The following is a 72,089-nucleotide window of genomic DNA, read 5'->3' on the forward strand; positions in this document are numbered from 1 at the left end:
TTACCTCCCAGTGTGTCTTTCTCCTAGGATTAATAAACATGACATTGAATCCAAAGGAAAAATTACTTTTTTTTTACACATTCATATGCAATGATTCCTTCCCTTGCTATTAATAAACTGAAAGACTCATCTAGAAGTACGTTCTCACTATGCATGTGTGTTTGCCTGGACTGGAGGAAAATCTCAGTCTCATTGTCATCTGACAAGCCTTCTGCTCTGTGCTAATGAGGCCTAACAGTTTTAACATACATCTTCCATGGCTGGCCTGCCTGAGTCATGTTCCATCATGGAAAAAAAAAAAATCAAGTTTATGGCAGAGCTGGATGCTCGAATTTCTTGAAGTGAAATAGAGTCTGTTGATCTGTTCAGTATCATAATCAGAACTCTGGAAATGTTTGGCCAAAGCCTTATGCTTTTTTTTTTTTACAAACTAGAAGCCTTTTCTTTCTTTAATAGAAATGAAACAGATCAGGCAGCATATTGAGTAGCAACAGTCTGGTGCCTAACAACAGAGACCAGTGGGAGTAGCCACACACGTATTCCCTTTACTTCTGGGTTGGCAGATATTGGAAGGTTTGGAACAAACACCAGAAAGAAATTCCACCCATCTCTTTCCATGGAGCTAGTTCACTGATGGTGAGGCGATGTTAAAAGTCTCAGAATGGTGGCCTTGGAAAATGCTGAAGGTATCAATAACATTCAGAGATTTCCTATCAAATCCAAGATAAGCTTTTATCCAAGGGCTCCCTGTGCCTCCATCTTAATGGATAATTAGGTAGTTGAAAGTGTTCACATCTCTAACGTGTTCATGCCATGGGTTATGGTAAAGCATTTGCACCCTCAGAACTATACCTTTGAAGCGTGTAAGACCCATAGTTGCTTTCAACTCTGGCTCTGTAACCCAGAGAGCTCTCACTAAATACCTACACCCAGGACTTCATCCCCAGAGAGTCTGATGTAGTTGGCATGGGGTGGAGCCAGGCTTTGGGTTTTTTATAGCTTTCCAGAAAGTTCTAATATGCAGCCAGGATTAAAATCTGATGAGCAAAAGCCTAAAATTAACAAGTTAAATCTGAAATAAGTTATAGGTAATTGGTATATGAAAATAGTTTGTAACTCCTTGTTAGAAGACCTTCAGAAACGTCTAGAAATAAATTCTTATGGCCTAGCAGGACTCCTGGTTCACTACTTACTGCCTCCTGTATATCTCAGGTCAAGGGCTCCTTAGCATGGTACACATGAGAGGCAGCCCAGTGTAGTGGCTAAAAGGATAGCTTTTATATTCTTGAGTTTGAATCCTTAGTCTTGTGTTATTTAGGGGTATGATCTTAGTCAAGCATCTTAGCCTCTCTTTCCCTCAACTTCTCCTCATGTAAAGTGGTAATAATAGTTCAAGTTGGAAGGATTAAATGCTTCATTGAAAATGAAACACATGCATTTGTGCCTGGTCCATGGGAAGCTATGTACTGGCTATTACTTTACCTAAGCTGTCATTATGCTTAATGGTAAAAAAATAATGATGCTCCGAAACTCAAATTCAAAGTCATGAACAGAGGTCTAAATGTAAAGAGCTGGCATTTCTTTTCTCTCTACCGTAGTCCTAAACATTCAATGTTCTTTACAAATATTGGAAAATCTACACAGAACTCAGCCACATGAATAATTTTCTTTCATCTAAAAGGCTGCATGTTTTTTTTGCCAGCATTTGAAAAGTTGGGGTCAGTTATAATTGCATGTTTACTGACAGCATTGTTGCAATACTATGAAAACTATAGTTTTCAAAACAGTGCTGTATTCCCAGATGTCCCATGTACTTCTATGGCAGTTATGGTGATATTTAGAGTGTAAACATTACGTAAACCTGAAATTTAAATTTCCATTTGTACAAAAACAGGACTGACATAATGTGGGTCCAAAATTCTAGTTTAACAATTTTTTTCAATTAAAAAGACTTTTGTGTAAGCATGAGCTTCACTTAGCTTTTTACTTCATCGCTTGACAAAAAAATATCATTGGGAAACTATGTTGGTGCATGCCATCAATTCAGTTTAGACATTTTTACTCCACAGACTCTAAATTAGTGTTTTGCTTTTAATCCAGAGGGCCATTTTCGCTCGTGGGTGAGAATAAAAATTTCAGTTACATGAGACAGCAGAAGAAAAATCTTCCTCTGCTTGAAGACTCTACCTTTGTATAATAGAAAGTAAAGAGAACTTTGATTTAACTTTGATGTGATTGAATTTTGACTTACCTCTTTTCGCTCCTAGAGATCAATGCTTCCTTATGTCAAAAATTCTTCCTCCCTCAAGGCATAGGCTTATTTTTAGAGCAAGAGACTGCAAACTTTTTTCTATAAAGTGCCATGTGTAAGTATTTTAAATCATATTTTCTCCACTGAAATCACTCAATTATGCTCTTGTAGGCAAGAAAGTGTCCATAGACAACACCATCAGATAACACCCAGCTTTGGTGCATCCCCAGAGATATCCAGGTCATAATCCTGGAACCTGTGAATGTTACCTTATGTGGCAAAAGGGACTTTTCAGAAAGAATTAAGTCAAGGATCTTGAAACATGGGGATGATCCTGTTTCATTTAGTTTGGCCCTAAATATAATCACAAATGTCCTTATTAAATATGGCACAAATGATCCTATCTGTTAAACAGAAACAGATCACAGACATGGAGAGCAGACTTGACTTTGCCAGGGGGGAATCGGAAGGGAGTGAGATGTATGGGGAGTCCGGGGATGGTAGATGCAAACTATTGCATCTGGAATGGATAAGTAGTGGGGTTCTACCGCACAGCACAGGGAACCATGTCAAATCTCTTGGGTTAAAACATGCTGGAAGATAGCCTAAAAAGAAAGAATGTATATATATATATATATATATATATATATGACTGGGTCATTTTGCTATATAGCAGAAATTGAAGGAACATGGCAAATCAACTATGCTTTAATTTTTAATAATTAAAAAAAATAAAGAGAGAAACAGAAGGATATTTAACAACAGTGAAGACAGAGGCAATGTGCCAACTGAAACAAGATGCTGCCATACTGACTTTGAACATGGACAAAGGGCCCACAAGCCAAGAAATCCAAGGAATGTGACTCAAGAAGGCAAAAAAAAAGGATTAGTCCCTAGAACCTCCAGAGGGAGCATGGCCCTGCCAACCCCTTAGTTTTGTCCCAGTGAAAACTGATTTCAGATCTCTGACCTCCAGTACAAGGGGATAAATGTGTGCTGTCCTAAGCCACTGCATTTGTGGCTTAAAAACTAATACAGCTGGGCTTAATAAAATATTAGTTACAGGGGTTCCCTTTGTGGCTCAGAGGTTAATGAACCCGACTAGACTCCCTGAGGATGCCGGTTGATCCCTGGCCTTGCTCATCAGGTTAAGGATCTGGGTGTTGCCATGAGCTGTGGTGTAGGTTACAGACATGGCTTGGATCCTACATTGCAGTGGCTGTGGCACAGGACATCAGCTGCAGCTCCAAATTAACCCCTAGCTTGGGAATTTCCATATGCTGTGGATGCAGCAGCCCTAAAAAGCAATTTACAAAAACAAGAGGCAGACCAGATTTGGCCAGTAGGCAGATGACCAACACCCACTCTTTGGATCTGCCCTACACCATTTATCCCACTTTCACCTGCAGGTTGCTATTTGTACCTGCTTTCCTCAAAGTGAATCTCTTCCACTGAGGCTATGGGTCTTGGAGTCAGTAGTACTAGATTTTAATCCTGGTTCTTTCTTTACTAGCTGTGTCACTTATCTCAATGTGCCTCTATTCCTGTGTTTGCAGTAATAGTCTGGAATAAATTAGTTAACGTATGCAAAACCTTTATACAGGAATGCTTGACACGATGGCCTGTAGAAGCCATTTTGCCCACATCTACACTCCAGAATTGTCTTACTCTTCTGTGTCTCATTCTTCCTTAGCAGTTACCTAGCGTGCTGTAAAATGTGCTTATTTACTATATTTAATGTGTGCTGTCTGAACCCCCACACTAAAATAAAAGTTCGTAGAAGGCCAGGCGTAATGAAGGTACTGAATATTTATTGAATGCATTAATGTGCACAGAATAAATAAATGTTTGAATAAATTACCTATCCATTCCATAGAAAGTACAAAATTTTTCTCAGCATCTAAAAGTAGTACCACTAGATAAGAGCAGAAGTCCCATTTAGTAAATGCATCTAGTGGTCTGATGTATCAAACATCAAAGTGGTCTGATAAATACATTCCAGATGAAGACAGAAAAATAAGACAACAGGGATGAAGAAAACAAATGGCTTCCAATTGCCTTTTGGGCAAGGCTCCCCCTACACCACCCCCCGGACATAGACTTTTCCTTCCTGCAAACCTAGCTTCTTTTACACTGTTTTCTTTCCTTCAGGCATTTTCGACTAGGAAGAACATGTAGGGCCCTGGGAGGGTGGGGTTTCCCACCTCTACAGCCCCATTTTCCTGGAAGCTAAGGGGAAAGTATATTGCCTTCTGGGGACAGTTATTAGAAACATAAATTTGATTTTTTTTTTTTGGAGGAGGGTCATTTTTGGCCGCCCCATAGCATATGGAGCTCCTGGGCCAGGGATTAGATTGGAGCCATAGTCACAACCTAAGTCGCAGTTGCAGCAGCACTGGATCCCTAACCCACTGTGCTGCACTGGGGATCCAACCAGCATCCCAGTGGCTCCCACTGGGAGTGCTGATCCCATTGCACCATGGCAGAATCCCCCTAAATTAGAATTTTGATAAGATTCTGAGCATTAGTGCAATTGGTTTCTTTTACTGAAGAGAATGTTACTAGAATGTATTTCTTTTTTTATGATTTTTATTTTTTTCCATTATAGCTGGTTTACAGTGTTCTGTCAATTTTTTACTGTACAGCATGGTGACCCAGTTACACATACATGTATACATTCTTTTTTCTCACATTATCATGCTCCATCATAAGTGACCAGACATAGTTTCCTGTGCTACACAGCAGGATCTCATTGCTAATCCATTCCAAAGGCAATAGTGTGCATCTCTTAACCCTAAGCACCCCATCCATCCCACTCCCTCCCCCTCCCCCTTGGCAACCAAGTCCATGATTTTCTTTTCTGTGGAAAGGTTCATTTGTGCCATATATTAGATTCCAGATATGTGATATCATATGGTATTTGCCTTTTTCTTTCTGACTTACTTCATTCAGTATGAGAGTCTCTAGTTCCATCCATGTTGCTGCAAATGGCATTACTTCATTCTTTTTTGTGGCTTAATTGATAAATGAGCAAAAGATCTGAATAGCCATTTCTCCAAGGGAGATATAGAGATGGCCAACAAGCACACGAAAAATTGTTCAACATCCCTGATTATTAGAGAAATGCAAATCAAAACAACCATGAGATACCACCTCACACCAGTCAGAATGGCCATCATTAAGAAAGTCCACAAATAACACATGCTGGAGGGGGTATGGAGAAAAGGGAACCCTCCTGCATTGTTGGTGGGAACATAAACTGGTACAACCATGATGGAGAACAGTATGGAGGTACCTTAGAAAACTATACATAGAACTACCATATGACCCAGCAATCCCACTTTAGGGCATATATCCATACAAAACTTTCCTTGAAAAATGCACGTGCACCCACATGTTCATTACAGCACTATTCACAATAGCCAAGACATGGAAACAACCCAAATGTCCATTGAGAGATGATTGGATTAGGAAGATGTGGTACATACACACATGGAATACTATTCAGCCATAAAAATAGAATGTTATTTCAGTGTTGCTTTTATCTTGGTTGAATAACACTGAATGATGGCAATAAATTAGAAACTTGATGAAACATTGTGAAGGGCATCAAAAATAAAAACGTGGCCTAGTTTTTTGTTTCCCACCAATCAGCCTTTGGTCAGACATGTGTCTTCTCTGAACTTTCATCTCTACATCTCTTAAAAGGAGTGGCTGACATTCCTGCCCTGGTGTATGGGTTAAGAATCTGACTGCAGCAGCTCTGCTCACTGTGGAGGCATGGGTTGGATATTTGGCCCCATACAGTGGATTAAAGGATCCAGTGTTACCACAGCTACAGTGTAGGTTACAGCTGAGGCTTGGATTCAATCCTCAGCTGCAACTTCAACCTACATCCCTGGCCCAGGAACTTCCATATGCTGTGGGTCCAGTCATAAAAAAAAAGATAGTAAAATAAATAAAAGTGGTAGCTGCCCTATTACATACAGTTTTAAAGCCCTTTCCAACACAATCTTTTTTTTTTTTTTTTCTTTTTTAGGGCCACACCAGAAGCATATGGAATTTCCCAGGCTACAGGTCAAATCAGAGCTGAAGCTGAGCCTATGCCATAGCCACAGCAATGCCGGATAGAAAACACATTTGCAACCTACACCAAAGCTTGTGGCAATGCCAGATCCTTAACCCACTGAATGAAGCCAGGGGTTGAACCCACACCCTCGTGGATACTAGTCAGGTTCTCGGGCTGCTGAACCACAAGGGGAACTCCTCCAATACAATAATTTTTGAATAGCACAATAAAATTAATGTGGTATTCCTTATACTGCCTGATTTACAAAAGCAATACACAAAGTAAACATAATAGTATCCCTGTCTTCATACGGATTTTTAAGATAGTATTAACAGCTAATATATCAATAGAGACTTTAAAATTTCAAAGTGTTATCATTCTCTCTCATGTTATCCTAAGTTCATATGGTAACAAGGTGATATTTACCATAAATAGTAAGGACCATATATCTAGAAATAAGTAAATGAGACTACAAGATAAATATTGCTATTGAAAGCAGTTTGTTGAATGTGAAATATTTTAAAGCCACTTATTTTATTTATTAAAATGTCTAAAAGTGGGGAAAAGAATATGAAGATCTAAAAGGCAAGATCTAAAATCTGTTGAACATTATAGAAATATACACATGTGATTCCTAAATCACCGCTGCTTACACACACACACACACACACACACAAGCACACATTATCAAATGGCAAAGGAGTAGAGGAACGAGCTATTCTATAAAATGAGCTATGCTGTACATTTAAAATCTCTAGGAACTTCCTGCTTAAGGGCATAAAGTGTAGCTCATTTCACACTTAGCCCATGGAAGAAAATCATAACTGTCAACCAAGTTCAATTTTATACATATTTGACTCCTGTGCATCTTTTTAAGCTTAGACTAGATGACATTTCCACTGGGAAGATTTCCCTGAAGTCCCTATTGACTGAAAAAAATGCACAACCTAAAAGTTGAGAGTGTTTTATTTGGTGGATAACTGGGGAGACCTTAAGACCAGGACACAGCCTCTCAGATAGCTCTAAGGGATTGCTCCAAAAAGGTAAGAGAAGACCCAGGCTGTACTGGAATTTTTGCAACAAAAACCAGGTAGTCAGAACATCAAAAAACTACTGTTAATTAAAGAAAACTAGACATCCTGAGTTAAGAAATTTAGCACTTTTATATATATAAGAAGATGCAAGAGTTTGGGCTTACTGAAATCATTCCTTTGATACGCACCTCAGCTATCCGGGGCCAGTATCCTAAGCTTTCTCATCCTGAGTCTCCTCAGGGTGCACTGTCATGTGGCTGTAATTGATGGCTTGATGGCTGCACCATCCCTTGTTTATTGATATGTCAGGTAATACTTTTTTCATTGATATCCCTATTTACCACCAAGCTTGATACTGCTCTGCCTACATTCTCACCAACCATCCTCCATTATATATGTCCATGAATGGCACTCTGTGTCCATTTACACAGCTGTTTCCCCTTCTGAAACTTCACCAGAACAAGTCCAGCTCCTGTTTTATCCCCATCTTGTAGCATGGTGCTTGAATGTGTTAAGCACTTAGTGTATGTTCACAGAAAGTATAAAAATGACAAATCTCCATGAATTCAAACTCAGGGCAAAAGTGCTTTCTAGTTAATTATCTAAGACAGAATAGCTTGCAACTTAAAAACTAAAATAAAAACTTCTGGAGCTGACGATCATTCAAGCAGCAGCATTAATAGAGGGCTTCCAGAAATTTCAATAAAGTGCTCCCAGGACACCCAACATAACAAAAGGAAGAGAACATGAATTTTTCAGCTGCATTTAGAGGATAGGCTATAAAATAGAATTTAAGCACTATATTGAAAATCCCTTTCACAGACTAGAATAAAATTTCATCAAGAATTACTAATTCAGGAAGACCAAAGGCAAAAACAGGCAGAACAAATAGAAAGCTGATGAATAAAGCCTCAGTTATTTGGGACCTATCTGTAATATTTCATGGCTCCTCTGTGAAGTCACCACAAGAGGTTAGGAAGAATTCTGGACCTAACACTGCTCTAATAGTAGGTCAAAATGACCACACATAAACAACTCTGGATCAATCTAATACCAAACTGGACAGAGAACAACTTAGTCAATTCAACATGAAATGCCCTAGCCAAGAGTAGCATGGCCACAAAACAAACAAACAAACAAACAAAACCCCTCTGTACTAAATGAAAGCCCCCTGCTGGGATTTCTCAGGGCCCAATAATAGCCACTTGTCCTGAAGTTGCTGGAAATTAGAAATAGCTAATGAGATAAATTTTTTTTTGTCTTTTTTTGTCTCTTTAGGGCCACACCCATGGCATATGGAGTTCCCAGGCTAGGGGTCAAATCAGAGCTGTAGCCACCGGCCTACACCACAGCCACAGCAACACCAGATCCTTAACCCACTGAGCAAGGCCAGGGATAGAACACACAACTTCATGGTTCCTAGTCAGATTTGTTTCCACTGCACCATGACGGGAACTTGCTAATGAGATAATTATCTTGAAACAATTATAGTCTGTTAGAAACTATTAGAAATAATGGCAGAGTTTATTAAGATGGCTGGATCAAAAAATAAACATTTAAGAAATTAAATAGGAAAAACTTCTATTTACAATATCAACTGCTATTGTAAAATACCAAATAAATTTTACAAATGAGTACTATAAAAATGAAAATGTTAAACTTTTTTAAGGAGCTAATATTTTTAAATTGAGAAGATTCAGTATTGCAAGTTCCTCACAAAGTGATTGATATATAAATACAATCTCAAACAAAGTTCTAATGATGTTTTCTTTAACTTAATGTTGTTTCAAGTACTCAGAGAAGGGAGAAAAAATGGAATAAAGTACACAAAAGATTGATAAACATTCCTAATAAAAGAGACTATATATAAGCATATAATGTGTGTTTATAAATATGCATGTACATATATATGTATACACATATATTTTTGTACATATGCAGATGTATTTGTATGTGTTTTGCAATAAAAAATAAAACAATGGACAAAGTATGAAATTTCCCTGCCAAAAAAAAAAATTACGCACATTTTATTACATGTAAGAATTTAGTATATGATAAAAATGGTTTTCAAATCACTGGGAAGCATGAATTATCTGACAGCTGGTCTTGTAAAATTGAGTAATTATACTTAGAGAAAAATAATTGGATTCACATGTTATAGTTTATAACCAAACATATGTAAATAAATTTTTTTAAGCTTAGAAATTACATATTTGTGCAATATACCCATTCCAGAAAAATAAAAGAAATAAAGAAAGCTTAAAGGACCATCATTTCAAGGTCATTCCAGACTAGGTCATTCCAGAAAAATAAAAGAAATAAAGAAAGCTAAAAGACCATCTATTTTAAGTTTTTTTTAAACATTGTTTTGTTAAAAACATTACATTAGAATTAAAAGGCAATTTTAAAAAAATGCGAAGATTATTTTCACTACGAAGACAGTATGTTTTAATTTATAAAATATTTTACAAACCTATTTGAAAGGCAATTTAACAACCCCAGACTTAAATTGATAAAATATAATAGGTATACACTTCCTGGAAGTAAAAATATAAATGTTGGATCAATATATTCAAAACTTCCAATTTCAACTTTGATCAAAAATATGAGTTAAACTTTAGTTAAAAATGATTATATTCTATAATCAAAGCCATTTATGATAAACCCACAACAAATATAATACTCAATGGGGAAAAACTGAAAGCCTTCTCACTCAAATCTGGAACAAGACAGGGATGCCCACTCTCACCACTGCTCTTCAAAATCGTTTTGGAAGTCCTAGCCACAGCAATTAGACAAACAAAAGAAATACAAGGCATCCATATAGGAAGAGAAGAGATAAAACTGTCACTATATGCAGACGACATGATACTATACATAGAAAACCCTAAGGACTCAACCCCAAAACTACTTGAACTGATTCATAAATTCAGCAAAGTAGCAGGATATAAGATTAACATTCAGAAGTCAGTTGCATTTCTGTATACCAGCAATGAAATATTAGAAAAGGAATACAAAAATACGATACCTTTTAAAATCGCACATCACAAAATCATATACCTCGGAATACACCTGACCAAAGAGGTAAAGGACCTATATGCCGAGAACTATAAAACTTTCATCAAAGAAATCAAAGAAGATGTAAAGAAATGGAAAGATATTCCATGTTCCTGGATTGAGAAAATCAATATTGTAAAAATGGCCATACTACCCAAAGCAATCTACAGATTCAATGCAATCCCTATCAAATTACCCCTGACATTTTTCACAGAACTAGAACAAACAATCCAAACATTTATATGGAACCACAAAAGACCCAGAATCGCCAAAGCAATCCTGAGAAACAAAAACCAAGCAGGAGGCATAACTCTCCCAGACTTCAAGAAATACTACAAAGCCACAGTCATCAAAACAGTGTGGTACTGGTATCAAAACAGACAGACAGACCAATGGAACAGAATAGAGAACCCGGAAATCAACCCTGACACCTATGGTCAATTAATCTTTGACAAGGGAGGCAAGAACATCAAATGGGAAAAAGAAAGTCTATTCAGCAAGCATTGCTGGGAAACCTGGACAGCTGCATGCAAAGCAATGAAACTAGAACATACCCTCACACCATGCACCAAAATAAACTCCAAATGGCTGAAAGACTTAAATATATGACAGGACACCATCAAACTCCTAGAAGAAAACATAGGCAAAACACTCTCTGACATCAACATCATGAATGTTTTCTCAGGTCAGTCTCCCAAAGCAATAGAAATTAGAGCAAAAATAAACCCATGGGACCTCATCAAACTGACAAGCTTTTGCACAGCAAAGGAAACCCAAAAGAAAACAAAAAGACAACTTACAGAATGGGAGAAAATAGTTTCAAACGATGCAACCGACAAGGGCTTAATCTCTAGAATATATAAACAACTTATACAACCCAACTGCAAAAAAGCCAATCAATCAATGGAAAAATGGGCAAAAGACCTGAATGGACATTTCTCCAAAGAAGATATACAGATGGCCAACAAAGACATGAAAAAATGCTCAACATCGCTGATTATAAGCGAAATGCAGATCAAAACCACCATGAGATACCACCTCACACCAGTCAGAATGGCCATCATTAATAAGTCCACAAATAACAAGTGCTGGAGGGGGTGTGGAGAAAAGGGAACCCTCCTGCACTGCTGGCGGGACTGTAAGCTGGTACAGCCACTATGGAGAACAGTTTGGAGATAACTTAGAAATCTATACATAGAACTTCCATATGACCCCGCAATCCCACTCTTGGGCATCTATCCAGACAAAACTCTACTTAAAAGAGACACGTGCACCCGCATGTTCATTGCAGCACTATTCACAATAGCCAAGACATGGAAACAACCCAAATGTCCATCGACAGATGATTGGATTCGGAAGAGGTGGTGTATATACACAATGGAATACTACTCAGCCATAAAAAAGAATGACATAATGCCACTTGCAGCAACATGGATGGAACTAGAGAATCTCATACTGAGTGAAATGAGCCAGAAAGACAAAAACAAATACCATATGATATCACTTATAACTGGAATCTAATATCCAGCACAAATGAACATCTCCTCAGAAAAGAAAATCATGGACTTGGAGAAGAGACTTGTGGCTGCCTGATGGGAGGGGGAGGAAGTGGGAGGGATCGGGAGCTTGGGCTTATCAGACACAACTTAGAATAGATTTACAAGGAGATCCTACTGAATAGCATTGAGAACTTTGTCTAGATACTCATGTTGCAACAGAAGAAAGGCTGGGGGAAAAATGTAATTGTAATGTATGCATGTAAGGATAACCTGACCCCCTTGCTGTACAGTGGGATAATAAAAAAAAAAATGATTATATTCTTTTGAAAGTTCACTTATGGCACAGCAGGTTAAGGATCTGACATTGCCACAGCTGTGGCAGAGGACATAACTGCAGTGTGGGTTCAATCCCTGGCCCAGGAACTTCTGCATGCAGTGGGATTGGATAAAAAAAAAAAAAATTGAAAAAAAATGAATGTAACAACATAATAAAGGCTAAATACAACAAGTTCACAGTTCAAAACATATTCAATCATGAAAAATGACTATAGTTTTTCAAATATTAGAACATGTTAACTATACCATATTTGGAAGCAAATTGGAAAAAATATTATAATACACAATTTTTTTTCTTAACACTTCCACTTTTAGGAATTTACCCTAATTACAAATATTAACTAAGTTTTATCTAGAGTGTTTATCTATTTATTGCTTGTATGAGTGAAAAACCAGAAGCAATCTAGAGAGTTCACATCGTGGCTCAGTGGAAAAGCATCTGACCAGCATCCATGATGCAGGTTCAATGCTTGGCCTCACTCAGTGGGTTAAGGATCCGACATTGCTACGAGCTGTGGTGTAGGTTGCAGATGTGGCTTGGATCTGGCATTGCTGTGGCTGTGGCATAGGCGAGTGGCTACAGTTCCGATTTGACCCCTAGCCTGGGAACTTCCATATGCTGCAGTTGCGGCCCCCCAAAAGAAGCCAAAAAAACAGACGCAATCTAAAATTTCAAAGATAATGAAAGGATTTAAAATCACCTACAAAGTCATTACATGAGAGTAGACTATGTAGCCATTAAAACAGCATTACAGAAGAGTGCTTATGTACATGGGAAAATATTAACTTAAAACTTACCTACTCCAACAGCGTAGATAGAGTGTTCTTACTTAAATATATATACATGCATAAAATATATGTACATTTGCACAAATATCCATATATATTCTAGTGCAAGGCATAGTAATAGTGGGTTTTGTATTATAGAATTCAGGCTTCACCTTGTGCATGTGTGTGTGTGATTGTTCCACCATAACCACTTATTAATTTCGTCATCAGAAATAAATTCTTTCAGTGCAGTGTGAAAAGGTCTATGCTTTGAGGCATTTCCTTGGCCTCTGTCCTCAGGCTAAACTAAAAATGTGAAGGATGTTTGTATTGGCAGATTGAGGTCTGAATTGTGCACACAAAGGTAGGAAAAGGTGGAAATAATGTTGACCCAAATGCCTTTGTGGGAAGGGGATAAATTGTGGTGTGAAACATGCCTTCAAAGTTAATTAGGTAATTATGAGCCTACAGAAGCAAAAGGTCAAAGTTGCATAGTTTTAGAGATAAAGCTTGAAAGATCATTAAAAGGAAATGAACACAGGAAGCTCCAGAGCAAAAACATGAGCCCCTGGTTCTTATAATTGAAAAGGTCATCTTCTGATCACTTTTACTCATGTTTCTCCATCCAAGATGGTGAGGAAGAAAAGTCTGTTACTGTCTCCCAGAGAAAAGTAGGAAAGGCAATATTGGAGTAAAGAGTTTTAACACTGACTAATATTTCCTACACAAATTTAGTGAAAACATTCAGTTTTCAAAAACAAAGAATCAAAGATAGAATGCATATCTAAGAATTTGAGAGTACTTGAAAAGGAGAGTGCTGTCAAAACCACATCAGGTCCTCTGGCTGAGTGAAGAATGGTAGTGACAATAATGAAAATTAATAAAGATAATGTTGCTGAAACTTGGTCTGCCATTGCTGAATAGAAACTAGGAGACAGAGTTTTGGGTGAAGGAGAAAAAAAAAATAGCTTTGCTGCTTTGGCAGGCAAAGGAGGCTCGGGCTAATGCCCTAAAGACTGTTCCCCTCATTGGGAAGAATTACAGAGAGTTTTATAATAAAAAGGAGAAAAATAGGTGCTCAGTTAGGAATCAGAATTGGGGCAGACATGCAGTCCTTTTTCTGTGGGGGATCTTAGTCATCAAAGCTGACATCAGGAGACTTCAGCATGATTATGATGGTGGTCTTCTGGGTTATTGTCTAAAATAACAGTACTTGGGAAAAGAGCATATTGATCAGAGATTAGAACAAACTGGGAAAGTTCCTGAAAAACATCTTGTGCTAAAAATCTTTAACCCACTGGCAATTGTGCTCAAGATACCTAATCTTTAGTTTATGAGTGATTGTGTTTAGGGTGCAATTAAGACAGGAAGAAGGGCAAGGAAGCTGTACAATTTTAAAGTATTTATTTCTAAAAGAAGCACAGGCAGATACCGTTTAGGTGTATAAGGTGCCCATATTATTATATGTATCCCTTGAGAGGGAACCGGGATCCTGCCCCAAGGCTGTATTCTTATTTCTTGTCTTTGCATCCCCTTCTTTCCCTGATCAACACCTGCCTGAACCTTGTCCCTAGAAACTCAGGGAAAGTCATGGAAGCTGAATGAATCCCATTTCCTAAGAACAAGAAATGAGGGATACAGAAAGGCGTTTGTGCCCAGAAGCCCCACAGGGCCCTGTTCAGTTACAATAATACTTTTAAAATAGAGAAAGAGGTGTCCAAGTCAGAGGTCATTTTAAAAAAATGGGATGAAATAATGCATGTGGTTTGGTTTGTGTTGATTTAAGAATGTCCATACAGAAATATACAAAAGGCATTTTAGCGTTTAGAGAAAATGTTAGGGCAGGAAGCTAACCACACCACCTGAGCTCAGGCAATGGCGTAAATATAGAAAGAGTGTGGAAGAGAAGAGAAAAGGGTCAAGGACAGCCTGGCCTCTACTTCAACATACCCTTGAAAACTAATGGATCAAAGACTGGGGACGATTCACGAACTTCTAGGGGCAGAAATGAGGGAAAATAATTTCCAAGACTATAGCGCAGGTTTGGAAAGGAAGCTATTAAGGAAAAAGGTATACATAAAATGAAGAACACTATTTTGAAAAAAAAAAAAAAATGAGGGCCCACATAAGAGACAACAGCAGAAGTTTGTAGAGAGCAAGTCAAGATAGCTTTAAGAGCTCTCCTCTGCCATAAGGTAATTCATAATGCATTCCAATAGTTATCTTTCCACGTCTTTTCTGGGCTTGCATAATCCTATTTAAGCACGTGGATACAAACATGTATACAAAAATACACAAAACTCTTTTCTTTATCTGGAGTTGTTTTGCCTAGATAGAATCATATCATAAATATTTTCTGAATCTTGCTTTTTACCCAGCACCTCTTGGAAACTCTGAGTCAACTGGTGTAGCTTAAATATGTTATTTTTTAATGCATCCTATTCCAGAACGAGATTTTCCATAATTAATAATTAATTTGCCATTCCCTTACTGATGTATTTTAACTTTGTTTTCAAACACGTGATGATTAATAGCAGTAAGATGCTCCATGCCACATTATGGTAACTCCCATTATTTGAATTTTTAAGTCTTTTCCTCATTTTTATTTCTATAAAATGATTCCTCTGAACATTTACACATGATCACATAATTCAAATATCTCTAATTCTTTGATTGGTAAAGACTCTTAGATGTGGATTTACCTGGCTAGGAGATAGAAATTCTAAGAAATTTTGATAACTAGTGACAAATTTCTTTCTGGAAAAGTAGAAATTTTTATTCCCACAGAGTATATAAGAATGCCAAGGTCACTGGACCTTGGCACAAGTTCGAACACTACTTGAAGCAGTTATGCACCCAATAAGGGAAGACTTATAACATTAACAGAGCCCTGGCTGTGAAGTGCCAGAGCTTATTTGGACAAAGCCATCAGGAGCATACCGACTAAGATTCTTCTGACCTATTTTTGTGTTGACATGGTTACTTTTAATCAATAAATGTCAAGAAAAGTAAAAAAGGCACTGCACCACAGTTCATTGGATGGCAACAAATCCTTGTTGAATAAATTCTTTTTTGTCCCAATTAAAAGTCTTTGCCATTTTTCAACATCTTTCCAACCTGTAACAAGCATTTCCTTTCTAAACACTTATAGATTGAAATAATGTATATGAACCTCAGTTGAGAGTAAAATTTTCCAGTGTCAATTTATAACCTCTTGCATCCAGGAGAAAGACAATTTTGATTCTTCCTAATTGTTATTCTAAGGGATTTTTGCTAAAAAAGCATTTGTTTTGTTTTTTAGCCTTATACACTGTATTCTAACCAAAATGTAATTTTTCCTCCATGACTGTGAAAGTCTATAAAGAAAGCATAGTTACATGCCTTCTCTGGATGTTGGGCTCAGAATAAGGTTTCAGCTGCTAAATTTTCTTAAAAGACAGTACTCTAGATGAACTCAGCAGAAAAGTTATGTTTTAAAGAGTGTGGTGTGGCGTTAACAGGCAGTTATTCGGAAGGCAAGATAAACCCCACTGAATTAGTATTTTGAATTTTCTGATCATTTTTCAGCCCACCCTTTCAAAATTAAAGATCTGGAAGCTTTTGTTTCCTGTGGCAAATGCTATTATGCTTAAAGAAAACAGAGAACAAATTTGCATATGTAACATAATTCCTTAGTTGAAACAAGTTTTTTAATAATCACAATCTGGTTTTAGACAATTTCTGGTTTTGAGAAAAATGCAATTAGTGATTATCAGAGCCATTAGCTCAAGGGTAAACCTTAGAATATTGTGTTTAGGTAGACCAGTTGCAAAATCAATAGGGAATAAACATAATTATGCTCCAGACAAACCCACTACTCAGCCATGAGGTGATTTTTTACATCAATAGATGACATAATGATAGGCTTCATTTAAAAAGAGTAATAACTTAGTGAAAACCATGTGTATTCCTGCTGTACTACTTGCATTGTACTAATTGAATCTCATTCATTAATTGATGGCGCTGACATTTTGTCCAGTCTGAGCACAAGAAACAGATGACGTATGTATGATCTAAATGCTTCACATCAAAATGACTACGAGGGTTATATTCAAGGGAGTTGAAATAATTTAACATTATCCACCATTCCAGAATCATATTATAACAGGCAGCATTGTAGATACCTGAAAAATGTTTTTCGAGTGAATAACGGAAAATATTAATATACCTATAGTTGTTAAGTTGCTTTCATTTCCATTTCTCAAGTACCTATCATTGTCAGGTAATGAACTAGGTTTTAAGAATGCCAAAATGGATACAATTCAGTCCTTCTTTTCCAGAAACTATCCTAATTCTAAGCTCTGTGATGCAAGAATAGCGAGTATTATTAGGCTGTTTTCACAAGGGCTGAAAAGAGATTGACTGTGATTAAATGAATTATCCAAGTTACAGAATACTAAGTGGGGATCTTAGGTCCAACATCCAGGCACTGAAACTAGGTCTTATACATTTTGCACCATCACTTTCTCATGGTCTTTGAAATGATTGTCTTTTTTTCTAAGGCCAGCCCCATCTGACTTAATCACAAGCTTAAAAAAACAGCTTTTCCAAGGGTCCTTTCCAATTCATTGGCGATTTGTCCAATATCCATTCATATAAGGGTGCATATGTGTTTATGTGTGGGTACCATGTGTGTATACCTACCTGTGAGTCTAATTCTACCTGATAATAATACAATTGCTTAGAGAGTGAAATTTCTGCTTCCTGTATATTTGACCTCTTTGAAAACAAATCATCAGCTTGACCATATCTTGCATTGAATTTACAAGTTGTTTTGGAGAGCATATGTAACCTAGATGGTAGCTTTAGGCTACATTATAAGACTTACTTTTTTTGACAAGGATATCTATGTCCTAATGCAAGTTTCTTTCAAAGAAGGTGCCACCAAAGACTACATCATTGTGTGCTGTGAATAATGTCATTACTCAAAAAATCATTAATAAATGTTTTATTTCTAGTTTCCTCACATTATCTTACATTTTGTAAATTTCCTTGATGTTTCACAAAGTCATTTTTGGTAATTATTTATTCCTCACCATAATTTTTTCAAGTAACATAGGGTAGATATAATTTTCCTGTTTTGAAAAACTAAGAAATTAAGAATTAGAGAATTCAAGAGACTTGCTCAAGATCACAAAACTTATAAAAGTACACAAACAAAAATTTTCTTTTAGGTTTTTGAACAGCAATTTTAAGGTATCATATCATAAAAAGTAAAAGGATGGGCTTTAGGGAGTTCCTGTTGTGAATCAGTGGGTTAAGAATCTGACTAGTGTCTATGAGGACTCAGGTTCAATCCCTGGCCTTGCTCAATGGGTTTAAGTATCTGGCATTGCCATGAGCTGTGGTGTAGGTCACAGATGTGGCTCAGGCTGCAGCTGCAGCTCTGATTGGACCACTATATTGGGAACTTCCATATGCCTCAGGTGTGGCCATTAAAAAAAAAAATGATGGGCTTTCACTCTCTTACCAGCTATTTATGCTCTGTTACTTTTCACCTGTAAGATGAAGATAATGAGTAAAATTTCATATAATTATTGTAAGAATTAGATAAGATATAGATCCTGACTTATAACCAGCATTAAACAAACAGATTTCATAAATTATGAAAAGTGAGATGCTCTTTGCACTAAGCTACCCTAAAATCAGTCCCACTGCTTTATTTTCACACTACATTTTTGCTCCCAAAGTTACCTTATTCACTATTTGGAATAAAATATTTTTGGCTGTTTCAGAAATGAAATCCATTTTTTTTACATATAATAATAATAATATCATTGTTTAGAAGCAAGTCATTAAAATCCAAAGGACTTAAATGCATTGATTATTTATATTTCATGATAATGAAAGAATGTGAAGAATTATTTCTTAACACTTCTTAAATTTTCTGGGGTTTTTTATTGAATTTTTATCATTTTCACAATTTATATTCAAACAAAAATAAGCTCTTTCACAATCTTTAGAACTAGAGAAAGTGTTTGTGGTTCTAAGTAAAAGTATTTTGTGGCTATTATTTAAAAAGAGATAATCTTGTAATCATTGCACTGTACTTGTCATATCATGGGATTGCCTCTATTAGCTACACCACTTGATTCAAATGGTTAACCTCCTACAACTTGGTCTTGGTAACTCTCTGTGTTGTCTGTGTGCATTTTCTAATCTGCTAGACTCAAACACTCAAATACTAGCACCATAGATCACATTTCCTTTGCACCTCCTATTGTTCCTGGCACACACCATTAGTTGCTCAGTAAACACATGGCAAGTAAGATTATATAAGATAGTTAATTTTAAGTGTATTGGAAACATGCCAGATGACATATAAAGAGAAGTAAAAGATCCCTATCTTCCAATTAACACATGTGGCAAATACTGACTTCCACTATAAAACTCATGAGGTCAATGCAGATTTGTCTCTTTGTAGTGCAGAGTAGTATTTAAAATATATAGAGGAAGTTTGTAGCATGTCCAAAATATGTATAAAATCACTTTACATTGGCTGAGAGCTTAAATCATTCCAGATAATTTTAGATCATTCCAGATAAGTGTCATAGGTTTAAAAATCCAGAGCAGAAATTGTATAAGCAGAAATTTTTAGAAAGAAAATGTAAAGTACAACATGAAATTTCAGCCTACTTGTACTGAAGCTGTGATTCCATGCCACAGAAGAACACAAAGAAAGAATTATCAAAAACTATAAAAGACGAAAAATGGTTTTGGGTTGATTTTCTATTAAGTCACATTTTTTTTTTGTCTTTTTAGGGCTGCACCTGAGGCATATGGAAGTTCCCAGGCTAGGGATCTAATCTAAGCTGTAGCTGCTGGGCTACGCCACAGACACAGCAATGCCAGATCTAAGCCACATCTGCAACCTACACCATAGCTCACAGCAATGTTGGGTGCTTAAACCACTGAGTGAGGCCAGGAATCAAACCCGAGTCCTCATGGATACTAGTCGGGTTCATTACCACTAAGCAATAAAGGAACTCTGAAGCCACTTTCTTTTAAGACACATAACCACCTGCCTGTGTTGTAGACAGTCACAAATATTAAATGCAAAATGAAAAAAATATATTAATGTATTTTCTTTTGAGGGTATTGTCAAGGAATAAAATGCTGTTCATTGAAATTAAATGCTTTTCAAATCTGAAACATCATTCAAGTGCCTGATTTCTATTATCTCATAGCCATTTTGATGAAAACTTTACCAAACAAACTCAGCTGTTGCATAGACAGCATTTACCAAACATAAATTATCCTCTTATTGATGGCAACAACATAATAATAAGCATTAACGCTTATACTTTTTCTTTATTTTAAATCACCTCCTGCCCCTTTGCAATTCAGCTCTTTCTTCTTGCTTCCTTTATGAGCTTTCCTCTGGAAACCATTTTCTATTATTTTTATGTTTCTTCTCTGCTATTAATAAGGAAAATCATTGTAATTCTTTCAATTATCAGTTAGATAAAAGTAGATATACATTAAAGATTTCAATGAGCATCCCATGGAATAAAACAAGAGATTTAAACACATGAAAAAAAATTGTGCCGTTTATTGAGATGTGGAAACCTGAGTGGGAATACATTTAGAGAAGGTAGTTAATTGTTTAGTTTTGGGCACTTCCTTCATATCTAAGTGGAGATGCTGACTGGGCAATTTAGTAAATAAATCTTGGATTTTAGGAGTGGCGTCTAGGCTAGAGATACAATTGTGAGAGCCAATAGAGGTTACAAAGTTCTAGGACTAGGTGAGATTATCTGGCAGTGATGCTAGATGTATTTTTATTTATTTTCTTAAAAGAGTACTAAGGTTTGAGGCTTTCCACACTGAGCAAATAAGAATAGGAAAGGGATACAAAAATGAAACTGAAAGTTTCATGGAGGTTATCAGGGCCTTGATCAGAGCAGTTTGGGTGGAGGTTTGGGAGAAAAATCTGACTTAAGGTAATCCAAGAGAAACAGAGAAAAGTAGTCAATGAGTTTATATAACATCCATAAGGACTTTTGCTCTTCAAAAAATTTTGAGAAGTGGGTCAATGATTGGACAGAAAAATAGAAACAAGGGAGGATTTTTTTTTTTAAGATGAGAGCAATTCCAGGATGTCTGTATATTGTCAGAAATGACCCAGTAGAGAAGAAATATTGATGATACAGGAAAAAAATGGAAATTATTTTACCTGGGAAGTGAGGAAAGAAAGATGTCAAGAATGACTTTTAAGTTTCTGGCTAGTGTACCTTCATGGATAATGGAGATCTTTACCAAAACAGGAAACACCAGAAGACAACAGATTTGTAAGAAAGATCATGAGTTCATTTTGGAAAATATTAAGTTGGAGGGGCTTTTGAATCATCTAAAAGTACATAGTAGGCAGTATGACCCTTAGAAGAGATATAAGACTTAAAGAGATAAATGTTAAGTCATCTGAACAGAGTGATAATTTAAGCCAAGGGTAAAGGCAAAATACTCAAGGTCCTCAATTATTTGAGATTAGAAGATTTCTCACACCCATGTATTTATCATTCCAATTTGATGAATAAGGAACGGTATTTTCAGGTCCTGCTTTTTATGCTCGTTTCATGATATTCTCAAATATTTTGAATGTTTTCAAATTCTATGAATAGGCAAAGCTAACATTCCTTTTTAGATGAGGAAACTAAAACTCAGAGAAATTTGTCTCAGGCCATACCATACAAAGTCCACAGTGACAGACATGGTATTAACCTCTGTTGACCTGATGTCTATGCTTTCCTTCCACTACATTAGCTGTCAGTTTTTTGTTGCCCCTGAATATTTTAGTTACTTCCTAACTGGTCTCTCAACCTCCCAGCATTTTCTCCTCTATTCCTATAGTTCTTAAACTTCCTTGTGGCTAAGAATCACTTCCAGAGCATTGCACCTCCAAGATATAGCATATAATCTTCATGTTTAATAAGCATCCCCATGTGATCCCGATGCAGGTGGATCAAGATAATGCATCCCAGTCTTTGGGTGGCAGCCACATTAATCCTATTAAAGGAAAACTAACTCTGTCACTGTTAGATTAATTATTGGTAAGTACTCCAGGCCCTCTGTGACATGTTCTGGATTAACTTTTTCAAACCCAACTCTCTAAGCCAGGCACACCACTTTGTCTCTCTTCCTGGATCATATCTTCCCCACCACATACATTTGTAGCTGTCCTTCACTGCTCTTAGGCATCCTCTTTCTAGTCCCCTACTTCCATATTTACTGAAGGGAACACAAAGGTCATGGCTTAATTCAAGTTTACTTTGGTTAGAAATAAGACTTTCTCAGAGTTCCCATGGTGGCTCAGAGGAAATGAATCTGACTAGTATCCATGGGGATGCAGGTTTGATCCCTGTCCTCTCTCAGTGAGTTAAGGATCCAGTGTTGCCATGAGCTGTGGTGCAGGTCACAGATGTGGCTCAGATCTGGCATTGCTGTGGCTGTGGGGTAGGCCAGTGACTACAGCTCTTATTCAACCCCTACCCTGGGAAAATCCATATGCCATGGGTATAGCCCTAAAAAAAAAAAAAGAAAAGAAAAAAACAAAGAAAGAAAACTCTCTCTTCATTTCTCTAGCTATACCTACTACATAATCTGGCTATTATACCTTTAAACATCACTTGAGTTTACATAACTCTTTCACCCAACATGTTACTATCTCATGTTTCTTTGAATTTCCCACAGCAGAATTATGCACTAGGGATAAGCATTATATGTCTGATAAATTAATAAATAAGGTGGAGAGTAAGCTACATGAAGACGTTTCATCCACTAAGAGTTGGGGAGGCGAGTAGAATACTGAAAAGGAGCTAAAGAAAAAGTACATCTACTTCACAGTAGGGTTTCACACAGCATTCACCATATAGATACAGATATATTAGGAAAATATCTGTTTACTGTAAACTAATATTAAAATCGAAGTCATAACAAAAATTTTCCTACGCATTTTCTCTCAAGATTCATTGTTGCCAATAAGCAGTTAAGTCTGGTAAAACTACTGGAGATGGTACCTGCTGGATATCTCTTCATACAACCTCTCTGAAGACCAAGACATAAAAGCAGAATCAAAAAAAGACATAAGGTGGAGTCCCCTTTGTGACTCAGCAGGCTAAGGACCCAAGATAATGTTCTTGAGGACGTGGGTTCGATCCCTGGCCTTGCTCATACAGTTGAGGATCTGTAGTTGCTGCAAGCTGTTGAGTAGGTCACAGATCAGATCCCGTGTTGCTATGGCTGTGATGCAGCCCAAAGCTGAAGCCAATTTGACCCCTGGCCTGGGAAAAAAAAAAAAAGGAAAGAAAAAAAGAGAAGACAAAGAGAGATGTGAGGAGATGTGAAGATAAAACCAATAGCTGAAGGCAAATAGTTACAAACGCACAGCTTAGCAAATTGATTTTGCAGGAGAATTCCAGTTTTCCCATTGCCTTGGCAACTGAAGAAGGTTGTGATGTAAACTGTTTGGACACCTGCATTCTCAGGACAATCTCTTTCTTTAGAAATTAGAATAAACACTGCTATACTACCATGATTGGGCCAGAATATAGTATTCCCTAGCAAATCCAAGCGAAAGTATTGAAGTCAAGGTTTTAATATGTGAATTATCTAGTGTTTAATGGCTAGAAAAATTAATTCTTTTATTTTCATTTTTTTCTTTAGAAGAAAAGTGAAAAGACCATGTTAATGCTAGGAATTTCCTGAGGTTTCTACCACGCGGGTGGTTTGGGCCCCAGAACTAATCGTCACGCACTATCTCTATGCTCCTAGGACATCGTTATTATCGCTGTTCTTAGGTTAAACTTGGCACTTGATTAAGGACATATTTTGCTCATAGCCTGCAAAACATGAGCATGCCTACCAAGAAACGGCCAAAATTAAATTTCAAATGAAAAAACACGACTATTTCCCCACTGGAATGGGTTTTAAACTGACAGAAGACCAAAGTCAGCCATGTAAAATCAAAATGAGAAAAAAAAAACAAAGTATTTGGTATAATGTAATATTGAATGACTCTAGCCATGTCAATTCTTTCTTTTTTTTTCTGCTTTTTTTAATAAGCCTCCAGACTAGGGTATCTTACACTACCTAATAGTCACGATACTCAGCCTGCCACTTTCCCATATGTGCCAAATCTCATTTAAAAGTTTATTTTTTTTCAAATGCTAAATTTTATTATGACCAGGTAAAAATTACCTATACCTGATATATATAGGTCCAGGGAACTATATGTTAAGAACTGTCCAATTATTTAATGAATTTCAGTTTGGGTTATTATATGTCATACATGACAAAACTTAACTGAAAGTTAGAAAAGATAGGCAATAGCAGAAGAAAATGTCTTTAAACATAATGCTGTAGTTGTTTAGTTGTTTTTTTATGTGTGTGTGTGTGTGGGTTTTTTTGTTGTTGTTGTTTTGCTTTTTAGAACTGGCATATGGAAGTTCCCAAGCTAGGTAGGGGTCAAATTGGAGCTACAGCTGGTCTACACCACAGCCATGGCAATGCCAGGTCTGAGCCATGTGTCTGCAACCTACACCACAGTTCATAGCAGCATTGGATCCCCTACCCACTGAGCGAGACCAGGAATCAAACCCACAACTTCCTGGACACTAGTCTGATTCACTTCTACTGCACCACAAGGGGAACTTGTGCAGTTGTCTTTTAAAGTGCATCCCTCAATATTCATTCTCTCTCTCTCTCTTTCTCTCTCTCAAAGATAAAGGGTGGATGGGTAATTGCTAATAGCCCAATGGCCTATAGACTCTTGTAGCGGCTCAAATTTCGCAAATAAAAAAAAAAAAAAAAACTTTATTTTTATTTCTGTTTACAAAGTGCTTCCTCGGGGTGAAAATGTATTTTCCCCCCTCACAGACGATGAATGTGATATCTAAAAGAAAACCTCATCCTCTAAAAGGGGAGCCATGGAGAAGATGACAAATAGTGGCAAATTCAACACTCAGACTCACAATCTTACAATATCTCAACGTGATTTTGGCATCTTCTTTCTCCCAGATAAATTCCATGTAGAAAACTGTTTTTAAAAATCCATAATAGTTCAGGAATTGCACATGTCAAAATAACTAATGTCAACAGGCATGGCATGTGCATTAGTTTCCTGAGGCTACTGCAACAAAAGAAGGCAAACCTCGTGACTTAAAACAACATGTGGAAGTTCCCAGGCCAGGAGTCGATTTGGAGCTGCAGCTGCAGGCCTGTGCCACAGCCACAGCAACACCAATTCCTCTACTGAGTGAGGGCAGGGATCAAACCCTCATCCTCAGGTCCTTCACCCACTGAACCACAATGGGAAATCCTCATCACATCTATTTTTGATTCTTCTTACAGTCTTGGTCTTCAATGAGGTTGTATTGAAAGAGATCTGGCAGATACCACATTTGTACCAGACTCAATTGTTTATTTGCAACAATAAATCTTTAGAGAAAATGCATAGGAAAATTTTGTTATGACTTCCGAAGACGCTCTCCTTGACTTGTAGGTGGCTGTCTTCTCTCTATATCTTCATGTCCTCCTTCTTCTGTGTGTGTGCATCCTAAGCTCCTCTTGTTCTAAGCACACCAGCCGTATTGAGTTAGGTCTCACCCCAGTGGCTTCATTTGAACTTAATTACCTCTTTAAAGATCCTGTCTCCAAATAAACTGACATTCTGCGGTTCCACGAGTTGGTGATTCAGCATATGAATTTTAAGAAGACACAATTCAGCCCACAGCACACATAAAAGGAGAAACTCCAAAATGATCTTCTCCATTTAACTATTTAAACATTGTAATGTTTAAAGGGAGAAAACTTTACAGTCAGCAGAACAGTGGAGAGGACCTGGAATCCTCTGGAATCATTAAATCCGATATCTCTGACTGAAGACTTCTTATTCTAAAAGATAATTACTGTTCTAAGCCTTTGAGGTAGCTTCTTCTGCTACAGTCTCTACTTGACATAAATACTGTTATTTTCATTGCCATTTTATAAGTGGAGAAACCTAGGCTTAAGGAAACTTGTCTTTAGTCACCCAATTTGTAAGACAAAAGCTAGAATTTAGATCCAAGTATCTCTTGCATGACTGACCATAGAGAGTAAGCTTCTGGTGTAAAAACATTTTCTCTAATAATCTTTCATTTCCATTTTATAAAAGCCTCTTACTGAAATTTTAAAGAAGCAAACTTTAGAATGTTATTGACTGAGCAGCCTAGAGAACTGGAAGCAAGGAACTGTTGACCATGAGAATATCCGGGGAAAGAAAAACTTTCTCTACTAAGACACATCTAAAAGGTAAGAAAAATGCACTAAGTATAAATACAGAAAAGTCACCCAAGGGCCTAAGATAAGGTCATCCCATGAAGTGCCTGACGCACAAATTGTGCTCTCTCTGCACAATCTCTATAGACCACTTGAATCTAGTCTTTAATTTTCTAGTGACAAATTTATCAAATTTATCTTTACCTATATGTTCTATTGTTCAATTAGTTGTAATTATATTTCCCTGGCTCTATATTTTCCCTATTGCAGGTTAAGCCTCTCTTTCAATTCTTACCTAGTGAGGAAATGAGTGCTTGTCTTTTTTCAAAACTTCCTTTACATGTTTGTGTCACATGCCCTTTGTTTACTTTTTTGGAATAAACCCATTGACTCTTCACACACACAGATGCCTCCTTGTCCAATCATAATAGTTGTTCTTTTTAAATTTTTTGAAAGTCTACTATCTGGCTTCCTTTTTCTAAAGTGAAATAACAGAGTTAAACATGGAAAGCCTATTTCTCAGGATTTAAAGAGCACATTCTTAATAATTAGAATCACTGCTTTCTTCCTTTTTTCTTATATCTAAATCCTTCAGGTTAATATCTTGGTTTGACACAGATCAGGAATACCTAGCAGTGCTAAATCAGTGATTACACCAATTTGCAACTGGTACAGGGAAGGACAGCACCTAACCCCCCAGTCTAGCCATGTGTTAAAGGATCCTACTTTAGCAGAAAGACTTTAGACTCACTCCTCTCACAGCCTCTGCTCGACTTTCTAGAGATGCGTGCTTGGTTCTATTTTCTCATTTACTTCAGTCCAATTTTATTTGGGTGAATATCTTCCCCAGTGACTTTTTACTTTGCAATGGATTATGGTAGATTGTGTTGTTAACCCTGATTAATGGCCTCCCATTATCTGTACCCATTGCAATGTGACTTCTCAGCTCCTCCCAAATATCATGGTATCTAATCCCCTATTGCTTAAAACAAGACTGGCCTTGTAACTCATGTTGGCCCATAAATAGCATGTAGTAAATATAATGACAGCAGGATACTCCTGAGCCTCAAAAATTTTTATAGTGAGTTCCTATTGTGGCTCAGTGGTAACAAACCTGACTAGTATCCATGAAGACGAAGGTTTGATCCCTGGCCTTGCTCAGTGAGTTAAGGATATGGTATTGCTGTGAGCTGTGGTATAGCTTGCAGATGAAGCTCAGATTTGGCATTGCTATGGCGATGGCACAGGCTGGCAAATACATCTCCGATTCAACCCCTAGCCTGGTAACTTCCATATGCTGCAAATGCATCCCTAAAAAGCAAAAACAAACAGACAAAACTTTTATATACTGTTATTCTCTTGGAACACTGTCTTTGATAGGAGAACAAGCCCAGGCCTGCTAGAGGATAAGAGACCACAGGTAGCAGAGACCTACCATGTCAGCTTCAACCAAGCAACCCCAATCTGACCCACCAACTAACGCAGATGCATAAGTGAGCCCAGCCAAGATCAGCTGAGCTTGGCCTAATTCAGCAGAACCACTCAGCCAGTCCTAAAATTATCTACAAAAACAAGTGTTAATTGTTACACATCACTGCAGTCTTGTGGTTGTTGATTATACATATTGGTATGTCATAAATAACTGATGCAAACTTATCTCTAACTACTAATTCTGGACTTGCATATGAACATGCTCCAAAGCAGACAGCTAGGTTCAAGTGCATGTCTACATAAGACTATTCAATGGATAATTGTCAATTTTCACAGATTTATCTCACTTGCTGTATCTATTCTACTTCCTTGCCTGCTTTGTCAAGCTCCATTCAGTCACCAACTTGATCCATGAATCCACAACAGTTACTGTATACACTTTGACCTTAACTGATTAGCAGAAACATGTGCTGTCACCAAGCCAAGCCATCTCTCTTTGGTCTAGAGACATGTTCCTTATCAAGAGGAATGAAAACAATTGCTATTCCAGTAACAGCACAACAACTGGTTAACAAATTAGATTCATCTGCTGATTTGAAGTGAGGGCAGATTTTTCCTCCAGATTTTGTATCTCAAATAGATAAATAGGCAAAAGTAAAAGACACTAGAAATATAGACTCTTGGAACATCCAGTTTCCCCTGAATATGAAAGCTTTACTCACAAGTTAAAGTAAGTAGCTATGTCTAACCTCTGAAATTCTTCATGGAGAATAAAAGTCCAAGGTGATGAATTGCCCAGCTTTGAAAATTGCTCGTTAAAACTCAGTCTTGGAGTTCCCGTCGTGGCACAGTGGTTAACGAATCCAACTAAGAACCATGAGGTTGCGGGTTTGGTCCCTGGCCTTGCTCAGTGGGTTAAAGGATCTGGCGTTGCTGTGAGCTGTGGTGTAGGTTGCAGATGCGGCTCGGATCCCACATTGCTGTGGCTCTGGCGTAGGCTGTTGGCTACAGCTCCGATTGGACCCCTAGCCTGGGAACCTCCATATGACTCAGGAGCGGCCCAAGAAATGGCAAAAAGACAAACAAAACAAAACAAAAAAACAAACAAAACAAAAACAAACAAACAAACAAAAACCACAGGCTTCAGAGAGGAAGATTAAAAAAAAAAACACAAACAACCCCCAACCAAAAAAGAATCTCTTTCATTTAAGATGGATGAAAGTTAACTGCCTCTGAAACTTGCAAACAAAGGCCAGTCTATCAGACTTAGGTGTATAGGTCATTTGGATAAAAGCAAGACTAGCAAGGGTGAGCTGAAAGGAGTATGAAGGAAATTCAGGGAGTCTTCATTTCTTGCTGAAGGATTTCTGACATAACAACAGTGTGTCCTGGTAATGACTATCTGGGAGATTAGAGTCAATGGGGAAAAGAACAAAAGAAATATAGGCAGAAGACATGATCCAAAAAGAGAGAGGTTGTTGCAAGAAGGCTGTTGGGTTAAAATGGGAGAATAGGAATGAAATCAAAGAGGGGAATGTCAAGAGATTCAGGAGTGCAAGGACTTAACTGGGCTGAGGGAAGGAAAGGCAGGAGCATAGCCCACAGATATCAGGATATGAGAACTTCACAGCCTTGAAGGCTGGATAACGGTGTCTGAGTGTATGAACAGCCTGTGAGACCCAGGTGACTTCATGACATTACCTGAAAGTAGGGAACAAACTGAAATGAAGAAACCATTGACAATTAGATTTTTTTAGACAGTTGAGGGCAAATACTTCATAAATGTATCAGAGACACACTAAAATAAGAATGTAGGAAGTTCCCATCATGGCTCAACAGAAACGAATCTGATTAGTATCCGTGAGGATGCAAGTCAATCCCTGGCCTCACTCAGTAGGTTAAGGATCCGGTGTTGCCATGAGCTGTGGTGTAGATCTCAGACAGGGCTTGGATCTGGCACTGCTGTAGCTGTGGCATAGGTTGGGAGGCTACAGCTCCAATTAGACACCTAGCCTGGGAAACTCCATATGCTGCAGGTGAAGTCCTAAAAAGACCAAAAAAAAAAAAAAAACTGAATGTAAGTACAATGTTTAGCCATTTAGGGGAGAAGCCATCTCCTTTGAGGAGTAGATCAGTTTAGTTAACTATAAGCTCTTCTATTTATCAATTATCCTCTGGGCTATGGGAGAAATGCAGTCATAAGCCTATGACAGCCATGAGAATAGTGCAGCTTCCCATCAATATCAAAGTTCCAGGTAACTAGCACTCTGACTGGCTCATCACACAAGCCATCACTCATTACAAGTTGCATGCTACAGAAAGCAGGACTGAGTCCCATCACTGCAGGGGATAATTGATGCTATTTCAAAATCCTCTCTGCCATCTGCTAAAGATGAAACATAATCCACCTAGCTCACTCTCTGGTTTTCTGCCTTAGAAACTAGGCCATGAATTAGATGCATGAATAGAAACCATTTCTCAACCTTGGGAAGCCTTATGAATTACACATACAGTGAAATATTTGACCTATTATACCTAAATAGAGTCCATCAAAAATTATTATAAATTGAAGATCTGATATTTTACTTGAACGATATACAGCCATAGTCCTATACCATGATAGATTTCATTTATTTCGTCTTTTTCCTTTTTTGTGGTAAATAATATTTTAAATATTAAACACAAACTTTATCCAGTAAAAAAAGCATTTAATAAAAAACTGATTATAAAACTACAAAAAATATAGAGCATAATATTTCATGCATATAGGGGCATGTTTAGATCTACCACAAAGCTAAAACCAAAGTTTTTTGAGAAAATTCATAATTGGATCTTTTGAGAACCAATTTAAATATAGTTCTTTTCTTACTGATATTGTGCACAACTAATTCTGAGATCAGAATTTGTAATTTTATTAATTTTGTGAAAATTATCTGGTTGTTAGTAATTTTACTAAAAATCTTTTTATTCACTGAATTTCTGTATCCTCTTTAAGAATATATTATTGTTGGAGTTCACATTGTGGCTCAGCAGTAACGAACCCGACTGGTATCCATGAGGATGCAGGTTCAATCTCTGGCCCACTCAGTGGGTTAAGGTTCTGGCATTGCTGTGAGCTGTGGTGTAGGTCATAGTCACGGCTCGGATCTGGCATTGCTGTGGCTGTGGTGTAGACTGACAGCTGCAGCTTCGATTCAACCCCTAGCCTGGGAAATTCACATGCACAGGTGCAGCCTTAAAAAAAGGGGGGGATATATTATGTTTTCTTTTAATAAAAATATACCTATGACTATGGAAGTTAAAACAAAAACTAAGTTCTCTCCACTTGTTGAGCAAAAAAAAAAAATTTTAATTTTTATAGTGTTCTTGTCTGTAACGGAGACCTTCTGTTTCTTACTCAACAAGAGTTGTACTGTTAGATACTAAAGAGGAAACTAAAATTTTACTTCAGTGTTTTGTTCATGACTTGGTTCATTTAATTGACCACCAAATAAACACACATACTTCCTAAAGCAGGCATTAAGTCATCTCATATATAATAATGAGATGTTGTCATAGAAAGCTATTACATTTCAAAATGTGCCTCAGAATACTCTAAAGGGTATACATGAGATGGGCTACAAAACATTATCTGTATAATGCATTTTTTTTTCCTTTTGCAGTAAAAGTGTAAACACTCTGAAAATTAAAAACACTGACACATAACATCAAATAAAACCATCCCAGGCAATTCCAGTTTCTGTGGGGTCCTCACTTAAGCCAAAAAACTTTCATCAAGGCAGTGGTCTGAGCAGGATTATGTTTGGCTTAATACCTTTGTGGCTAATACTATGCCTTAATAAAATTTCCATTATTTCTCCAGAATTAAGTCATCTAAATAAGAGAGGCAAAAGCTGGGTTGCAATTTAACTACTACAAAATTCATTTCTCTATAGTTAGATAAATATTTCTTGACCTCATTTGTAGAATGACAGAATGTGCAAAAGATAGAGGATACAAATGTACAAAATTTTTTATAATGTACAAAGGAATTTTTGAAAAATATAAGTTCAATTCAATTGACGTGTTAAACGTGAATACTAACTTTTGAGTGTATAGTTGCATGCAAAATAAGAACACTCTGGATAATTCTTTTTAATTCAGGAAAAATTAATTCTTTAAATATTAACAATAAATGTCTTGGAGTTCCCATCGTAGCGCAGTGGAAACTAATCTGACTAGGAACCATGAGGCTGCAGGTTTGATCCCTGGCCTTGCTCAGTGGGTTAAGGATCTGGCATTGCCGTGAGCTGTGGTGTAGGTCACAAGACATGGCTCGGCTCTGGCATTGCTGTGGCTCTGGCATAGGCTGGAGGCTATAGCTCTGATTCAACCCCTAGCCTGGGATCCTCCATATGCCACGGGTGCAGCCCTAAAAAGACAAAAAGACAAAAAAATAAAAATAAATTAAAAAAATAAATATCTGAATTATTTCAAATGGATTAAAATTACATTATAGGTGCCACATTTTATATTTCAATTTGCCTGCATTAAAATAGGGAAAAAAGTCAAAAGCGACGTTCAAATTTTCAAATCACAAAACCATTTGGAATTTCCTAAGGAGCTATGTACTTTTCTAAGTGCCTTAACAGTTCTTGTTTGTGTAACAAAGTGATAAGAGAAAATCTTAGCTTTAGATTTAAGATTAAAAGATAACACTTATGTCTGGAATCTAATATACAGCATAAATGAAACTTTCCACAGAAAAGAAAAATCATGGACTTGGAGAATAGACTTGTGGTTGCCAAGGGGAAGGGGAAGGGAGTGGGATGGATTGAGAGTTTGGGGTTAATAGATGCAGACTATTGCCTTTGGAATGGATGAGTAATGAGATCCTGCTGTGTAACACAGGGAATTATGTCTAGTCACTTATGATGGAGCATGATAATGTGAGAAAAAAGAATGTATGCATGTATGTGTAACTGGGTCACCATGCTGTACAGTAGAAAAAAAAAATGTATTGGGGAAATTTTTTAAAAAACTCTATGTGCCTGTTTGGTTAGTGAGATAGGCATGTGATAGACAGATGAATATATAGATAGATATCAGGCCATATTAAAATAAAACTTGGCAAATAGCACACATTCAGTTTCTGCAAACCAATACATTAAGTAACAAATGCCTTCAAAATAGAACTTTGGGTTTATTTGACCCACTTAGGAGCTTTCTGGAGCCCTTGGTTTCATGGCTCAATTTCAATGTTTTTTATATTCTTGAGGCTACTCAACTGAAGTGTGAGTTTATTTCCATTGTTTAATCAAGAACAACTAATCTGAGACCCTTGAGGTCTTCCCTCTCAGCCCTCTAAACATACATAGCAAATGGTCACAAGTAAAGAACAAGACCCAGAGCCCCTTCCTCTTTCTTCTCGCTTAGCCTGGAGGGGCAAGGAAACTCCCACACACTCTAACTTTGAGCCTTTGCTTTCTCATTCCCATGGGCGGAGCAGTTGTTAATCAGATTACAGGAGACAAGACATTCACTGGACCCTGTCTCACTGAGAGGGAAGAGGTGTCAGGGATGGAGGTAGTTGTGCCTTAAAGGACGGAACCTCCTAGGCTTCACTTTCTGCCTGTTCAGTCTCTAAAAGGACCTTCAATTTTACTGCCAGTCCCAGTGGGAGGAGCTCAACTAGTCTCCTCCATCTTCTTATACAGTATCTTTCTTCCATATGGCGCCTAGAAAATAGTCCTTGCATTTCTGGGCTGGCTGAAACGTTCCTCCTGGGCCCCTAGTTATCCATGCAGTACGACACACTGGCAATATCCACTGCATGGTTTCTAACCTAGAAAAAGGCCACCATGTTATTTTTGCATAAAATCTCCAACAAATGCTAAACACTATCAGCTTCTAATTTGTTCAAGTGTTTCACCTGCATGTACACTGTGATATTATAGATTTCTCAAATTCCATTTGATTACTTTTCCTCATGGCATCTGCTATGTATCTTGGAATAGCTGTTGGGAATACGAGGGGGTGTTTGGTGCTAGGTCCCTAAAACCACCCTGCCCTGCCAATTCCCAATCAAATGTTGTAATCTGTACCATAGGCCTTATGATGGACTTTTTAATCCACTTATTCTCAAGCAGGAATAAACCAATTATAGGACAGACCAATCCTGGCATACCCACAGCCTCTGAGAAAAAGAGAATAGTACAGAGAGACGAGCAAGGGGACCAGACTGACTCTGAAAGAGCCCTTAACCACAACTGTCTTTTTTCACATGAAGATCATAACCATCATTTGCCAAATCAATATTCAAAAAATATTGTATGAACATTAAGTTGCCTATCAAAACAATCTATAACTGAGCCGGTTACTGAGACTATTTTGTCCTTTCATTGTTAGTTAAAGATGAAAAAAAGAGTTCTCATTTTTAGACAAAACTTCACTTTCAGAGTGAAAAATTTATATATGTATATATATATATATATATATGATTTGTGTGATATGAGTATGTGATATGAATATGAGTAATTCAACTTTTATGAAGGAAAATGGCAACTTATTTTCAATATCAGCCAATTTTTGTGCAGGTTGAAACTGTCTCTGAATAAATTATTTTAAAAAATAGCTAATTTTTCAGAGACACACATTTTTTTGGAATAACTATTTTGGAAGATCTGAATGCCATCTTTTAGAAGATGTTTAAATTTCAGTAGATCACTAAAGTTCTCACTTAAGACATATCCTTGTAGAAGACCGTGGTTCAGATATAACTTAGATAGCGCTGTTGTTGTTCGGGCTGTCTAAATAAACAAAAGGATGACGTTAGGGTACAGAAATATGCAGAAAAGCAAAAGCCAATGGGAAGGTGAAAACAGGCATTGAGGGCTTCAAGAATATTTTCTTATGAATACAAACATTTTGGACAGAAACAAATCCATTTTTCTTTCTTAAATATCAGCAGGGAAGGAGTATCTGTTTTATGTTATTTTTCTCTCAACACCTATTTCATACATTCTGTCATGGCTCTGGTATGAGAATCATCTGTACACAACTTAAAATAAATTTAAATGAAATGTTTCAAAACACAGGAATAGAGACAGAAAAACAGGGCAATCTTTTTTTTTTTTTTTGAACTGCATCTTGGTTATGATAGTTATTATTTCTTGAGGAAAATTACTAACAAGATCCTTAATTCAGAAAATAATGATAAGCAAATGAGATCAATAAATCAAGTATGCATCAAGATTCTGCTGTGTAGGAGATTCCATGGGCGTGGTACACTAAAGAGTTGGAGATAACAGAATACTTTAAAAGATGAACTGCCCACAAGTAATTGTCACAGTTTAATTCAGATAAAAAGAAATAAGCAGGAGAAAAGTGATGCCTAATTAAGGATAAAGGGGGTAAGGAACCCCAAGAATGCCACTCAAGACAGATTTGGGTTTCTTCATTTTTCAACATGGGAAAATGAACTCTAGCTTGTCCTATTTAGATGGCTGTATTAGATTCCAACTGCTGCTCTAACAAATCACCCCCAGTGGTTTATAGCAACAGAAATTTATTATCTTGTAGTTCTAGAGGTCAGAAATACAAAATGGGTTTCACTGGAATTAAAGCAAAATTTCTATAAGGCTGGTTTCTTCTAAAGGCTCTGCAGGAAAATCTTTTGCCTTTTTTTGTCCAGATTCTGAAAGTTACCTGCTTTCCTTGGATCTCGGTCCTTTCCTCTGTCTTTAAAACCAGCAGTGTGGAGTTCCCATCGTGGCTCAGTGGTTAACGAATCTGACTAGGAACCATGAGGTTGCGGGTTCGATCTCAGGCCTCGCTCAGTGGGTTAAGGATCTGGCGTTGCCATGAGCTGTGGTGTAGGTCTCAGACACAGCTCAGATCTGGCATTGCTGTGGCTGTGGCATGGGCCGGCGGCTGCAGCTCCGATTATACCCCTAGCCTGGGCACTTCCATGTGCCACGGGTGTGGCCCTAAAAAGAAAAAGAAAAAACAAGAACGAAAAAGGAAAAGAAATAAAACCAGCAGTGTAATATCTTCCAGTGTCGCTGACTCAGACCCTCCTACCTTCCCTCTTATGAGGGGCCTTGTAACTATAACTAGTCCAGCTGAATAAGACAAGATAATCTCCTCTTCCTGGGAGACTTAAGCTAATTACACTGCAAAGTCCCTTCGACCATGAAAAAGAACTTATATGTGTCAGGATTAGGATGTGGATGTCTTGCAGTGGGAGGGGGTGCAGGGATATTATTTTCCTACCAGAATTGTGTATGTGTATTAGCTTTTTGATTTGGTAAAGAAATTAAGACACTTTAAAAAATAAAAAAAAAGGAGACCAGAAAATTCAATTCTGTGCTATGATTTTATGTTTACACACAAGTATGTAGACATAAGTATGCATACATGTACTCAACTTAATCCACTCTTATACATATATATGTATATATACGGATACCTAAAATGTCTTTCAAGCTTCAATATAGGGTTTGACTTAACAGTAGAGACAACTCTGTTTTTCAAGGAGCAGAGCTGAGGGAACTAGTTATAAAATTATGGTTGAAGAATTTCCTTTGTGGCTCAACGGGTTAAGGACACAATGTTGACTCTGTGAGAATGCAGGTTCAATCCCTTGCCTTGCTCAGTGGGTTAAGAATCTGGGGTTGCCACAAGCTTCAGTGCAGGTCCTCAGATGCAGCTCAGATCCGGTGTTGCTGTGGTTGTGGCATAGACCTCAGCTGTGGCTCCAATTCTATCCCTAGCTGGGAACTCCCATATGTGGCCACGAAAAATAAAATAAAATTATGGTTAAGGACAACAGGTTGTTTCTGAGGGTGTTGCTTATAGACACTACAGGTTTAAAAAAGAAGAAGAAAGTGAATGTTTACTCTGAACAACTTTACGGTTCCACTTGTTTTTATAGAGCAGAGTCCCAGGTTGTTTTTTTTGTTTTGTTTTGTTTTTCGTTTTTTGATTTTTTTTTTTTTTGAGAGGCAGTATCATACACAGGGTAAGAATACAGGTTCCAGGGGGTTCCCATTATGGTGCAGCAGAAATGAATCTGACTAGGAACCATGAGGTTGAGGGTTCGATCCCTGGCTTTGCTCAGTGGCTCAGTGGGTTAAGGATCCGGCTTTACTGTGAGCGGTGGTGTAGGTCGCAGATGTGGCTTGGATCCGGCATTGCTGTGGCTGTGGTGCAGGCTGGCATCTGTAGCTCTGATTAGACCCTTAGCCTGGGAACCTCCATATGCTATGGGTGTGGCCCTAAAAAGACAGGAGAAAAAAAAAAGAATACAGATTCCACAGTCAGCCTGCCTTGTGTTAAAACACCAGTTCTAGGCTTACTAGTGATGTGACCTTGGGAGAGTTACTTAACATCCCTGTGCCTTAATTTCCTTGAGTGTAAAAGGCTAATGACAACAGCACCTATTCCAAAAAGTCGTTGCAGTATTGTAGGTAAAGCATTTGACAGAGGGAAATAATCGGCTCAGCGTAAGGATTTTTTCTTGTTGTTATTTATGTTCTAATTTTGAAGGAAAAATGCATTCATTAACATTCCCTTCACATTAGGACCAATGTAATAGAGTTGTGATCACTCTTTAACGGCTTTTATTCTTGGATGGTAGTGGGAGGAAACTTAGTTTTAAAATGCTTTCCCCGATAATGTGTGAAAATAGAATGTGTACATGTGAAAAAAAAAAACAAAACAAAACAAAATAAAATGTTCTCCCAACGTGACAGCTATTGAGCAAGTTGCCACTTGAAATAATACTAATCAGGGAGTTCCCTGGTGGTCTAGTGGTTAGGATTTGGTGCTTGCATCCCTGTGGCCTGGGTTTGGTCCCTGGTCTGGAAACTGAGATCTCACACAAGCTGCTGCACACTGTGGCCAAATAATAATAATGATAGTAATAATAATCAAATTTTAAGCAAAATAACTTTTAACTACATGGAAAGGATTCATATAGATAATGTATTTTATTTTAGATATTTTAGTCAGAATGAAACTTAATTGAAGGTAGTAACTACCTTGGGGCCAAGATGTATTCAAATGGGTAAGATAAGACAAATATAGGAGAATTCCTCAGATAGAAAGATGGATTCAGGGAGTTCCTGTTATGACTTAGCAGGGTAAGAGCCCGACTAGTATCCAAAAGGATGCAGGTATGATCCCTGGCCTTGCTCAGTGGGTAAGGATCCAGCATTGCTGAAAGCTGCAGTATATGCAGTATATGCCACAGATGTGGCATATCTGGTGTTGCCATGGCTGTGGTGTAGCCCAAAGTTCCAGCTCTGATTCCACCCCTAGCCTGAGAATTTCTATATGCCGCAGGTATGGCCCTAAAAAGAAGTTTTTTTAAAAAAGAACGAAAGATGGATTCAGCCATCACAAGCACAACTGGCCTGTTGATAAAATGTTCTATACATAGATTAAATGAAGAATGAAAGTCCCCATGGAACTTGTAGTTATCATCTGAAGTTGACCTCGCAGGTGAAATGGAAGAATTAATATAAACTATACAAGGCATTTAAAAATGGAGTCAGTCAAAAGTTACCTAGTTTTTAGGAAATAATTTTGCACTATAGGTTAGAGGACTCCCAAAATAATTTCTGCCCCCAGTGTATGAATTTTAGATTTGATTTGAAGATGGATCTCCATGGCACACATTTAAAGAGCTGGAAAGGCTCCAGAAGAAATAAAACTAAATGTATGAGTTTCTCTTATTATTACAGCAATAAGTTAAGGAACTTTCAACCCTTAAGAAAAAAAAAAAAAAAAAAGGCCCTGGTAGTTCCTTCTTTAGAAATGATAATAGTCTATAGAAACAATACATTATTGGAAGATATGCATAGATGGTAGGGATAACTTACTCTAAACTTAGATAAAGCACTTGGGTAAAGATGGGTTACTCTATAAGTTACTTATTGCTGCATAACAAGTTGCCTTGAAATTCAGTGGCTTAAGTCAACAAGTATTTATTATTTCAGTTTCTATGGGTCAAAAATGTGAAAGCAACTTAGTGAGGTGGTCTCTCAAGTCTGCAGTCAAGGTGGTGGCTGGAGCTACAGTCACCTCCAGGCTCAACTGAAGAAGAATCCACTCACAGAGCAGTTGGGAAGACACAGACCTGGTTTTGAGTTCTCTCCAGAGCTTCTCAACAGGGCTGCCTCATGTCAGGGGCACTGACCTCATCCAGAGTGAGCCGTCCAACAGAAACAAGAGTACTTCCAAGATGGAAGACACGGTCCTTTATAACCTAATCTCAGAAGTGACTGCCCATCACTTCTGCCATTTTATATTTATCAGAAGAAAGATAGTAGATCCCAGCTCATGTTCACTCAGTGGGAATGACACAGGGGTATGAACACCAAGTCAAGTGGAGCATGTTGGAGACCATTGTAGAGGCTACATACCACAATCACCCTGAAAATTTCTCCTCTGAAATTCGCTTGCCTAAGTGCACAGACTTTGGGACATGATTTTTTTGAAGGCGTTTGTTTTTTGAGTAGCTTTCCCAGGTATAGTTTTTTTTTTTTAATTAAAGTATAGTTGATTTACACTGTTGTGCAAATTTCTTCTGTAGAGCAAAGTGATCCAGTCATACATATACATATAACTACATTCTTTTTTTTTTTCTTTTTACAGCCAGACTGGAAGTTCCTAGGCTAGGATTCTAATCAGAGCTGTAACTGCAGGCCTGCTCCATAGCCACAGCAACACCAGATCTGAGCCACATACAACATAGCTCACAGCAATGCTGGATCCCTCACCCACTGAGTGAGGCCAGGGATCAAACTCTCAACCCCATGGATACTAGTCAGATTCATTTCCATTGCACCACAATAGGAACTCCTGTATACACATTCTTTTGCTTTCACCATCCCCCATCATGTTCTATCCCAAGACTGGACAAATTTCCCCGTACTGTGATTTTAAAGATTAATGTTTGTGTCTGTCAAAGAAAAAAAGTCAGGCACTAGTTAAAGTAATAAGGATGGATTTTAATTCAAAAAATACTATTACAACAGGGAAGAGTGTTCAGTGTGAACTGAACTGAACTTTGATATGTGCGCAGGTGACTGGGTATTTTAAATGGAGAATGAGAGAGTAGGGAGGGGCTGAGTGGGGGGCTCAGGAAAGTAAAGGAAATGAAAACTTAGAAAATATTGGTGGATGTAAATGCTAACCAAGTTAACTGTTTCTTACAGATGGCAATTATCAAAGTTCAGCTTCTGTCTTCCCACAGAGATGGGGTAACATAGGCTCCGCCCTTCCTGATGACTTCATTTTAAATAAATGGTTTTCACTTCCTTGAGAGGGACACGCCTGAGTTACAGAAGATACACAGGCATCTCAAAGGGACAGAGGGAGGACTCACAACTGTAAGCCCTTTTTAGTCAAAGCTCTAAGAAAGGGTGATCAGGGTCTTATGATCCGGTGTTGGCTACAACAAATAGTAGATTATTTTGGCAGCATTGAGCTTCCTAAATCGGGCACTTTATGGGAGGTTAGCTTCCTGCTAGGGATGTAGCCTTGAGCTTTTAGAAACCATGTTAGTGTTTGTTTAAGTCATTCAATGAGAGGATAGAGGGTGGATGAAATCATTTATGTTCAGGATGTGTAGACTTTATGGACCAAGAAGAAGGCAGGTCAGAGAAGCCTGGCTAGAATTTGGTCAAGGAGAGAACCTTTGTCATGTCTGTATAACGAGACCTTAAACCCATGCATTCTCTATGGAGACTTGCCTTAATCTAAGATGATGTCCTGCTACTCAGTTCTCCCTTGCCAACTGGACCCCATCAGCTAATTTATAAGTTTCTTGCTTACTCTTGGATTTGCTGATTCCTGGTCCCCACAAAAGTAGAATCAGTTCTTCTGGCAGCTTGGCTAGATGTAGGAGCCAGCTGGCTCTACTTATCGGGGAGAACCCAGAGCACAGACTCTCTAAAGTCAGCCAGCCAGGCCCCAACAAAGCAGCCAGAAATCTCTGAAAATATCCAGAGCTGGCCAGCTGTATGGATATCTGAGTTCCAGAACCGGGGACCCTTGAGCTACATTCCAAATCCACAGAACCAACACTCACTCCAAGATGGAGCTCCCATTTTTCATTCTCAGTCTTCTTCTGATGGTTTTACACAATCAGGGCTGGCCAGTTGTGATTGAAAGAAACAGATTTTGTGATGTTCAACCTTTTTTACATAGTTGAGTGCATTTTCCAAACCTGAAAATTTTTATTAGACACAGTCCAGCAAGATTCTGGATTTTCCAGCACTTAGTTCCATACAACTGAATAAGAACACACGTGGCAAAAAATAATTTTATAAAATATTTGTAGTATCATGTGATAGAATGAAATGTAATGGTGTCATTATTAGTATTTCTATTCTTTGAGGTTGATATTTCCAACATTTTCATGACATGTTATCTTCTCACAAATAGCTGTCTGTTTTGTTTTGCTTTTTAGCTTTTAAGTGCTTATAGTAACCAATCATTTTGGAAAAAGTGTTTTTATATAAACTTTGGGACAAAATGATTAAGCAATATGTTAATGGGAGGCAATATGTCTTAAAGATCACTTGACACTTATTTCTAGGGATATCTAAGATTCAACTTATTCATCTTTGAATTCATGCTAATATTACCCTTCTCTTAGGATTACTGTGAGAAGGAAATGAAATACCACATGTGAAACTCCTAGCATAATCTTGGTTACATTAAAAGTACAAAATTAATATTAGTTTCCCTTGTTATTTATTTTTTTTTAGTTCTAGATGTTTCTTTAGAAGGAATAAAGGAGAAATATTTAGATCTTTCATGTCTTAATCTTCAACTTATTATCTATCTCAAAACATTCATGATTCAGAATGTGAATTTAATCCCTTTGGGTAGGTTTGGGGCAGGGGGTGGGGGGGATATGAGTTGTTTCTCTTTGTTCCTTTGTTCAGTGGATAATTGGCCTAAAATTACTGCTTCTGGTTGAATGTCTCCCACAGAAATTAGTAAGAAAAAAATTCATTGATGCCTTCAGTATGATGAGATTTGATGTCTCTCCTATGTGAGAGATCTGAAACACCTATTCTTTCCAAGAAGCTATTAATCCTTTTTCTTGGAACTAACTAATGTTAACAGAATCTCTAAACACAATGGAGCAAAGAGGAAAGTGTTTGATTAAATATATTGAGCATTCACCATGTGCAGGACATCATCTTAGATTAAGGCATACACTGTGGATAAAAAGGGAGAAGGGGCAAAAATAATTTAGGGAGCTGAGAAACAGTTGAGAAGAGGAAATGACAAATACAAATTCAGGGACTGAGATTAGATGAATTTGGCTAAAACACACGGCTTATGTATAAGTGTAAATGGCAACATGCTTCGTCACTTTGCTATCAACACTGTTCTCTCTTTGGCCATTCATTGCCAGGCAAGAGCTCTGCCAGATTTATCAAATGAATATTCTACACCCATTACATCTATTTCCTCTCCACCTACTTCCTCCTTTACCCCCTACAGTTTGCTTTCCATTTCCAACTATGTGCCAAGTTTTTTCTTGCAAAGGTCACCAACAACTTTATTATTGCCATATCTGGTGGTCTCTTGGTTTTTATACTACAGGACTCCTTCAATGTATTTGACACTTTCTCTTTTTTGTCTTTCACCCTGGCTTCTATGTCACAGTCTTAATTATCTTTTTTCTCCCCTCCTCTCTGCTTTCTGAGAATCCCTAACTATTTTTTCTGGCTGCTTCCTCAGCAATATCTGTGCATATTACCTAATTCTACATGTCTCTCTCTCAGATCTTTTCTCCATACAATTTTCTGCCTTAGAATGTGGCCATCCTCCAAGCCTTAATTATATCAAATATTGCTTTGAGACTTGTGGTTGTCAAGGAGGACTGGGAGGGAATGGGATGGACTAGGAATTTGGGGTTAATATCAAACTATTACATGCAGAATGGATAAGCAATGAGGCCCTGCTCTATAGCACAGGGAAATACATCCAATCAATTGTGATAGAATATGATAGAAGATAATATGAGAAAGAACTATATATATATATATATATATATATATATAACTTGGTCAACTTGTTATACAGCAGAAAATGGCAGAACATTGTAAGTCAACTGTAATAAATTTTTTTAAAAAATATTTCTTCTAGGCTTCTCAATCCTAAAAGCTTCCTGTGGCTTATCCCCACACTGACGTGTTGCATCCTCATCAGCACTTCATGCACTAGCCCTACTGTCTCTTCCATCATTGTAATCTGACAGAATTTTCATTCTCTGGCTGCTATCAACCTTCTGTCCTATAGGCAGTTCTCAAAACAAATAGCAACATGCTGAACAGTCCATGTTCTCTCATAGCACACAGGTTTTTGGCATGTACCTCTCTCCACCCGGAATGACCTTCCTCATCCTGTGCTAATTTAAACATCTCCTAATCCTTCAAGACTCAGCTCAGTTGTCTTAGTATTCCTACATTCCCATTTGAAAGCAAATGCTCCTCCTTCTCTATGTTGAGTTGCTTTTAAAGGCTCAGTCTCCCCTTTCAGTTTGTGGATACTTTGAAAGGATGGTCATTGTCTAGTTCTTTGCCGCCAGTGCCCAGCATAATTTCTGACTCACTATACACAATCAGCACCTCATTATTCAATGAAAAAATCAACAAAGCAAGAAAGCCAGTAGCCCAGCCCATCTCTCACATGAGTTTTCTAGTCTTATGTGTGCAATTATTTCTTGCCATGTCCACTTCTATTAATCTCAAGTCCAGTGCCTTCAATACTTAAAATAGGGCTTCACCTCACCAACTTAAAAGTTCATTTTCTTTTTTAAAAAAAATTATTATAGTTGATTTACAATGTTCTGTTAATGTCTGCTATACAGCAAAGTGACCCAGTTATACGTACATACATATATATGTACACACACATTATTTTTTTTCACATTATCCTCTATCATGTTCCAACTCAATTGATCAGATATAGTTCCATGGACTATACAGCAGAATCTCATTGCTTATCTACTCCAAATGCAATAGTTGGCATCTACTAACCCCAAACTCCCAGTCCACCCCACCTTCTCCCCCTCCCTCTTGGCAACCACAAGTCTGTTCTCCATGTCCATGAGTTTGTTTCTTTTCTGTAGATAGGTTCATTTGTGTCATATATTAGATTCCAGATATGGAAGTTCCCAGGCTAGGGGTTGAATCAGAGCTACAGTTGCTGGCCTACGCCACAGCCCCATCAATACAGGATCTGAGCTGCATCTGTGACCTAGACCACAGCTCACAGCCCGGTGGATTCCCCGACCCACCGAGTGAGGCCAGGGATCAAACCCGCATCCTCGTGGATATTAGTCAGATTTATTTCTACTGTACCACAATGAGAATTCCTAAAGTTCATTTTCTGATCATTTCTTATTAAGGCCAGGATTTTCTCCTCTGATAAGCTGCAAAGATCATGAATGTTAGCTTCATTTCCCCCACCACTCAGAATTAATGCACATCTGCACACACACTTGACTCATGGTCTAAATGACTGGATAAATAGTAAATGTCAGAAGTGGAGCTATAACTTGGGGCCAATTGATAGAGAACTAAAACCAAAGGTTTGCCCTGTCTAAAAGGCCTTCTTCTTGGTCTTTGTCAAAATCCTTCTCCAGTGTCAAATTCCTCCATTAAACTTTTCAGATTCCACCTAGCAGATGGTACGTAGTAGATGGACATCTACTATTATAGCTTTTTTCCGAAGGATTTTTGCCTGCCCCATTCTTCCTCAACAGTAAGCTGAGGTCACGGTCACATCTTTCTATTGATTTTAGAAGAGCACCTTGCCCAGGTGGGCATTTCTAGCTGTTTGGTTGAATTGAGGCACCAAGGGCTGGGGACCACAGACTCCATCACAGCTGTTAGGTATTCATGACAAGTAACTGGCTACACAGAGAGCTGTATGGCAACTGAAAAACCCCCCAAATTGACAGTTCATAAAACATGGCCTTGCTCTTTTTTAGAAAAGGAGATGGCTTCTGGGATGTTCAAAGGTCCACTTCTCTCCAAGGAAGCCAAAAAAGGGGAGAACCAGATGAAAAGCCAACTGCTGACAAAAACCTCATGACTAAACTGTTAGCAGACATCCAATTCAAAGGCCCAGAGTAACTTGCCCTAGAGTTTCCTATGAGAACATGTCTGCTTAATTACAATAGAGCAGATGATAAGAGCGCCAATCACAGAGAGAAATGGTTCAGCCCATGTTAAAGGTTGATGATAATTACCAGACTAAACAAATCTTTAGAAATATGTCCCCATCTCCAATCTGGATTTTTAAATACTTAAGAGTAACTTGGAAATGGATCTTCATTTTTAACAAGCACCAGAATAACTAGCACCAATTTTTTTAGCTACTGCTGTCCTTAGAAAAGATGTTTGGATATTTTTTTCTCATCAGAACAGATAAAAATTGGATAAAAACACAAATTTGATTCTTCCTGAAGTGTCCCGTAATTATTTGGAGGAGATAAATGGAATGAAGCTTGTGTTATCAGCATGCATTGGACACTTAGCAAGTTTGTAGACATAATTCAGACATCATAGGTGAAAAAAAATTGTAAATGTTTTAAAATTCTTTTTCATTTAAGAAGTAAAGAAGAACAGATATATGCTGGGGGGCAGAAATTGACCTATTCTTCTTTTTCTTTCTTTAATATCTAAAAATGCAGTTATAAAATGAGTAAATTTCTTAAATCTGGGTAGCAATAATTTGTATTTAAGTCTACCCATAAAGAAAATCACTACTTTCAACACTCTTAAAAATTGGTGAGGAGTGAGATCCCATCGTGGCTCAGTGGTAAGGAACCCAACTAGTGTCCATGAGGATGCAGGCTCGATCGATCCCTGGCCTCAGTCAGTGAGTTAAGGACCCGGCTTTGCCATGAGCTGTTGTGTAGATTGCAGAGCGGCTCAAATCCTACATCTCTGAGGCTGTGGCTGTGCCGTAGGCTGGCGGCTACAGCTCCTATTTGACCCCTAGCCTGGGAACTTCCTTGCCACAGGTGCAGACCTGGGGGGAAAAAAGTGGTGAGGAGTAAAATTTTTAAAAAACTGGGTTGTATTGGAGTTCCCATCGTGAGTAAAATTTTTCTAAAAATGGGTTTTATTGGAGTTACCCGTCGTGGCACAGTGGTTAATGAGTCTGACTAGGAACCACGAGGTTTCAGGTTTGATCCCTGCCCTTGCTCAGTGGGTTAAGGATCCGGCATTGCCGTGAGCTGTGGTGTAGGTCGCAGACGCGGCTCGGATCCCGCGTTGCTGTGGCTCTGGCCTAGGCTGGTGGCTGCAGCTCCGATTCGACCCCTAGCCTGGGAACCTCCATATGCCATGGGAGCGGCCCTAGAAAAGGCAAAAAGACAAAAATAAAAATAAATAAAAAATAAAATAAATAAAACTGGGTTGTGTTTTTATCACCAATTCAATATAATAGAAATAATTTTTTTTCGTGAAGAATATTTCACTTTGAGACTCCCATTTTTGCCCTTTCCATAACCTGTACAATGTGTTTTTCCTAGTGTCATTTTTCCTGGCTAAGAAGCACGTTGACAAGAATAGAGTTTTATTTTTTGTTTTTTTTTTTAGGTGGATGTGGGGAGACCATGAGTGTTCTGTCACCAGTGACTTCAAATGGAAGAAAAATACCAATTCCACATTTCATCCTGAAAATAGAATGGAAATTTAAAGATCATGTTAACTATCTTTCCCTTTGTGCCCACAGTTCACCAAGGATTTCTGTGTTTAATTAACCTAGCACCCATCCAACTAAGAACTTGTTCCTTCATAGAAAATAATGACTATTCCTACACAAAATGAAGCAGTGTGCATTTTTCATCTTTTGCCATGCTGGGTCTCATAAAAACATGCAATGTTGAGGAACTCAACTACTGCTTATTTCCCCTAAGGATATTTGGGGCATTTGAATAAAGTAATCTTTCTTAATGCTGGCTAACATGCATAGATTCTTCCAATTTTCCAGTATTTTTATTTATTTATTTTCCAGCTTTATTGAGATATGATTGACAAAGAATACTTGTATATATTTAAGATGCACAATGTGATGTTTTGATATATGTATGCATTGTGGAGTAATTGCCAAAACCAAGCTAATTACCACATCCATCACCTCACGTAGTTACCATTTTCGTGTATATAGTGAGAACACTCGATTTACTCTCTTAGCAAATTTCAAGTGTACAATATAAGATTGTTAACTACAGTCACTAAGCTGTCTATCAGATCTCCAGAACTTATTCCTCTCATTTTTCCAACTTCAGTCTAATAGGGACAATATTTCTGGACTCTTAATATGCTTCAAGGAGGTATTATGTCTGTTTTGCATATATTAATTTTCACTTTAATGGTTTTCTGTTCAAATATTCCTATTTTATACTAAAAGTTAATTTTGAGTGATATGGGTTGTAAAAATCCATGTGGGAATTCCCACTTTGTGTCCTTTGTGGTTATCCAATATTAACTGAAATATACAGAGATAACATTTGTGGAATTTCTTAGATATACTCTCATGAGTGAGGGTAACTGCCCAAGATGTGAAAATAAAGTATAATTCGATTTGTAAAAAATTATAAAACTACTTGACACATAGCAACATTGCAATAGATATTAGATGTTTTTATAATTTCTCAGTGTACCCACTTTCAACATCTCTGATTTCAATGTTTTCATAATGTGGTTTATCCATATATTTATTTCTAGTTGACACACTGAATTCCAAAAGTCAGAAGGCACGTCAATCCTACAATGTCTATTTTCTGCTTGTGTTTTTCCTCACTAAGAATTGTTTGTGTGGTGTTCCCGTTGTGGCACAGTGGAAATGAATCCAACTAGGAACCATAAGATTGCAGGTTTGATCCCTGGCCTTGCTCAGTGGGTTAAGGATCTGGGGTTGGTGTGAGCTGTGGTGTAGGTCGCAGACGCAGCTCAGACCCCACATTGCTATGGCTGTGCTGTGGCATAGGCCAGCAGCTGGAGCTGCAATTTGACCCCTAGCCTGGGAACCTCCATATGCTGTGGGTATGGCCCTAAAAAGCAAAAAAAAAAAAAAAAAAAGAATTGTGTGTACTGCCAATCAATATCAATGTATTATTAGTGTTAAAATTAACATCATGAAACACTTTCATCAGCTTGGAGAAAATTTACACAAGATTTTGCCAGTTTCTGGTGGCATTATTTCTTTTCTCACAGAAGATGTAGGCCTTGATTTAAACATGTCTCTTAATGGGCTTCAGTTACATTTTGTCCTGATGATATTAATTTACATGACTAGTATTAAGGCAGCACCCACTGTAAATGACACACATTACACAATAAATGATCCAAAAAATATTTCTCCCCTTAATAATCACTTGTAACTCATAGCAACATTGGCCATGAGAAAAACTCCCTTATCCCATATGCTCAGGGGCTGAAAGAATTCAGAATGGGTCTGATGGAAATTTCATTTCAGACCTACAAGGAATGTAATACTTAGCCTCTTCAGTTTCCTTTTGCTTTGGTTTACATGGGAACCTGTGTTTGTAATGGAGTTTTGCATTAGCCAGCTGCAGGCAGAGTCTTCCTTGCCTGTCTTTTCCTGATGCCACATAACTCTTTTTTCCTAACATTTATCCAAGTAACATTTCATGCTTTAATATAATTTTTAATTGATTTCAGTCTTCCCTCACTAGATTTCAAGTACCGTGAAGGTAAAAGCAATATTTTCTGTTATTGTTATCGCTGGTTGGTTCTGTTTTTGATTTGCTTGTTGGTTTCGCTCACCTTGTATCTCCATTATATCTAACAATGCCCCAGAACATAATATGTGTAATTAAGTATTCATGTTTTCTTAGTGTTCCTGAGATGGCACTCTATCACAATATTCATTTAACCTCCTTCTTTTATTTCCCTGATCCTCATACCTTACAGTAATAAAGGTCTTACTAGGGTTAACGTATTTCTATAAACCAGGATTATCAACACACTCCCCCAACTACCACCTCCCAATAGCAGGTACCTCCAGCACTATGACGACACAGTCCTTGTTTTTCTGATAAAGAAATCTTTTACCTTCTAATTTTTCCCCTGCACCATGGTTTGAATCTCTTTTATGTGTTTGGCTTTCCTCCCTGTGCCAGCCTTGCATTATGGAATAAACAATGTGGGAGAAATCACTCTTTGACCTTCCGTACAAAAAAAATTCTAGGTTGTTTTCTTTTCCCCTCCCCTCCTCAAATGTTCCTTCCATCTCTGAAATACTTCAAATTATTCTGCCAGTTTTCTTCTTATTTGGCTGTGTTTCTGGCCAAAGGTGAGGAAACAGAGAGAAAGGCTCTAGGACCCTCACATAGCTTAAAATAGAATGAACAGCATTCATGTAAACAAAATTATAATGTGATGAGATGGTAGCTATTATGGAGTTATGTATGGAGTACTGTGAGACCCTAAGAGGGGGCACATCCAGATCTGCCACAGAATTCATGGAGAAAGTCACAGGAAAAGAAAAAAAAATCTTAAAAAAAAGGTGACTTGAATGATGTGTGCATTTGATGGGCAGAGGAGAAAGAATATTCTGGGCAGAGAAAACAATGCATGAATAAGAGTGAGGAAGGAACATCTCAGCTAACACGAATAATCCAATAATGCGGATTTTTTATTAAAGTATAGTTGATTTGCAGTATTGTATCAATTTCTGCTATACAACAATGTGACACAGTCATACATATATATATACACACATAAGTGTGAAGGAGTTTTCACAGAAGTGGTAAGAAATTAAATATTGAAAGATTCATGTACACAGGTTGGCAGAGTTTAACTGACTAAGCTTTAGTCTACCCTGTAGTTAATCTGACATAAAGTGGAGAACTGACCAGTGAAGAATGAGGTTAAGAGAAGAGAAAGAAATACAACCACTGAGGCAAGAGTGACACAAGTTGATGAGTTGATACCATGACAGAGTTGATGGGGAAGCAGGTATTTAGGAGGCATGTCTACAAGATGTGATAATGGATTAGACAGATGTCAGGTGTAACGTAGAGGGGGCTGACTGGGGTAATATCTAGGATCACAAGGAAGATAGTAGAAGAGTAAGTTTAAGGGGAGAAGATGAGCTTAATCATGGGACAGCAGGTGGAGAGACCCAGGTAGAAACAAAGTATTTTTCTTTGGAGCTCAACTGGGGTTATTGGCTAGAGAAATGTGTGAGTTATCAGCAACTGAATGTAGATGAAGGTATGGAAGGGGGTAAAATTATTGTTGTGGAATAACATGAAAAGAGGACTGAGAACAAATGAGAACAAAGTGCTGGTGAACCCCATCATTGAAGGTCTGGGCAAATGAGGAAGAGCTCCAAAGGACCCTGAGAAGAACCATAGAACTAGAAAACAATTCATGTCAAAATAAAAATTGGAGAAGGAAATGGTAAGCAAGACTAATGTCATAAAGAGGGCTGGTAAGGAAGAGAAACAAACATTTCCCACTGAATCTAACAGCTAGGAGGGAATTGAGGGGGGTTGCTAGAAAAACGTCAGCAGAGTGGTGGGTATGAGGCCAAAGTACAATGATGATTACTGTCAATAGAAGAGAAGGAATAGAAGTACCTGGATATAGCATGGAACTATATCCACTCACATATGATAGACATGACAGAAGATAATATGAGAAAAAGAATGTGTACATATATATATATACATGTATGTATGTATATGCATATATATGTGTATTTGTGTATGACTGGGTCAATTTGCTGGACAGCAGAAATTGGCAGAACATTGTAAATCAACTATAATTTAATTAAAAAAAAGAAGAGATACCTAGGTAGTACCTAGATGGGGAAACTGAGTCTAGGAACCATTCATCTAGAAAATGAAGAAAAATCTTTATCAAAACTGGAAATAACATCAATGGGGAATAAGAAGTAAAAGCTACATTAAAGGAACAATCTGGGGAAACATCTCCCCACATGGTGCCAAGACGTATGAGGTAGAGCACAGAAGGGTGGTATCAACTGGAACAGTGATGTAACATCTTTGCTAAGATAGTGTTCCCAAAGGGCCAAGTGTGGATGATCATGGGGAGGAGGAGCCAGAAAGTTCAAAACAATTAAGCCTTTATTTTCCGGCAAAAGCAGAAACAGAGATAGCAGGGAACTGGATTAGTGAAGACTTGGACGAACTTTTTGGGAAAAAAAAAACAGGGCTCAGAAGCGGGGTTGTTTTGAGTTCACTTCTCCTGACACCAGATGACCCTGAAACTGTGCAATGAGTCTGGCTGCAAGAGGCATGAACTGTAGGCTGCGGTGGGGCCAGAGGAAAAGAGAGGCTGGCTCCATCTGAGAGGGAGGGTGAGCAGGAAAGTTTTCACAGAGGATGCACCTGAGCAGGTAAGGCATGGGTAGCACTGAGGGCAGAAGAAACAGCACAAAGAATAGGAGGTTTGAAGGCATTTTTGAAATGCCATGTTTCTTCCATCTTTGCTATTGCCATAGCTCTGGAACTCTCCTTATCAAGGCTCGGCGTTTTATTGATGTCACGCTAAGAGAGCAAGACATGTAATTCTTGCTTCCAGGAAATATTTCTTCGGGAAAGTATGAAAGGCATCTGTGTGCTCTCTGAGCAGCCCTGGCCCAACCACAGGGTGGCTCTGTCCAAAATCAAGAGGATTTTCAGATGTTTCTCTGAGACAGAGAGATATATATTATGAATCGCGAGTCATTTATTTATCTAATAAAAAACTTGTATATGCTAACCTTACTATATGCCCCATCCCTTCTGAATCTTTGTAAATATTAATTAAATCCTCAGAAAAGTCCTAGCTAACCCCATTTTACAGATAGGGAAGCTGAAGCCTAAGAATGTGAGGTCTGACTATAGTATCAAAGCCAGAAGAAGGATTTGAACCTGGGCACTCCAGCTCCAAAGTCTGGGTTCTTCCCCACTATGCCAAATTATCTTATAATGAGAAAGGTACTTAAGAAACCATAGAACTCTGTGGGGGGATTTTCTAGATAAGCCAGCTTCTTCTTATTATATACAAAGATTTAAGTAGGGTTAGCAACTAACAATTTCAGTTTTATTACCTTCCTTAAAGATTATATTCCTGGGGAATAGTGAAACTGACAGCATTTATGACATGAACTGAGACAGAACCCAGACTGGGACTTGAACCCACATGCCAGGACTTGAACACAGCCTAAACGCAGATTGGGACTTGAACCCATGTTTTTCACTCACCCAGTGTCTGGACTTACTGAAGTTCAGGTTCTTTGTCCTTCAGCACAGAAAGAATCCAGTGAGAGTCAAAGTAATAAGCAAGAAATAGATTTTGTGTGTGTGTGTGTGTGTGTGTCTTTTTGCCTTTTCTAGGGCTGCTCCCACGGCATATGGAGGTTCCCAGGCTAGGGGTCTAATCGGAGCTGTAGCTGCTAACCTATGCCACAGCCACAGCAACACCAGATCTGAGCTGCATCTGTGACCTACACCACAGCTCATGGCAACACTGGATCCTTAACCCACTGAGCAAGGCCAGGGATCGAACCCACAACCTCATGGTTCCCAGTCAGATTCATTAACCACTGCACCATGACAGGAACTCCAAGAAATAGATTTTTTTGATAGGATGCTTGGGAGAGATGAAACCTGGCAGGCAAGGAGGCTCTGCCCCAAGGATTAGGTGGGCTATAGTTTTATAATCCAAGGGAAGTGGCCATGGGAAAAGACCACGTCTTCCTCTTTCTTCAATAGCAGCTCCTCCTTGGCATCCAGTAAGAGAGAATTTGACCCTATAAGGTTAAACTAGGACTGCCATGGTGCTTATTCAAATCAGCAGAAGGGTGGTCCTTAAACTCCTGCCCTTGATCTGAACCTGAATGCAGGCCTCACCCCTTCCCCCACCCAATGACCTGAGGCATATCTCATGCCTCCACTAGTCAAGCAGACCGACCTTGTTCTGACAGCTTTCTTGATCAATTATTAACACACAGTGATCTCCTAAGTCCCCTAGGTCTCCCTCTCTGTCTATGGTCCCTTAGTGGGGACTTCTACGACTACCTGTGTAAATATCCTACTCCACCCCTATCAATAGTGCAGCATAAAAGTGGCTGTTTTTTATGTTAGAGAATGTTCTCTCCTTTCTATTGAAACATCATCTACATCTTTGATCTCACAGTGAGTCAGTGGACACTTGTGGATTCCCTGGATGTCAGCCTTGTCAACCCTGTTTCAATGCCCTCTCTTTCCAAAGCAGGTGTTAACACAGTTGGTCATAGTCACCCCTGATTTTGGAAACTTTTTGAATTAATAGAAGATAGTATATTATCATTATTATTAGCCATACCCATGGCACACAGAAGCTCCCAGGCTGGAGATTAAACCCTCATCACAGTAGTGACAACACCAGATCCTCAGCTTCAGAGTCACCAGAGAACTATGAAGATAGGCTATTATTAACCAGTATTCCACTTGAAAAAGTTGCACACATACCAAGCCTACTTGGATATACATGTCTCTCATAAACTTGATTTTCCTTATTTTTAGCCAGTTACACATCTGCATATATATTATTAATTGTTATGGGTCTGACTTTTCCATTATCGTGTGTGCGTGCGTGTGTGTGTGTGTGTGTGTGTGTGTGCATTTGTGTCTGGAAATGATTATCCTCTGTCTGAAATTCAAACACATTGTTTCTTTAGCTAATAGCCTACTCTTCCTTCAACAGAGATGATGTTTGACTTTTTTTTTAAGGTTGTGAAGTTTGGGGAGTTTGATATTTTGACCACTGAGCCAAATTCTAACCACATTTTTTTAAAAAGTGGGAACCCCTCTGATCAAAAGATAAAGCATCGCATTAACCTGTAGCCTTTGGATTTGAAGTCTGAACAGAAAGATAAGGTGTGAATTTGCTAATTATTTCCTGCTTCTGAGTTAGCTATCTTTTTGCCTTCAGCTGTAAAGAAGCACACAGCTCTCAGAATGCTGTCTCCTAGTAACCAAGAGAAAGAAATGAGCTTTTAACACATAGAAAAGTTTAGAACAGTGCCAAAAGGAGAATGAGAAAGGCAGTTTGCTAACGGAGCAATTAAAGTCTCGTTAAGAAGAAAACAATTTGACTTGGCATATAGTTGAAATAATATTTCTTACTATGATAATGGAAAAATTAAAAAGGAGTAATTTTAAACTTTTCAATGAAAACCGAATAGCAAAATCTAACCCCCCCTCCCCACACCCACACACACACAATTTTACTTTCCTCACTGTGGGAGGGAGGACAGCCTGCCTGCGGGATAAACCACAAAAGTTGCTCTAAGTATTAGTTCTAGGTCTTAACTTTCACACCAGATCTGTTTCTTATGCCTTTAAGAGCATTTTTTTTGTCTTTTTTTTGCTATTTCTTGGGCTGCTCCTGCGGCATATGGAGGTTCCCAGGCTAGGGGTTGAATCGGAGCTGTAGCCACCGGCCTGCACCAGAGCCACAGCAACGCGGGATCCGAGCCGCGTCTGCAACCTACACCACAGCCCACGGCAATGCCAGATCATTAACCCACTGAGCAAGGGCAGGGACCGAACACGCAACCTCATGGTTCCTAGTCGGATTCGTTAACCACTGTGCCACGACGGGAACTCCTTGAGAGCATTTTTTAGGAGAGATCCTTGAACTAGAATATAGGCAAGAACCTCGTTAGTAATGAATAATGGTTTAGATGAGTGCAGTGATTTACTTTTGGCAAAATCATTTATTCATTCAATTGAAAAATAGTGGTTAACCATCTACTACATGCCTCACACTCTGATAAGCAATAGAGCAATACGATCTTTACTCCCACTGAGTTTCTGCACTACCAAGGAACAGAGATAATAACTTGTGATGTAAGTTTGTGTGATTACATGTATTATAAAAGAATAAATGCATGTTGCCATGATGGCAAATTCAAAAGGGGATTTGGTTTGGAGGGCTCATAGATGCTATGTGTTTGTAAAAGACGGTCTCCAAAAAAAGTTAATGTGCTTTAAAAAAGCTCTATAGCAAACTAATTTTAGCCGTAAGTTTTAGCAGTCATCACATTCTGTATGTATGGATTTGTATTCCATTAAACATAGTTCTTAACTCTGATTACATATTAGAAACACTTAGAGGGAGTTCCCATTGTGGCTCAGAGGTAATGAACCCAACTAGTATCCATGAGGATGGGGGTTTAATCCCTGGTCTCTTTCAGTGGGTTCAGGATCTGGCATTGCTGTGAGCTGTGATGTAGGCCAGAGGCTACAGCTCCAATTCAACCCCTAGCCTGGAAACTTCCATATATTTTGGGTGCAGCCCTAAAAATCAGACAAAAAAAAAAAAAAGAAACACTTGGAAAATTTTTAAAGTACACTAGCTCCTGAACCCAAGCCCACTGATATTCTGATTTAAGAGCTCTGAAGGGAACTGACAGGGCTTAATCTCTAAAATATACAAGCATCTTATACAACTCAACAGCAAAAAACCCAACAACCCAATGGAAAAATAGGCAAAAGACCTGAAGAGACATTTCTCCAAGGAAGATGTACAGATGACCAACAAGCACTTGAAACAATGCTTAACATCCCTGATTATTAGAGAAATGCAAATCAAAACTACCATGAGATACCACCTCACACCAGTCAGAGTGGCCATCATTAATAAGTCCACAAATAAATGCTAGAGGCAGTGTGGAGAAAAGGGAACCCTCCTGCACTGTTGGTGGGAACATAAGCTGGTACAACCACTATGGAGAACAGTATGGAAGTACTTTAGAAATCTATACACAGAACTACCATATGAACCAGCAATCCCACTCTTCGGCATATATCCAGACAAAACTCTCCTTAAAAAATACACATGCACCCGCATGTTCATTGCAGCTCCTATTCACAATAGCCAAGAATGGAAACAACCCAAATGTCCATAGAGAGACAATTGGATTAGGAAGATGTGATAGATAGATAGATAGATAGATAGATAGATAGATAGATAGATAGATAGATAGATAGTGTGCACACCATTCAAAGTGAAATAATAGTATATATAATGGAATACTACTCAGCCATAAAAAAGAATGAAATAATGCCATTTGCAGGAACTCATACTGAGTGAAGTAAGTCAAAAAGGGAAAGACAAATACCACATGATATTACTTACATCTGGAATCTAATATATGGCACAAATGAACCTTTGCACAGAAAAGAAAATCATGGACTTGGAGAATAGACTTGTTGTCAGGGGGGAGGGGGAGGGAGTGGGGTGGTTTGGGATCTTGGGGTTAATAGATACAAACTATTGCCTTTGGAATGGATTAGCAATGAGATCCTGCTGTGTAGCACTGAGAACTATGTCTAGTCACTTATGGTGGAGCATGATAATGTGCAAAAATGGAATGTGTACACGTATGTATAAGTGGGTCACCATGCTGTACAGAAGAAACAAAATGTATTGGGAAATAACTATTTAAAAAATAATAATAACTCTTAAAAAAAAGAGCTCTGCAGGGGAACCCAGGCAGGAGAATTTTTTTAAAAGCTTCCCAAATGATTCTACCGCACAGTCACAATTGAGAATCACCACTCCAGGCCTTGAGGATAGACATCTGTTGAACCTATACTAACGTCCAATGTCAGGCACTGTAAGCTGCACTGATTCAGTATCCAATAAATATTGTTGTAAATTAAACTGAGTTGACTTGCAATGCCCTAGAAATGCATGACAAACCACTACTTCAGTAAAGAAAATCTTACTATTGTCTATCCTTCCTCCACTTCCGTGATAGCAACATGAACATGATAAGACACCCACACCAACCTGGGGAATCATTTGCCTCTTCAAGGTGAGAGGAGGGGCAAGAAAGGCTATGAGCTTATCATAAAGTAACTACAAGGAGTTTGGGTTAAGAAGTATTCTAATTGACCCATGGCCTACCTGTTCACTTCATTTTCTTTGCTCATGTCATCTCTTCCCATTGACCAACTGTGAGCCAAATTTGCCCAACATCAGCAGTAAGTGCACTGACTCATACTTGACAGTATTTTTCACCCAGCCAATCCTATCAGCACTTCATGCCAGCCATAAAGACAAAACATCCAGTCAGCTGAACTCTGTGAATGGCTGAACTGACTGAACTGTCCAAATATTTTGGCCAGGAAGAAACAGGCTTCCCCTATAAACACACGTTTCCATGGAAACCAAACCAGAAGACAGAGAATATTTGCTTTATTTTAACTCCAGCGATCCTCATGAGACCTTCCCTGAGTTAGTCTGGGTTCTTGGTGTCCAAGCTTTTCTTCATGGCTATCACTTTGAGCCATCACTTTAATGGGGCTCAGACAGAGCTGGCCTTGAACAGGTTCCAAGGAATTTTCTGTGGAGAACTTATGTCTATAGAACCGTCTGCTCTCCCAGACTTCATAAACCCTTTGTCTATCCAGACAGGAAAAAATATAACACTGCCCTGTTATTATTATTACATTCATTGAGTATTATTCTACTCTTTTTTTTTTAAGTACAGTTGCATTTTTCTCTGACTATGCTATATCTGGAATTTGAAATTTTATATCTGCATTTTAAGACTGTTATAAGGACATCAATGATTTATAATGATTTAAATAGTCAAATATAAGTGAACTCTTTTTGTTCTTAACAGTTCAGAGTGTTATGAAAAATATATTTCACTGGGAAAATTTACTCCTTAACTTATCTGATTGTAGATTGGGCTGTGGGCACACCAAAGCTTTCATTATTTAATAGAAGTGGAAGTGGAGGTATAATTTCAAAGTGATAACACTGCACACTATTCAAAGTGAAATAGAACCTTGTATTCCAAACATTCACATCTTTATTTTCTTACCTAATGCATTAGGAGGAATTCAGTGCAGGACAGAGAAACTGCCGTAAGTGTTTAAACTGGGACGGATTTAAAATAGGGAATCTGGCGCTTACAAAATTGTCAGAAAGGCTCAAGAAACAGCTTCTAGGCTTGGGCTCTGGACTTCAAGAACAATCAAAACTAACCCACTAAAACCACTGCTGGAGCTGTGCTGGAAGGAGGAAGCCCAAATAATATCGCTCCAGTGGCCTCTCTGTATCCAAGAATCTGGAGAATGGCTATTAGCGGCTGTGATTCTGAGAGTGGAAGGCCTGATCTAGATGCCACCACCTCTGTTGCTGCTTCTGGACACCCTGGAAGCTGGAGATGGACAGTGGAAAGCTGAGATTAAAAGATTTCCTATTTCTGTGAGTTTGTTGGCTAGCAGCAACAGCTATAAGCTGAAGGAGAATGGCTTCCACCTTACGTTTACCTTGCAAATCTCAAGGGAGTCAGGCAGGTTGGTGAATCTGCACTGTTTCTAAACCCAGGCTGCAAGGAAGTCTGGGAAATACAGTTAAAGGTTCTCCAAATTCTTCAATCAGAGGGTTGAAGTGGTGAGTATATATGACACCAATGAAAACAACATAGAATAGGCACCATCCATTACTATGTTTACACATTGAAAGTGGATATAGTTAGATTACATTCTGATAAATGAGAGTCCCTGCTTCATCACTTTTAGAGGCCCATTAAGCTTGTCCTACACTGTTTCAAACCTAAATACCACATATTCAGACTATGAATTTGAGTTCAAGTAATAGTTAAAATAGCAAAGCAAATGTCTTCGAAAAGACAGCTTAAGATCACCCCTAGAATTGTACTCCAAGGTCACCAATTACTTGAATTTTCTACTATTGAGCTTAACTTGATGTCCAGTTTCTGACATTACACATAAACTCAGTCTCTAGAAATCCATTGTTCTATAGGACACCCAGAAATTCACACTCAGGGAACATAAGATGAAGTTGCCTTGTAGCATGTCTATTTTTCTGAATGTTTCACTCATAATAATAATCACTGATACCTCAAGTGAATAAAGTATTTTATGATGTGGCTTAGTGGTTTGTTTCATGCCTCTTCAGGAAGACTAGAGACCACAACACAAGTCTGAAAAAAACTAGTTTCTGGTTTTGATTAAACATGCATTGCTTTAAAAAAAATAGTTTATTGCTCATTTGTATAAGCAGTATGATTTTTCTGGGCCCTTTAAATAATGAAAGTTATGTGGGTAGTGGCAAAGAATAAAAGAAATTCAACACAGTGGTTAATTTTTTTGGGGGGAGGGTTGTCTTTTTCGGGCCGCATATGGAAGTTCCCAGGCTAGGGGTCAAATCGGACCCGTAGCAGCTGGCCTATGCCATAGCCACAGCAATGCAGGATCTGAGCTGTGTCTGCAACCTACACCACAGCTCAGGGCAACACCAGATCCTTAACCCACTGAGCAAGGCCAGGGATCAAACCTACGTCCTCATGGATACTAGTTGGGTTTGTTAGCCACTGAGCCATGACAAGAATTCCAAGTGCTTAATTTTGAAATGCAGTCTGCGAAGGTTTTCATTCATACTCCTTTGTTTTACATATATATATATATATATATATATATATATATATATATATATGCCCTGTACACCCAGGAAATAAGATGTATCTAGAAGATCAATTCATGAAAGTTTATTAAAAGGTATCTAAAATATATTTAAGCAAAAACATTGATCCTAGAATTATTTATGTGGTAGAAATAATAGCTCTAGTCATCCAAAATGGTATAGCTACATGTTAGTTTCACACTTAAAATCACTTTTTAAAACTAAAAAAAACATTTCTCTAATCAATGCAAATTTATTCAGTGACAAAACTTTGGTCCTTATGGTCCACTGACTACTAACCTTCCATCTTCATATCCCCCTGGCTTCTAAATCTAGGGGTCCATGAACAGACACCACTTGCAGCCCCACTCACCTCAAAGGCACCACAGAGGTGGGCTTGTGACTGAACACTACCTGTTGGTGCTCTCACACCCATGGGAACACACCCACCCTGCTGCTGCCACTACCAAACACTCCAGGCAGTACCCACACACCTGATCTCTGTCACATCCCAAGATCCTGCAATTAGGATCAGCCTGTACATCACCTCCTATGTGGGCTAAGTGAGACAGGTTGCTTCATGCATGGTCTACAGGTTGGGGGCAAACCACTGCAGTTATCACTGACTCTAGAGACAGTCATGGCCTGCTCCCTATATGGGTCCCTGAATAGGAACTGCCTGCAGTTCCAGTCACCTCAGAGGAGGGCATTGCAATCGAACACAAGCTGTTGTTGCTCTCACTTCCCTGGGAACTCACGCACCCTGCTGCTGCTACTGCCAAATGCTACGGTCACATTGTAGATCTGCCTAGAGCTCATTACCACTTCCCAGGGCCCTGCAACTAGGAGTACCTGTGCCACCTTCCTGCAGGTCCTTGCTACTATTGAGAGCCCAATGACCAGTCACTGACTGCTGGCCCTACCATTGCCTCCTTCTCCATGAAAACACACTGAGCATCCTGGAGATAATAGCCTGCTCACGCTGAAGAAAGAGACAGCAAATATTCAAATTCCCACACCAAAAATAAATTCTAACCCCCCCAAAAATACAAAGGGGTATTTTTGCATCGAAGTAGCCTTACAAGACTAAAGTTTGGCTTCCCAAACTCACAGAAAAAGAAAAACACAAGCAAGATGAAGAAGCTCAGAAACCATTCCCAGTTAAAGCAATAGAATAATTCACCTAAAACAGTCAGCAATGAAACATACCTCTGTAGTCTGATAGACTTTGAGTTCAAAAGAGAGATAGTGAAAATACTGAAGGAATTAAGAAAGGATGTGAACAGTAATGCAGATTCCTTTTAAAAGGAACTAGAAAATGTAAGGAGGAGCCAAGAAAACTAAAAAATTCATTTGCAGAGATGCAAACTGAGCTAAAGGCAATAAAGACCAGAATGAATGATGCATAGGAATGAATTACTGATGTGGAAGATAGAATAATGGGAGCTCCCACTGTGGCTCAGTGGTTAATGAATCCAACTAGGAACCATGAGGTTGTGGGTTTGATCCCTGGCCTTGCTCGGTGGGTTAAGGATTTGGCATTGCAGTGAGCTTGGTATAGCTCACAGGTGCAGCTTGGATCTGGTGTTGCTGTGGCTCTGGCATAAGCTACAGCACCAATTAGACTCCTAGCCTGGGAACCTCAATATGCTGCAGGAGTGGCCCTAGAAAAAGCAAAAAGACAAAAAAGACAAAAAAAAAAGAAGATAGAATAATGGAAATCACCCAATTAGGACAGCAGACAGAAAGCCAAATGAGAAAACATGAAAGTAATATAAGAGACCTATGGGATAATATAAAGTGGGCCAATCTATGCATAATAGGAATTCCAGAAGGAGAAGAAAAAGAAAAGGGGATTGAAAATATATTTGAGGAAATTATGGCTAAAATCTTTCCAAACTGAAAGCATACTGACATCAAGATACAGGAAGCACAAAGGGCCCCAAACAAGTTGAACCCAAATAGGCCCACACAAAGACATATTATAATAAAAATGGCAAAAGTTAAAGATAAAGAGAGGATTCTAAAGGTGGCAAGAGAAAAGCAAAGTGTTAATTATAAGAGAATCCCCATAAGGCTATCAGCTGATTTCTCTACAGAGACACTACAGGCCAGAAGGGAGTGGCAAGATATATTTAATGCGCTGAAAGGAAAAAAATTTGTAACCCAGAATATTCTAGCCAGCAAGAATATCATTTAAAATAGAAGGGGAAATAAAGAATTTCTCCAACAAATAAAAGCTAAAAGAGTACAGCAATACTAAACCCCTTCTAAAGGAAATACTGAAAGGGATTCTCTAAATTAAAAAAAAAGAAGAAGAAGAAGAATTAGGATGGAGGAAACCACAGTTGAAAAGAAGTCACTTAAATAAGACAGCATACAGATCTAAACATGAGGATGTTAAAAAAAAAAAAGACATCAAAATCATACAATGTGGGGAAGGAAAGTAAGAAAATACAGATTCTTTTTTTATTTTAATGATGTGCTTGAGCCTATATGACTATTAGGCTAAAGCAAGCAGTCATAGGAAGGGTTTTAAAAAATGTACTTAAAAAACAGGGTAACCACAAATCAAAACTGAACATTACATTCACAAAAACTGAAAAGTACTCAAGCATAAAATAAGTGGAAACCATCCATCCAAAAAAGAAAAGAAGAAAATAGAAACATAGAATCAACTGGAAAACAAGATTTAAAATAGAAATAAATAAACATCTATCAATAATCACCTTAAATGTCAATGGACTGGATGCTCCAATCAGAAGACACAGAGTGGCAGATTGGATGAAGAAGCAAAAACCTTCAATCTGCTGTCTACAAGAAACTCACCTTAGGGCAAAGAACACATATAGATTGAAAGTGAGGGTATGGGAAAAGATATTTCATGCCAATGGACAAGAGAGGAAAGCAGGAGTTAGAATACTCATATCAGACAAAATAGACCTTAAAACAAAGCTTATAAAGAAAGACAAAGAAGAACACTATTTATGGTTAAAGATTCCATTTAAGAAGAATTTATTAAATCACCAATACATATGCCCCTAGTATAGGAGCACACAGATACTACAACAAATACTAACAGACATAAAAGGAGAAATTGATGGGAATACAATCATAGTAGGGGACTTTAACACCCCACTCACATCAATGGACAGATCCTCTAGACAGAAAATCAATAAGGCAACAGAGATCCTAAAGGACACAATAGAAAAGTTAGACTTAATCAACATTTTCAGGACATTATATCCGAAAAAAATCAGAATATACATTCTTCTCAAGTGCTTATGGAACATTCTCAATAATTGATCACATACTGAGGCACAAAGCTAATTTCAACAAATTTAAGAGTATAGAAATTATTTCAAGTATCTTCTCTGACCACAATGGCACGGAGTTAGAAATCAACCACAGGAAAATAAATGAGAAAAAACGTACTACATGGAGTCTAAACAACACGCTACTAAAAAAACAATGGGTCAATGAGGAAATCCAGAAGGAAATGAAAAATACCTCAAGATAGATGATAATGAAGACACAACCACTCAAAATCTATGGGATGCCACAAAAGCAGTGCTCAGAGGGAAATTCATAACAATACAGGCCTTCCTCAAACAAAGAAGAAAAATCTCAAATTGACAACTTAACCCACCACCTAAATGAATTAGAAAAAGAAGAACATACAAAACCTAAAGTCAGCAGAAGGAAGGAAATCATAAATATCAAACAGGAAATCAATAAGATAGAGATTAAAAAAATAGAAAAAAATCAATAAAACGAAGAGCTGGTTCTCTGAGAAGGGAAACAAAATTGACAAATCTCTGGCTAGACTCACCAAAAAGAGGAGAGAAAAAAACCCAAGTAAACAAAATTAGAAATGAAAAAGGAGAAGTCACAATGGATACTACAGAAATACAAAAAAACATGAGAGAATATTAACAATTGTATACCAACAAATTTGACAACCCAGAAGAAATGGACAACTTTCTAGAGACTTACAGCCTGCCAAAACTGAATCAAGAAGTAGATCAACTGGACAGGCCGATCACTAGAAATGACATTGAATATGTCATAAAAACACTCCCTACAAATAAAAGTTCAGGACAGGATGGCTTCACAGGCGAATTCTTCCAAATGTAAAAAAAATGGAACTTATACCCATCCTCCTTAAACTTTTTCAAAAGGTAGTAGAAGAAGGAACACTCCCAAAGACATTCTATGATGCCACCATCACCCTAATTCCTAAACCAAAGATACCAACAAAAAAGAAAACTATAGGCCGATATCTTTGATGAATACAGACGCAAAAATTCTCAACAAAATTTTAGCCAATTTTTGAATTGAATCCAAATTGAATCCAACAACATATCAAAAAGATCATACACCATGACCAGGTGGGATTCATCCCAGGTTCACAAGGATGGTTCAACATATGCAAATCAACCAATGCCATACACCACATCGTCATACACACCAACAAAAGAAAAGTCAAAAACCACATGATCATCTCAATAGATGAAGAAAAAGCATTTGACACAGTGCAACATCCATTCATGATCAAAACCATGTGGGTATAGAGGCAACATAATTTAACATAATTGAAGCCATTTATGAAAAACCCACAGCAAATATAATATGCAATGGAGAAAAGCTGAAAGCCTTCCAACTAAAATCTGGAACAAGACAAGGTTGTCCACGCTCACCACTCTTATTCAATATAGTACAGGAAGTTCTAGCCACAGCAAGCAGACAAAAAAAAAAAAAAAGAAATAACAGGCATCCAAATAGGAAGAGAAGAGGTAAAACTGTCGCTGTATGCAGATGACATGATACTATACATAGAAAACTCTAAGGACTCAAAACCCATAAACTACTTGAACTGATCAACAAATTCAGCAAAGTAGCAGGATATATGATTAACATTCAGAAATCAGTTGCATGTCTGTATACTAACAATGAAATATTAGAAAAGGAATACAAAAACACAGTATCTTTTAAAATTGCACCCCAAAACATCAAATAACCTGAGAATACACCTGACCAAGGAGGTGAGAGACTTATATGCCAAGAACTATAAAACATTAATCAAGGAAATTAAAGATGCACAGAAATGGAAAGATATTCCATGCTCCTGGGTTGGAAAAATTAATATTGGAAAAATGGCCACACTACTCAAAGCAATCTATGGATTCAATGCAATCCCTATCACATGACCCATGACATTTTTCATAGGACTAGAACAAACAATCCAAACATTTATATGAAACCACAAAAGACCCAGAATCACCACAGCAACCCTGAGGAACAAAAACCAAGCAGGGGGCATCACTCTCCCAGACTTCAGGCAATATTACAAAGCCACTGTCATCAACACAGTGTGGTACTGGTACCAAAACAGACATACAGACCAGTGGAGCAGAATAGACAACACAGAAATAAATCCAGACGCTTATGGTTAATTAATCTTTGACAAAGGAGGCAAGAACATAAAATGGGAAAAAGTCTATTCAGCAAGTATTGACGGGAAACCTGGACAGCTACACGTAAATGAATGAAACTAGAACACGCCCTCACACCATGCACAAAAATAAACTCAAAATGGCTGAAAGACTTAAATATAAGACAAGACATCATCAAACTCCTGGAAGATAACATAGGCAAAACATTCTCTGGCATCAACCTTATCAATATTTTCACAGGCCAGTCTCCCAAAGCAACAGAAATAAGCACAAAAATAAGCCAAAGGAACCTAATCAAACTGACAAGCTTTTGCATAGCAAGGAAACCAAAAAGACAACTTACAGAATGGGAGAAAATAGTTTCAAATGATACAACTGACTAGGGCTTAATCTCTAAAATATACAAGCATCTTATACAACTCAACAGCAAAAAACCCAACAACCCAATGGAAAAATAGGCAAAAGACCTGAAGAGACATTTCTCCAAGGAAGATGTACAGATGACCAACAAGCACTTGAAACAATGCTCAACATCCCTGATTATTAGAGAAATGCAAATCAAAGCTACCACGAGATACCACCTCACACCAGTCAGAATGGCCATCATTAATAAGTCTACAAATAAATGCTAGGGGCAGTGTGGAGAAAAGGGAACCCTCCTGCACTGTTGGTGGGAACATAAGCTGGTACAACCACTATGGAGAACAGTATGGAAGTACTTTAGAAATCTATACACAGAACTACCATATGACCCAGCAATCCCACTCTTGGGCATATATCCAGACAAAACTTTCCTTAAAAAATACACACGCACCCGCATGTTCATTGCAGCTCTATTCAAGACATGGAAACAACCCAAATATCTGTTGACAGATGATTGGATTAGGAAGATGTGGTATATATACACAATGGATACAACTCAGACATAAAAAAGAATGAAATAATTCCATTTACAGAAACATGGATGGGACTAGAGACTCTTATACTGAGTGAAGTAAGTCAGAAAGATAAAGACAAGTATCATATGATATCACTTATATCTGGAATCTAATATAAGGCGCAAATGAACCTTTCCACAGAAAAGAAAATCATGGACTTGGAGAATAGACTTGTGGTTGCCAAGGGAGAGGGAGTGGGGTGGATTGGGAGCTTGGGGTTAATAGATGCAGACTATTGCCTTTGGAATGGATTGGCAATGAAATCCTCCTGTGTAACACTGGGGATTATGTCTAGTCACTTATGATGGAGCATGATAATGTGAGAAAAAAGAATGTATACATGTTTTTGTGTACTTGGGTCACCATGCTATACAGTAGAAAAAAATGTATTGGAGAAACAACAATTGATTACAATTTAAATAAAAAAACAAATAAATAAATAAAAACTATTATTACCAAAATCAGAACACATAGGTCACATCTCTAATGTAGTCTTCTGGTTTTGTCAACTAAAAGATGGACAGGGGATTGATTTATAAGCACTCTTAATTTCAGAATTGCTTGCTTAATTGCTGTGATCTGAATGTTTGCGTCTCCCCAAAATTCATGCATTGAAATCCTAACACCCCCCCCACTCACCACAAAAAAAATGTATTAATAGGTAGAGCTTTTGGGAGGTGATTAAGTTATGAGTGTGGAATCCCTTCATTAATGGTATTGGCGCCCTTATAAAAGAGATCTTACAAAGCTCCCTACCCACTTCCTGCCATGTAAGGATGTAATTAGAAGTCTGCAACCCAGAAGAGGGCCATAACCCAACCATGCTAGCAACCTGTCTCAACCTTCCAGCCTCCAAAACTGTGAGAAATAAATTTCTGTTATTTATAAACCACCTTGTCTGTGATATTTTGTTATAGCAGCCCAACAGAACTAAGACACTTCCTGTGCCAAAAAATTGTAAATAATTAATGAAGGCTTATTTTATTAGTTATGAGAAGTTTCTTTTTAACTGTGCTTCCTGTTGTCATTTTTAAGCAAAACAGATTGAAATAATTTCCAATTATTTTGATCAACATAGCCCACCAAGCTTGTTAGTTCAGGTCAGAGGAGTAGATGCTGGTCCTTAATTGATCAAACTAGATGGTGAACAAATTCCCATTGTCTTTTACACGGGGTGATGCAGTCGAGCAGTTTATATGAATTTTTCCTCCTCCTCTTGTTCATGAAATATATAGAAAAATTTATCTACTCCCAAAGCCAAATGGAAATCTACTTATAACATATGTTTATATTTTTCAAGATTAATGTGCTGTGGATACAGACCTGTCAACCTACACTTCACAACCACGTCACGCAAGGCTCATGTGGCACACACCTGTGAATCTGGGGCAATCTACATGCTTTCCATTCTGTATCATCTTCAAGGTCAAAAGGACTCTCCATGTAAATGACTTGTCTTCTTTGCAAAATGGAAAAAAAATCATGTTACTCTATCTCCTCAATTAAAGAAAAAGGAATATGCATTTGGATAAAAGAATAGAAAAATAAGAAATCTGAAAGGTTTAATGACTATATGGCCTTGGGAATGCAATTTAGATTCATTTTCATTGTGTTTTCTTTCAATGTCTGGGCAAGTTTATTTTTTTTTATACGACTAATGTTAGGGAGTATTCATAACCTCTTGAAGCACTGAACTGCAATTTCAACAGTCACTCTGTACGTTCTTTCTCAATATTCACCTATTTATTCAGTAACACATTCATTCAAGAAGTAGCACTCTTTATGGACTAGTAACACCATGATGAGCAACATAAAATTCTTATCCTCAAGTTTTTTCTCTTTCGAGGAAGCAGAAAGCAAAACAACAGGTCTTAGTAAGTGTAAAAAAAGAATGATATAAAAGAAACAAATGTACAGGAGACTGCAGAAGCATAGAAAAGAGATTGAATCCATTTAGTGGAGGGGACTGTGGAAGGGAAGGTAACACCTGGGTCTGATTTTGAAAGGTAAATAGAACAAGCAGGAGTGAGGCAGACATATGAGAGAGAGAGTGGTCATTGCACGTAGTGATAAAAGCATTAAGAATAAGAGTATATTTGAAGAACTACAAATAGTTAATTCTTAGAAAAGTAGACAGGGAGCAGTGCTTTATATCCTTAGCAGGTTGGACTTTATTCTGAAGGTAATTTGCAGTTAGTGAAAGTTGGAATAATTGACAGGTTTTGACAGTGGACTAGAAGTATAGGTTGAACTAGGGGGTGGGTCTAGGACAACTGGCAGCCTCTTCTATGGAAAACTGAGCAAGTGGTGGTTCCTTTAATGGAAATGGGATACAGAGAGAGAATCAGCTTTGCAGAAGGTAATGACTTTGATTTTCAGCATATTGCTTTAGAGATGTTGGAGGGCTGTTCATGTGGAGACATCATCCAAGAACGTGTTTATACTAGTCTAGAGCACAAGAATGATAACAGAAGCAGAATATCAGTCTCATTCAAAGACCAAAGAAAGGATTCATTTTCAGAGAGCTAAGATGCACAAACCTACATCTGATGTGTGAAATTTCTCCCAGTTGCCTGCATTTTGTTTGATTAGAATCCAATCCTTCAGAATAAAAAAAAAATGTTTGTTATTGGTCCATTTAGAACATTAATTTGTCTGGTAGGTGACACATGAGCTAGCATAATTAACTTTTTACCATCTATCAAGATGTAAGTTTTTAAGGAATTGAATATAGGTAGATACATTTTATTATATGGAAAGGAAGGGTAGAAGCAGGAGCATTTTGCAAAACACCATTGTGTGTCCAAGTGTGTACTCTATGGGGACTCCAGCAAATAGGGTCTGCATGAGGGGAGGGAGTGGGTAAAGAGGATGCACAGGAAAGAAAGCGGCAAAGACAAAAGGAAAATAACCTTGCTTTTTGAAACTGAAAATTATTATCCATGACCAGAAAGGTCCATGTACAAAGGTTTTTTCAAGGATTATTAAGAGCAATTGCAGTTCCCATCACCATTTTTGCAAAACTACCACCTGTTGGATTCTTAATTTGCCAAACATTGTTACCCAAAAGGAAATATTCTATTCCATCCTCCAGCCAAGAGTTCTCCACGTCTTTTTTTTCCTTCACCCTATTCAGGGAATTTACAAAAAGAGCACATTCACACATTAAAATCCATAAAGCTAGTAGGAGGATTAATGCACTCAACGCTGAAATAAGAAAACCATTGTTTTCATCAATAAGTTGCCCAAAATTTGACCCTAGGGTCCTAAATGAGTTTGAAAAGCAGTAAATATTCATTTCAAACACCTTTCACTCCTTTCTTTCCTTCTCAGGTATGACCTCTTATTGTTCAAGATGTCCCAGGCTATCCAGATTCCTTATGAAATGTACAACCTTTCAAATTCAAGTTATTTTTCAAAAGATAAAAGCAATAAATTCATTCATGCCAAGTAATACAGCACCCAAACATCTTGAGTGTTATCCCTTCCTAAACTTACATATACCACAGAAACAGATCATACAAAATGGGAATCTCCATCATGTTAGCAGTGGAGGAGGAGTCAATAGAAGTCCCTTTAAATCAAGCCTCTACCCCCACAAACTGACTTCCTCAGTGTATTTGTTGGTCTTAGAAAACAGCAGCTTCAGGTCATCTGGTTTGAGTACAAGGTCAGGTGCAAGAAGAGGTGGCTACAACAAGGAACTGGAAAGGCATGATTGCAAGAAATAATGACTGAGAATTTGTCCTTGGGGCATCTATGTTTTCCTCAGAAGATTGGAGGTCCCAGGAAGAGGGTTAGAAACAGCGCAAGCGTGCATCTATAAATATCCTGATTAAGATTTGCTAGGAGAAATCCATCCTGAAAAAGCCTTCTTTTGAGAGTTTCCAAATTGGTGGTCCTTCCTCGTGGTTAGTATGGGGTAGAGGGTTGGGAGGATGAGCTGGGTTACAACAGACAATGAGACAGACAAGGCACTGCTCAAAGGCAGCCTATGGTTCAGAGGGGAAAAGTTAACAGAGCAAGTAAACACAATTATCAAGATAATTAAGGATTATCAAACTAGGGAATAAGAAAAGATATCTCTTCGAAGATGTGTTTAGGAAGAAACCGAAGTATGAGAATGGTATAAGACAGAAAATGGGGAAAGGTTGACTTGGTGGCAAATGAGGACAAAGTCACTAAAAATAATTTCAGCAGGAGTTTCCACCATGGCACAGTGGGTTAAGAATCTAACTGCAGCAGCTCAGGTTTCTGCAGAGGTGAAAGTTTGATCCACAGCCCAGAACAGTGGGTTAAAAAGGATCTGGGCATTGCCACAGCTGCAGTATAGGTTGTAGCTCTGGCTCAGATTCAATCCCTGGCCCAGGAACTTCCAAATGCAGTGGGTGCGGCCATAATTTTTTTTTAATAAAAAAATATCTGTTTAGCAAAGCCTGATTCATTGACCACCCAATAAACATACTGACTTGACCAAAGATAAACTTACAGGTTTTAATAAATATATTTAATTTGATGACTATGAAATAGTTCATATATTAATAAGCAAAACCTTAGCTTTCATATGGAATTCACAGTTTATACTGACTTTTATTCCTTTTTATTTATTTTATTTTATTTTATTTTATTTTTGGTTTTTTTTTGAGCCGCTCCCACAGCATATGGAGGTTCCCAGGCTAGGGGTCCAATTGGAGCTGTAGCTGCCAACCTATGCCAGGGCCACAGTAACTCGGGATCTGAGCCGCATCTGCAACCTACACCACAGCTCATGGCAACACCAGATCCTTAACCCACTGAGCAAGGCCAGGGATCAAACCCGCAACTTCATGGTTCCTAGTCGGATGCGTTAACCACCGTGCCACGACGGGAACTCCTTTTTTTTTTTTTTTAACTCCTTTTTAAAATGTCACTTTTTTATCAAGCCAACCTCTTAGCATTCGTCTGTTATGATTTTCAGTATTTTAATCAATTTATTTTGTATCTTTCTTAAAAAATAAAGAATAGGATAAGAATCTCAAAGAAAGTGAGAAAAGAGCTCAGGCATATAAACAGGTTATTTCAAAGGCACTGAGCTGGTGGACCCTGGGGTCCCCCGCCACCACCAACACTATGGACTTGTGACTTCATTCCCTGACATAATGTGTGCATTGGAACAGAAAAATACGCCATTTGTGGAAATCACTCATGACAGCCAAATCATTTTAAGCAGAAAATATCTCTTTACTCCAACAGCAGGCTGTGCTGTTTTAAGCACTGAGACTGGAGAAAACGGTTGGGAGTCCCAGTTACACTGACCTGCCAAAAGTCAGTCATCTGAGTTACACCGGGCACTTTCCCACTTAGCCTCATGTTCTTAGAGGGAAACATCTCCTTCAAGTCAGGTGTATTTCCAAAGAATTTATCATTGAAAGTTTCCCAGACTTACCAAACCAAGGATGAATGGCAAAGGTTTGGGTTTTGATTTTTAGGGTTTTTAAAAAATTTTTATTGTGTGTGTGTGTATACACACACATTTGTCTTTTTAGGGCCTCACTCGCGGGATATGGAGTGCACATAGGCTAGGGAGCTGTAACTACCGGCCTACACCACAGCCACAGCAATGCAGCAATGCAGGATCCAAGCCACGTCTGTGACCTACACCACAGTTCACAGCAATGCCAGATCCTTAACCTACTGAGCAAGGCCAGGGATCGGAACCCACATCCTCATGGACGCTAGTTGGATTCGTTAACCACTGGGCCATAATGGGAACTTCAATTTTTGTTATATCTGATTTACATTGTTCTGTTGATTTCTACTGTACACCAAAGTGACCCAGCCATAATACAAATATATATATTTCTTTCTCTCATATTATCCCCCATGATGTTCCATTACGAGTGATTGGATATAGTTACCTGTGCTGTACAACAGGACCTCATTGTTTATCCATTCTAAGTGTAATAGTTTGCACCTACTATAGCTTTTTTTTCCCCTTATTTTAACTCTGCTGCTTCAAATGGCCACGTGTCAAGAAACTTGGAGAACTTCAGAGGGCATTGAGGCATTAAGAATAGTTTCTGACCACATCTAGAAGGAAAACTGGCAACTCTACAACCAGTGAGCTTGGTGATGACCCCACCCCAACGAATACCTTGATTGCAGCCCTGAGCAGAAAATCCATCAAAGCCACATCTAAATTTCTGACCTACAGCAACTGTGAGATGATATATTAGTGATCTTGTGACCCACTAAATTTGGGATAATTTGTTATGCAGCAATAGAAAACAAATGTAGTGCAGAAGAATAACAATGAAAATGAGAAGAATACCATCTTCCTCTTTTTCCCAACAAGCTTTGTCCATAGTTTGTAGGTAGTTTCATATGTGATACAATTTAGTTAGATAATTGATAGTTCCTACTTTTCTGGTGTTAATCTATTTGATCTTTGGGCAAGGTGGTGATGCAGGATCATAAAAACA

The sequence above is a fragment of the Phacochoerus africanus genome, chromosome 1, assembly GCF_016906955.1.
Source record: "Phacochoerus africanus isolate WHEZ1 chromosome 1, ROS_Pafr_v1, whole genome shotgun sequence".
Taxonomy (NCBI): Eukaryota; Metazoa; Chordata; class Mammalia; order Artiodactyla; family Suidae; genus Phacochoerus; species Phacochoerus africanus.